Genomic DNA, 72,089 nt, shown 5'->3' with positions numbered 1-72,089 from the left:
GTTCAGTCGTGTCCGACTCTTCGTGACCCTATGGACCATGTCACGCCACGCTCTCCGGTCTCTCACTATCTTCCTAACATCACATAACTTCATCTGCATTGCCTCGAGGATGCCATCTAACTATCGCGTTCGCTGCCTACCCCTTCTCCGGCGACCTTCAACCTTTCCCAACATCAAATCTTTCTCCAGCGACTCCTCTCTTCCCATCAGATGACCAAAGTAGCTGAGCTTTAACTTTAGAATTTGACCCTCCAATGAGCAGTCAGGGTTTATGGTTGACAATATCGACTGATTTGATCTTCTGGCAGTCAAAGGAACTCTCAAGAGTCTTCGCCAGCACCACAATTCAAACGCGTCAATTCTTCGGCGGTCAGTCTTTTTCACAGTCCAACTCTCGCATCCATACATCACAATTGGAAAGACCATAGCACGAGTTATACGGATCTTGGTTGGCAGACTAATGTATCTGCTCTTTACTAGGCGGTCAAGGCTAAGCATTGCTCTCTTTCCCAGAAGCAGGCATCTCCTAATTTCATGGCTGCAGTCTCCTTCCGAGGTAAACTTGGAGCCCAAGAACAGAAAATCTGTCACAGCTTCCACTTTTCCATTGATGCTCCAGGACTTGATAGGGCAAGACGCCATGATCTTTGTCTTTTTAATGTTCAGTTTAAGCCCAAACTTCTGACTCTCTTCTTGTACGCGCATCAGAAGTCTCTTGAGTTCCACTTCACTTTCTGCCATTAAAGTGGTATCATCCGCATATCTAAGGTTGTTGATACGTTTTCCAGCAATCTTCACTCCAGCTGAAGACTCGTCCAGACCAGCCTTTCTCATGATGCACTCTGCATAAAGGTTTAATAGGCTGGGCGACAGTATGCAGCCTTGCCTCACTCCTTTCTCGATCGGAAACCAATCAGTAAGACCATGCCCAATTCTGACTGTGGCCTCTTGCCCTTCATACAGGTTCCTGAGGAGACAGATGAGGTGAATGGGAAATCCCATCTCTTGGAGAGCTTGCCACAATCTGTTGTGATCTACGCAGTCAAACGCTTTCACATAGTCAATAAAGCAGAAGTAGATGGGTTTCTGGAACTCTCTTGCTTTTTCCATGATCCAGCGAAGGTTGGCAATTTGGTCTCTAGTCCCTCTGCCCTTGCGAAACCCAGCTTGCACGTCTGGAAGCTCCCGATCCACATACTGCTGCAGCCTACCTTGGAGGATTTTCAACATCACCTTGCTAGCATGCGAAATAAGCGCGATCGTGCGGTAGTTGGAACGATCTTTGGCACTGCCTTTCTTTGGAATGGGGATATAAACTGACCTCCTCCAATCCTGTGGCCACTGCAGGGTTGTCCAAATCTTCTGACATAATGTATGCAGAATGTTAACAGCGTCATGGTTGAGGTTTTGAAGGATTACCCCTGGCGAAAAGACGAGCCATACTGGCGGCTCACAGCAATAACAACACACACGGGTTATAGTATGACATGAGGCGGCACACATAGACCGTTCCTCGCTTATGGAGGTGGAGATCAGCGCGTGGTAACATAGGTTCCATGATATAGTTGACTGGCGAAGTGCGCTAGAGAATGCGATATTTGGGTAGAAGTTTGGATGAGAGACCGGGAGTCGTAAATGGCTAGAGCTAGCGCTTTCAAACCTCGAGTTTCAATTAAAAATAAAAAGCCCATTCGCACAAACACATTTGTTCCCAGTAGTAAAAAGTGATCTCAAGAATACGTCAAGCAATTCGAGCGCCCCGCAAACATTAACCTAGGAACTGCCTTCCATATAAATGGCCCGAAAAATATCCTCCAGCATGTGCGACATACAAAAGTAGTTCGTGATTTTGCAATGCCTGGAAAAGGTAAGTGTTGTTAATTGAAAAACCATAACATTTCCACTTTTATTGCGACCATGACAGAGTTAGCAAACTCTATGGAATTTTATATATTGGTAAACGCTATCAATCCATGCCAGTTTGTTCAGTATCAAAAAGGTTAAGCACTTTCTATTTCTGATATTATTAAAAGTTCCGGTGATTGTTCTTTATGAGTTTTAGTGGAAACAATATGCTGCACCAAATATATAACTTCAATTTTTCTTAGGAAGACTCGGCGGCACTCCTATCCTTTCGCACATTTTTTTGCTATTGCCTTAGCTTCTTTCTTCTGTTTATCAGGTAACCTGCCGTACTACTGTGCGGTATTTCTTGTCATGTTTTAAGTACGAGCTGTTTTACTTCGTTATAAATGCTAATTGATCACATTCGTAAGGTTTTGCAGACTGCAAGTCTGTGCTCGTTATTGAAAAATGTAATCAGTACACTTTGGTGAAGAATCCCAGTATTTATTTTATTTCAATACAGAATCACTACAGACATATGATGCCCAAATAAAGCTACACAAACAAGCACGCCTACTCTATTCGTTATAAGAAGCCATAGCAGAGTATAAATGTAAGCAGAGAAACCGTCGATATACATAGGCAAAAGGAAAATGTCATACATGATGTAAATAATAAAAAAATAGTTAACGCCATAGCAGAGTTTAAACGTAAGAAGAGAAAACCTTACTCAACACAGGAAAAGGAAAATAAAATCTATTCTGGGAATAATTAAGACCTTTAGGAGAAGCACATATGTAAACAGGCGGGAGGGGTGTTTGCTGTGAAATTACTATTGCCGTTGCACACTGCAAATCCAGTACTTGATGAGCGGAAGTAAGCTAATGATGCAAGGCTCGACATGCTCACTAATGTAACATGCAACTGCTTTTAGGAGTGCTAGAAATGGCCAGCATGTCTCGGTCACAAATTTAAACTTCCTAGTTGCGTACCTCTAAATCATATGGCTAATTCCTCTACGAAAGATTTCAGAACTCAAACGTTATTCCTGCTCCCGAGGTAGCCTTTTGAATAGGTAAATACATTTCTTTGCGTCAAAGGATAGAAACAAAAACTGTTGAAAAACTGCTTTGAAAAATATGGACCCATTCTGTGATAGCAGCGTGCCTATGACAAAGGACGAAGAATGTTCATGAGCAGAAAAGCAAATTTTAGCGTCTTTCATGACTTTATCCATAAAAAGTGCGGGTAAAGTCATGAAGGAAGCCATTTGTTCTAAAGCTCAGCGTTATTACTCTGCACAAAAGAAATCGATTTTTCACAATGCCCGATATAGCGGTGCATCGAATTATTTAAATTTCACATTCTTTATTTGTGCCAGGAACGCCAATAGTTGTGAAAGGCTAAATTTGTACGAAATTAATACCACAACAACCCCCCCCCCCCCCCCCCCCCCTTACGTCAGTGGGCAACTGCATATTTATGTGAGCAAGTGCAGGCTTTTTTTTTTCTTCTCGTGCGATGGCTCCACCCGAGGTTTCTCGCTCAAGTACCGAGGCTAATGGAAAATGCTTTGACTTCGCAAGACCATCACACTAAATATCACGATTATGCTATACAGGCATGCACCAATGAAATGTCCACACATCTATCATCGCATCTTCGCAAAAGCAGCTACGGGGAAATTGAGCGGACTATTTTGCATAATCTACTTTCTATACTGGTACTTCGGGTCCCCGTTCACAGTTTTTTTTTCTCCATTGATGCTGTCATGTGGGCATTCCTTCCTTAGAATCCTTTTAATAAAAACTGTTTACTCAGAAGATATTTAGGCTTCTTTCAAACACGGACACTTTTGGCACAGTCTTCTTCATGGCTTCAAACTGCCCTTTGGCACTAGCCACCAAACGTCCTAAACAAAACGTTAATAGGTAGTTAGCCAAATAATTAAAATGGTTCTACAACAAAACCTGTCCGCCGCAAATGAAAGCTCTTTCCTGCGATTGTCTTTTCTAATTTAAACTCTTCATTTTCGGAAATTGAACGCGTTCGCTGAAACACCCGGTATGCACAAAATCCACAAACCTTTTCCTCAGTCACTACCTGATCAACTTTGCTGCAGGAATGTTACAATATTTTCATTACCACAAAAATTTCAATAAATTTCCGAATCTGAAGCTCACGGAACATCTTTTAGTTGAATGCGCAGGCATGAACTATCACCCGGAGTGGATATTTAAATATGCTGTTCGAACGAATACCAGGAACAAACACGATTGTTTTTAAACTGATTGCTTGGCTAGTTAGTGCATAGCCACATAAAGGAAAGGTTAAGGAAAGGTGTCTTTTGTTGCGCTATTAACCTTTCCTTTATGTGACAATTTTTTTAGTCGGACGTCTGCAAGCGGCGTAAAGTTTCTTAACCGTGCATGTTATGGGGCGCCGCCTACGACCCCAGCAATCTTCGTATATATGAGGAAAAACTAGCCCTTAGTTTTCAAGACCTTTCCGTAGTTAAGGTGCTTTAAGGCTCTCCAATGTGACGGAAAAAGAAATCACGGGTGGTCCAATGATTTCTGAGCAAGACTGCACTTTTCGAACCTTCCTCTTAATTTGAGTTCTCAGAGTGAGCGAATTCGAGAAACGAACGAAGTAATTTTGAAAGGGAATGTTGCCCGCCACAGAACTGGACATCAACGTGATAGAAAATGTAGTCATACTTGTAACTATTTTCCTGGACTTCCGAATACCAGGAGAATTTGATGGAGAACTGTACCCTCGCTTTCTTTTTGTTGCATGTATAACGCTCTGGGTGGCCTTGCTCATTTCACTGCCTCTGGGGATTGTTGGCTGAAGGCATGCCAGGGGCACCGATGAAGGGTAAGGCTTCTTCCGGAAACTCGCCGATATAAGAGAGCTCGACACGCTCCATTATATAGTGCACAGGCTCGTCTTCGTTGTGTTGGTCTTGCAGATACAGTGGAGTGGGAGGTGTCCCAGTGCATGGAATGAGGAAGATGGCCTCTTCAATGCCATAGGCGTTCTCTGAACGGGACGCAGCGGGAGCCGTTGAGCCCGGAACGACGATCTCGGGATCTCCGTGCTAAATAGAGAAATAAACAAAGAAAACATTATTACAGTGGGCCACTTGGATATCGGTCGGTAGAAGATTACAATTACTGTATTTGGTTTATAACGACCACGAGGGTGCAAGCCTCGTTAATTTGAAATATACATTCATGTACACTTCAGGAACAGTTATAATAGAAAAAACGCCCAAGAATGAACGCGCAGTGTTCTGCGATTGACAGTTGATAGCTTAAAAATTATTTCATAAACTTGAACGATGGAACACGTATGTATGTATGTATGTATGTATGTATGTATGTATGTATGTATGTATGTATGTATGTATGTATGTATGTATGTATGTATGTATGTATGTATGTATGTATGTATGTATGTATGTATGTATGTATGTATGTATGTATGTATGTATGTATGTATGTATGTATGTATGTATGTATGTATGTATGTATGTATGTATGTATGTATGTATGTATGTATGTATGTATGTATGTATGTATGCATGTATGTATGTATGTATGTATGTATGTATGTACGTGTCTGTACCGGTCCCCCCGGGAAGCTTGTCTGCAGTGTCCACCACTAGACCCTCTCTCCAGTTCGGCTCGCTCTGTAGATGCTCAAAATCAGGAAACACACAAGAAACTTTATGCAAAAGAAATTAGTTGTGGTTTAGCTCTGGTTAACCCTAACTGAATTTTGAAAGCAACGGCGGAAGCTTCTTTTGTCTGCTACATTCCGTCCTATCAGCGTAAGGTGTTACATTATTGGGGACACTTAAGCTCATCCTTTAAGGGTATGACGTGAGAGCGTAAGCTACCAGCCCACATCTAAAGTCGCGCTTCAACCAAGCCGTATGGACGTGCCTGTGTGTCAAAGGGTAACGAGAATGCAAACGGTTCTGGCAGGCTGATTCTGATATCGCCCTCCCATATGAAAGCAGCGACAAGAGTTGGCAGCTCCTGTCTGTGCAATAGGAGTAACGTAAATTCAAATGTAATGACAGGCTGAATTTTTATGAGGAGACCGTAGCTACGCCTCTTCACGGCGTAGCTACGGCCGCTCGAGGTCCCGCTTTGGCTGCCGTATAGTATTGCTTTCGCAATAAAATCAGCCTGCCATGACATCTGAATTCCGGTTACCCCTATGCCACGGACAGGAGCTGCTAACTCGGGTCGCTCCTTTCATATGGGAGGGTGATATCAGAATCCTGCCAGAACCATTTGCTTTCTCGTTACCCCTACAACACGCAGGCACGTCGATACGGCTTGGTTGAAGCGTGACTTTATATGTGGGCTGGTAGCTTACGCTCTCGCGTCATACGCTTAAAGGATGAGTTTAAGTGTCCCCAATAATGTAGCTCCTTACACTGATAGGGCGTGATAGGGTAATAATGTAGCAGGCAAAAGAAGCTTCCGCCGTTGCTTTCGCAATTCAACTAGGATTAACCAGAGCTAAACCATAACTAATATTTTTCCGTTTCTGGCTTCAAGATGCAGTGGGCGTTTGAGGAGGGCATCGAACTTCTGATCTTGTGTCAGTCCGACCAAATTGGTTCACTCTCAATCCCTACGATGGGGTTGAAATAGAATAAACTCTAATTTTTCACATCAAATGCGGCACCGTTGCCTCCTATTCTTCGAGAGCACCTGGTCATAGCGATCGGTAGCCCTTTACCTGCACCCTGGCTGCCCCGTAGCGATGGTGCCACCACTGGACGAGGTCCTCGACCACTATAACAATACCGAAGATTATCGCCGCCATGATGATGCCGGTAGCCACAGGAGAGATGAAGTCATCTTCAGAGGAATCTGCGTTCAAGAAATACAACTATTTTACATTCCCGTTTAACCCAGCAAACAATGAGTATTTTCAGCTATGACGAATTGTATTCAAATGGTGAAGAAGCGCTCAAGGGAGAGGTTGCTTCGTTCAGTCTACTACAATTTAGGGTGGAAAATCGCATTGACACTCTGTTTCATCACAAAAGCAGCAGACTTCGTGAAAACAAGGGTGAAGAGGGGGTCATAACTATTGAACAGATTCTAAACAGAGCAGGGAGTTGGCTGGTGAGGACCGGTAGGAAGACCCCTTGATCCGACTTTCGGATGCATAACATTATTAAGGCGAAAGCCTTTAATGGCTCCTGCTGTCGTAGACAAAAATGTACCCCACTTCGGCGGCAGCTCTGATTGGCCGAGACGGGATGACGTCATAGAGGTCTCGACCAATCACAGAGCACCACCACAGTATGCGCGAATGCGTGACTTATATGGCCATATGGCAATCAATGATCAATTACTATTTAGGATATGTATTAATTGACTAATTAACGACTAATTATCAGTAATAATTCAATGACCTACTTACCGGCTAACTAATCAATCAATTAATAACTAATTACTGCCAGTTGCGTAGCAGAATGCGGCACTCAGGCACTACCTTAGTTGCTAAAGTCCCTTATAATTATTTCTTCGTCATGTCTTCACTACATACTGATAATACGTCGCCCTTCAGCATACTTTTGACCGATTTTTTGAGGTCATGTGACCTTTGTGAACTCATCACCGTCTTGGCTAATTTTGGAAATAACTGCATTAAGATTTTTCAGTTCGAACATATTCATCTTTAAGACATACACTATTTCGATTGCCGAAGGGGGAGTGAAAGGTTTGGTTTTGGTTTGTGGGGTATAACGTCCCAACGCGACTCAGGCTATGAGAGACGCCGTAGTAGAGGGCTCCGGGAATTTTGACCACCTGGGGTTCTTTAACGTGCACTGACATCGCACATCATACGGCCGCCTGCGGCCGCCGCGGCCGGGATTCGATCCCGCATCCTTGGGAGCAGTAGTCGAGCTCCCTAATCACTGCACCACCGCGCCGAGGCACAAAGATACTTTTCTATCAAGCATTAAACATCGTTCCAACTTGCTTAAGGACTCATAATCGCCTTAACAGTCCCATTATACCCAAAGCAAATTTTCACTGCAGTTGCCCTTCAACGGTATCGTGTTAAAGTCATAGTTATGCTCATTTAATCATCAGTAAAATGCCGGTGGGTGATGCTAAGTAAATTTGAATCTGCCCTGATGGCAGAATGTCGAGTTGTACATGTGATTTAAGAAAACAGAAGACCATATACGGATGCAGAAGGGACACTGGAAAACTCACACTTTTCGTGAAAGTAAGACTCGTGAGCCTGGGACAGAGCCATGAGGAGAACGAAGCAGACGACTGCCCTGATGCTGTGAGACATGAAATCCATGCCACTTCCTGTAGACTTCGATGTAGACTTCGTCGACCTCCGCAAGTCACGAGTACCTGTATCATATGAGAATGCAGTTTTGCACCAAGTTTTGTACTCACTCACGCAGTCCAATCAAAAAGGTTTTCTTTTTAATCTTTTTTTTTTTTTGCCCGTATGACAGTTGCACAAAGGAGGCACTGCTAGGGTATATTTTCGAGACCAGCCACACCCATCCCTCGCTTCTTATATTTTGCAATCAGTCCACAATGAAATTAATTTATATAACAAGTAATTATTTAAAGTGCGTAATTAAAATGGTACTTTCAGCCTCAGTGGCAATGGCTCGAACGGCTAGTCACTGTACCAGCCTCTCTTACATTTGCCTCAATAGTTCCCGCTAAAACAGTGAAATTGCTAGATAAGTTGCACTGGTACGCCGCTCCATATGGCATAAGGCAACGAGCTGAAGCTTCAAGAAAAACAAAAAGAAAAGAGAAAGCGAAAAGAAAAATAAAACAGAAAGAAAAATGTGTTTTCCGCGCTCACGGTCTTGCGCACATTTACCAAAATGGCCGCCTACGGTTGTCGCTTCCGTCCGTCGGTGTCGCTAGCGGTGTCACCCTCATAGGCTCCAGGAGCCCTACGAAGTGACACCGCTGATGCAAGTGAAGCGCAGAATAACGAATCGGTTTCGTGAAAAATCGACAGTGCTGAAATCTCCATCAGAATTCGTCGTTTTGCCTGTTGTACTCTGTTGAGCAAACGACTATCGATCGAATTGAGTAAAAGTATATATTTTTGCTGGAACTCACGAAGCATTTAGGAACTATTTGCCAGTACGGACTCACTCGAAGTAACTATGTTCGAAGCTCTACTCGTTAGTTGCAAGGCGGTCGGCCGTGATGTCATGGTATAGTTTGGCAGCTATTGGTTGGAGGGGAGTCCTTTGACAGCTGGATGTCGCTTTTTTCTTGACCTGTATCCGACTATATCAGCGAACATCACAACTGCGGATGGCAAAAATTTGTTACTGCGCTCACGGGAGTGAGTAAAGTGGCGAGGGCACACCACGTGACTCAAATTTGGGCTCGCAGCTTCATTTCCCGTTCCATTATTACCAATCTGCAGTCGCGACAGGCCGCAATATCTCGGTGGTGACTGATCAGTTAAGGCAGATCACCGCAAGCCCGCGCATAGTCCTTAGAGATGATGCCCATGCATGATAAGCATATTCGGCGAACGCATGCTGATACCAATTACACGCAGTGAACTTCAAAGTATTAAGGCGAAAGCCTTACTAGGTTACGTCGGCACCGGAAGTGTCCGCAAAATCTGTCGACGGATGTGACGTCATCAGTTGCTGACGTCACCAGTCGTGATCCGTAGAGCAGTGTGGTGAAGTATTAAAGGCAGTGATTGTTCAATACATTCATGGGCATTAGTGATAAATTGTGATGAGCTTGTAAATTAAGGACATTGATTAACGATCATTACGAGTAAATAATTAACTGTCATAATTAACTGAATTAGTGAAATAATCACTGTGAACAAGTAATTGTCATTGATGAGGAAATGTATACCCTAATGAACGAGGCTAATTAGTAGCTTTATGTGATGTCCTCAATCCGTGACGTCATGCCATACGTTTTATGACGTCACACATACAACCAACCAGCATGCATTAACAACGGGACCACTGGAAGTCGGGGTCCAGGAAGTAGGCCGAAATGAAAGTTAAAAAAATAAACACATTAAAATATAAAAACTACACAACGTCTTGGCAGCGCATTCTCCCAAAGTAGCTTCTGCAGTAACTGCTGAGTATTTTTTAAGATTCTCCTAAGCATTGAAACAGTTCAGGCCACAAACCAAACCTTGTACGAAGTAAGGTAAACTCCAAGGCCTACTCTGAAATGTGAGACACAGTGTGCTCCAGGAGCTTTCCTAGCTAGAATAGCATCCATGATGGAATTCTTCCGAGTGTTCATTTTCATCTGGGAATAAATACGCTGTCCACCATCGCCTTCCCGGAAAGTTAATGGGAGCTCTTCCCTACCGCCGATGCAAATCTTGAATTTTTGATGACTTCCACTTGACCGGAAATAACCGGCGACATCCTAATAAAATATGGAACCCTCAAGAACGCCTTCCAGACAGCATCACGTTACATAGGGCGTTACAACATCAAGTGCACTGGACCCCATGTTAAATGTCTTTCATTGTGAGTTATGACCCACTGCACAGTTCTAAAAATAAGGCGTCACATTACGAAAGCCGCTGCCCTACTCACAGCCTTGGCAAGGTGATGTCTTCGTCCCTTTGCGCCTCACTCCCGGAGTCGGTTCTGGAGCAGCACCGTGTCTGATGAACGGGGAGGGCTTCTAATGCGACGGTAACGCAACGATTCCTCGTAGAGTCCGCAAGGTGGCCCTACGCGAGTGCCGAGACAGCGACCGGATGCAGCGTCTCTCCTGTCACCTTTGTCTTCGCGTCTGCGCAGAAAGACTCTGCATTTCCTGCGCGCATATGAGCACACGTTCCCTTGTGACGCCCTACCCAGCTTTTGCGAAGCTACATTCAGCCCGCGGAGGCAGCTAGGTGTTGGCAACCATGGAGAGAGCGGCATGAGAAGGAGGAGGAGGAGGGTGTAGAGGTTCTTAAGAGAAGGAGAGTTGTACTAGCTGCATGCATCGGCCACAAGACACCGCAACCAGGCGGTGAGGGTAACAATGGAGGGGGTGCACAAAAAGAAAAATAATGTAGAGGTATGAGGGCTGTTCTGCCTTAGGCGCGTGTGTGTCCGTGCATGGTTTTGTCTTTCTGTGCGCACATTGATGACGACAGTGGTTGGGGAGCAAGAAAGGTATCATGTGCGCGGCTGGGCCTGGATGCAACCAGACGCAGATGCCTTCCCCACCCTCTTTGAGGCACCGGCATTCGACAGCACTCTGGTGGCGATCATTTTACGCTTCCTTCCTGTCTATACGCGCGATTTCGCTGCTGCAGTTTTATTCAAATCAAAGTCGTACATTCCATTCAACTAAGAACTGAACTGCAAGAAGGTGGAGAGCAGAACGACTTGGCTCTGGCCACCTAGAGGGTTTTCAAACAGCACAGAAGACGTGAGACAAATTCTTTTCAAGCTTCGAAACAATTGCTGGTTATCCCCAAGGCACAAGAAGGGTTTCTGTGAACACGTTCGGAGAGGCTACTTTACTTGTTTTTTCTTCGGAAAAACAAAACTCATAAGACGAGACGAGAGAATTACAAGCGCCCAAAAGCGCCAAGATAACACAAATGCATACTTTTGTGTATACGACTGAAGTTAACTGCTTCACTTTTCGTGGGCCATAGCACAAACACGCACTAAATGCAATCAACCTACGGACCATTTGATATCCGACGGTTTTTAGGCCGAGTTTAGAAAGATTACAAAAAGAACATCAGAAGGAAAGCATGGGAGAGGTACTGACTGTCCCTTAAGACAAATACAAATTTTCTTAAAACTATCACGGACACTCTCGTTACCTGCTGTGAAGGCTCAGCATTTAGAGGTACGTTTCGCTTCTATGGTGTGTTTCTTGAACCGAGTTAGACTCGGTTAACGCTCGATTTTACATGGATTTTGCCTTCCTTAGCGTTTTATTTGGGATTCTTAGTCGTTCAGACTTTTTCAGCAATGAATGATGACATGACGTTGCAGACAAAGAAGCCAGCAGCCATTGACACAAAGGAAAGCATAGCGGTTTTTTCGGTGTTTATGAATGTGTTTATGAATGTGTTTATGAATAATAACCATGAAGGTAAATGTGTAGAAAGTAGAAGAAAAACAACTACATGCCTTCAGTGGGATCCATACCTACGACCTCCGAATTTCGCATCCTGTTATCAGCCACACAGCTACGGCAAAGGCTGTTTTATCTTCTACCGTCTTAGATATTTATCTTGACTGTGACCTATCCTTGAGAGTGTTCGCCAGCGCCACCCATATAATGTTCAGTCGTTCCCGCCATGCCTTGCTAGCTGACGTCACAACTCTGGCGCAGCGGTTGGAGACCTAGCGCCGCAGTCGTTGTCAGTGGAGCAGCAGAAGGGGAGATCGCCCTCAAAGAAGCAGAAAGGGTACAGAGCCCATCGTTCAACCGGTCACGTGTGGTGCATTCCGCGGACGAGATTTCACTTTCCTACATTTGGGTGGTCCTTAGTGTTTCTGCTGAATATTTTTTCTCCTTGATGCAGTCGACGAAAGTCATTGGTCATTGTCAAAGGGCTAGCTGTAATTCATATTTGGGAAAGCTGTCCTCCAAAATGTGAAAAGCATTAGATCTGAAAAGATTGGCGCGTGGTCGACATGCAGACATGGGAGCAGAGTGGAAGCGTTGTGGAAAAGAAGGTTGTAATAATTAAGCTGTCAACTTCTGTGTCCATGAATAGGGGTGTCAAAATTTTGGTTCTGCTGTTGCTCTGGACAGAGGTTTATCCATGATGCGACGTGTTAATCCTTTGCGCAGTAATTGATGCCAGCTGGGCAGTCCCAAAGGAAAATTTTACTATTACTGTAGACATACGCAACAATGTGAAGTAGCCTATGCTTTAATAACAAATTTTTGTGTCACTGTAACGCCAATCGCTTTTGAAATAATTTTCTAAGTAAATTGGTTTTATTACGCCACACTCCGACTGCACTACTGCATTGCCATAATCTGGTCCTTCGCCCGAATTAGCTGTGTGTGATTATTGTATGGGCTGAAACGTGGAGGCTAACCAAGAGGGTTCTACTTAATTTGAGGACAACTCAGAGGGCTATGGAACGAAGAATGGTAGGGGTAGCATTAAGAGATAGGAAGCGTGCAGAGCGGGTCAGAGAAATAACTCAAGTTACTGAAATTCTAGTGAAAATTAAGAAGAAATGGGCATGGGCAGGACATGTAGTGCGAAGAGAGGATAACCGATGGTCGCTTAGGCTAACAAACTGGATTCCAAGGGAAGGAAAGCGTAGCAGGGGGCGGCAGAAAGTTAGGTGGACGGATGAGGTTAAGAAGTTCGCAGGGGTCAAGTGGATGCAGCTAACACAGAACCGGGTTAATTGGAGAAATATGGGACAGGCCTTCGCCCTGCAGTGAGTATAGTCAGGCTGATGATGATGATGATGATGGTTGTTTACGCGGCACCAAGTCCCTGAAGCTAGCCTTCCGATGTCGCACGCCTGCTTCCCCATTGCATTCCACAGAAATCGGGTTGGTTTGTGAAGACGAATTAGACAGGGACAGCTTTAGCGTTAATTCCTGGCATATCCCGCGCAAGCGTCGTCATCGGCGTTGAAGTCTATGACATGCGACGTGACCGCTTCTGGTCACGTGACCCTGCTCCGCAGCGACACAGAATGCATGGATGCATCCGAGCGCGCGCTCCCCGCTTGCAGAACATACTCTCTCCGCTTGAAGCTTCTGACAGGGTTAACTAAGAGCTCCCCCTGAAAATGACCGAAACATACGCGAAAGCTTCACTGCTGAAACATGACCGAAGTAAGCATAACTGTAGACTCATTTTAGTTTTGTTGCGAAAGCAACATTACGCCAGGTTTCGTCCCGTCGCGTAGTCAATGGCCGCAGTCACGAATGACCTTGAATAGACGAAGTCGAAGACAAAGAAGAAGAAGAAGGAAAAGAAGAAGAAGAAGAAGGAGAAGGAGAAGAAGGAAAGGAAGTAAAAGAAGAAGAGGAGGAAGAAGAAGGAAAAAAAGGAAAAGAAGAAGAAAAGGAGGAAGAAGAAGAAGAAGAAGAAGGAGGAGGAGGAGGAGGAGGAGGAGGAGAAGCTAATGCTTTCGCTCCCCATTCGGTTCAGCAGTGTTGAACCATTCTCATTTTTTTTTCCCAGTTTCTGAATATGAACCAATTTTCTGAGCTCAGCGTCTGCGCTAATCCGTAGTCTGAGTAATCACGTCAGATATAAGCCACATAACGTATGGCTTCAATGCGACGTCAACAGCGGACCGAGTCATGCATTTCCTGGCTGTCTTCGGCCGACGTCGGCATTATAATGTTAACGATAAATTTTTATGGTACAGTCCTTGTCAAAAGTTTCGAGCCCAGTAGGTCGGCTTCTGATCAGTGTAGTGGCGCTCATTTAGCATTCATGAAAGTCCTCACCACGTTAAAGGGTAGGGTAAGAAATCGCGTTATCTTGAGGAAATTTGAAATATTGTGAATTCATTGCGAGCTATCCAGTCAGGTTCAAAAGCAAACCCCTTGAACTCGAAACATTTAACAAGCATTGTACATGGATAGCTTCCGGCAAAGAATGACATGCCCGGAGGTATTTATTCTTTGCTCGAGGTGCAGTCAGTGACCAGTTTTTGAGCATTTAACTCCTGTTAAGCCTAAAGCACCAGGCCAGGGAAAATCTTGCACTCATTGTACCTCCATTGAGTACCCGGAGGGGGCTAGGGCAGGTAGGTCACCGCCGCTTGCGGCGGGGGCTAGCCTGCCACCGAATTTTTTTCTGTTGTAGGCCGTCATTGCACCCGCCACCGCTTCGGTGGTTGACGACGGCTGTTGTTGTGGCGCGCGTCTTTCTCTCCCTCTTCCTTTTCTTTCTTCTCTATTTTCTCTTCTGTCTGCACGAGGCGGTGGAGGTGGCTCAGCTACAGAGCCAGTAGCAGGCCCGTGTATTTTCTTTTCCTTCTTCCTACAGCCACAACAACAACAACAACATTGAGTACCCGGCTGTACCGCTAGGTCGTCATCACGCGATTGATATCGTAAGGCCTTAAAAAGAAGCTCCTCAATTGCAGTCCTGCGAATATCACCATGACTCACATTGAGAGCAAACAATTTCAGAACACCCCTAGAGGAACAACCTTACCTTTTGACTGCTGAGTATTGTCCTTGGTGATTTTAAAGCTGTCATCTTTGGTGCTCCATGTCCAGCTGTGTCCTTCGTCGATCTAGAATTTCCGTTAGAAGCACAGCTGTTCGCTCAGCAGCGTGACATAGTCTAGAATGGTCTCATGTGTCCATCTAGTCCTCACATATAGCACATGACCACATGATGCAATGTTTTCATTGCTCGCCATTTGCACGTATACTCTAACGTAACCATGAAAAAATGTGTACTTTTTTGTTACAGAACACTTACATGTTGCTGCAGCCCACTTACATAATTATTACATCGTATACGTATATTGCCTTCACAGCTTCTCTGCGACCAATGATAACTCATAACTCGCTTCTTTTATAAAGATGAGAAAATTTCAGAAGACTCTAGTCTCAGCAGATGCTTCCAATGAATGTCCCTGTACATTGAAAACAACTGGTACGGAAGGAAAGGTCACCGTTAAAAAGTGTAACATTACAATTAGAAAAGCCAATCATTCACGGAAGTCGTCAGCCCAAAGCCAGATACAAAGAGCAGCATATGACGTCACAGCTACTCCGGGGAAAATGCCGAAAAGACACGAAAATACGCTCCCCGCTGCGGTAGCCCAGTGGTTAAGATGCCCGACTACTGTACTGCGGTACCCTAGTTCGAAACCCACCGTCGGTAGCTACGTTTCCATGGAGACAAAACGGAGAGCTGTCCGTGTGCTACGCGGGCTAGCGTGCATTCAAGATCCCCAGAATTACTCCGCAGCCGTCCACTACGACACCTCTTTCTCTCTTTCTGCTTTCACTCTCACCTTTCTTCATTCTCTTGCGGCTCGGTTCAGGTGCCCAGTGAAAGAGTGTGAAATATACTACGCATTTCCTTTCCTGCAAACGAATTCATTTATTTATTTGAATACTCCTGCATGAAATTTTAGTCTCAAGATGCGTGGCGCATGTCTGTAGTGGTCATGGCGATAATAATACAGCCTCGTTTCAAATGATTTTATTTATCTCTGTCTCACTTCGTCGTATTTCAAGCTACGCCACGCCCTTCGTGTCAACATAGGGGTAAACCATGGGGCTGGAGGTAAAAACGGGAAGCAAAAAACGGCTTGTCTAGGGATTAGCTAGTGAAGGCTTGATGTATTCTAGCTTCATGCTTGCATGACAGCAGTTAACAACGGGTCGCCGTGGCTACTAACTGCGCGCTACAAAAACATAGAAAGCTGATATAGCGAAAGTGACTTCGTGATCTTTATTGCCGTGCTCTCTCTAGTTCCACTTCACCGCCAGTTTAGTTTGTGGCAGTACTAATGCAAGAAGCAGTGCTGTAGAAAAAGTTTCCTCAGTGCTTGTTAAAAGTAAAATTCATTTATTTCTGCCTTGTAATGTTACCCGGAGGCGCAGAAGAAACATTCAGAATTTCAGACAAAACTTGTCAAAGCCGCAGCCCCTTTTCACTTGGAAGCGGCTTGTCGTTAGGCTTCGAAAGATTTCTAGCTTCTGTAAACAAAACCAATCGCACAGCCTTTTAAACAGATATAAAATACTGAACAGATTTAAAAGAAAAAGAAACATAGACAGTATCATAATGAGCAATGCGGGTGCCGGAAGCAAAAAGAAAACAGGAGACAGGAACATTCTATGCAAAACATGCAAAGAGTTGTTTGACGAACTGAACTGGTCAAAATTATTATATACATACTCATTCAACAAGAAAGTAGGAATAAATTTCAAACGTTCTCTACCTGAATTTATTCGGGGGGTCGGCAGTACCCAAGTCTCTGCGTGCCTTGTCGTGTAGCTTTTTTCTTGTGCATGTAGTTATTCGAGATTACGTATATAATTTTCATTGCTACCAGTTTTCAATTTAAAACGGACACTCAGGCGATATTTATGCACGTTGTGGATCTTTAACACATCAGTTTATAGAAAGAGACCTGCGCTTCTCTAGCTGCAGGGGACACAGCGAACGTCACGAGTGAACTTTTCCTGAAAGATATAGATACGCTTGACGACAGTTAACGGTAACTGCTGCACTTTAAACAGGAGTAGAAGAGGGCATTGTAAAGAAGCAGCTTTATTGGTCTTCGAATAACGTATCTGAGTCGACTCATGACCCCAGTTATTTGAGCCAGCTTTGTTGAAATATGGTGCATGGGGTGTTGCCAAGAAACTCTGGAAGAGAAAAAAACTTTTAAGCACTTAAATCGTTTAACCAAGTCTATACGTTATTTTTTAAGTTCAATCTCAAGGGAGGAAGGGATCACTTTGTTCTCGGGATGAAATATAACATCCTGTGTTTTCTCGTCAACTATAGGCATATTTAGACTCAGACCATTTTTCTAAATCACTCATGGTATCATTGCATTTCCTAACAATGAGATCAAGAATGTTTCCGGCAAAGGAGATGCTGGTAGCGTTGGAGTTAATGTTTGAAATATCGTTGAAATGCACATTAAAGAGTAATGGTCCTAGTATACTGCCCTGTGGTACGCCAGAAGTTTTAGTTCAGAATTTGTGGCATTTATGTAAAAAGCCTTTTTTCGGCGCAATGAATATGATTTCAGGAGCACATGAGCCTGTCCACTAATATCATAACACTCTACGTTTACTAGTAAATATATTAAATTTCTAATCTCCCTATTTTTCACGATTGCGATGTACAAACTAACAAATGGAGGCCGGGGGGGGGGGGGGGTTGCTTTATTTCGAAAAATATAAAGCGCATATGTGTGTGTCCTCCTCTTCCTGGTCCGTCGTCTGCTATAGCGTTCTTTCTTTGACAATGAATAACCAACGCGCCCAGCAATATACCCTGTTCAAGGAAGAGGGAAGGTTGCTTGAATCGAGGGGTGCTTAGATTCGCGAAAACGCGGTGCAACACTCATACCAATTTTCTCAGCATTTTATATGTGGCGAGTCATTGAGAGTGGTTCTTGGGACATGGCCCTGTTGTATGTTACTAAGCCGTTTTTAAGTGCACAGATCAGAAGCAAAGACATAACAATCTCAGCTGTTCCACAAGATGCACCCGTACTGCACACTGAGACCGCGCGACAAAGCGGCCCCACCACTACCATTGGCAAGGATGGTAATAACTACAATTACCCAAGCAATCGGCAAGCGAAAGTTACAGAAATACACAATGCATGTCATTTATTGAATATCAGTTAGTGAAACGGCGCTGTTCTTTCTTTCTGAATATGTATATATGCAGTCTTTTTGTCACTGCTTATTGATGAACACCAAGCAGAACTAACAGCGGCTTAGGAGAAGCCTCATCGCGCTTGTCAAAGTTTCCTCAAGCGGACGTCTTCGTCTGAAACTTAGCCTTTATCAACCTCTGTGCGCTACACAATGTTTCGTAAAGGAGACGTCTTTGTCTGGAACTTGGTCTTCGACAATCAGACGGAGACGTCTCCTAGTCGAAATTCTGGCTAACGTACAGAGGCTTCCCCTCAATACTTTTTCACGCCGCTTTCTGTTTTCAAAGATCACAAATCGCTGACTTTCTGCCATTGCAGTGTGCGTAATATTGCCAGCTTCTTCGTAAGCATACTCGAAGTACATACGAAGAACTCATTATCTTGATGGCAGTATCTGAAGTTCTCCAGAACTTGTCATAGAGCTCTGATCTTCAGTCAGCTTTCCTTCTTAACTTTTACCACACTACCCAGTGAATGCCAGTAGTTGTGCAGCCCACGCAATAGATAACAGGTCTATACAGGGCGAGGTAAGCCTGTGCGGTCAGTTATATTTTGCATGCGTCTCAACGTATGTGCTCCTTCGCCATATCGAAATACCCACTACCGTTAGCGATTTCCAACATGCAGATAGATATTTACACAAGGTCTGCTTCTGCTAAGCCTGGTTTCAGGTGAAACTGGAATTGAACTGTGTTCTTTGAGGGCGTACCTCGAGCTTACCATCGCATATGATTAGGCAGCGTGCAGTGGTCAGCGATTCTCTGAGTTAAGGCATTGCAGCGCATGCCCTCGGAATATGTCCGGAGTATTTCGAGGACGCTCAGCTGGCGTCGTTAAAGTCTGCAACGGTGCTGGACAGTTGTCTTTCCTTGTACATTTGTGTTCTGCGGAGTTGTGCAATTGTGAGGAAAGCTTATATACAAAACCTCCATGTTGGAATGCTTGAAGGTACCGGACCCTGAAACTGCAGGAACAAAAATATAGTGCTGTAGGTACGCAAACAAGTCTTCAGCATCGACCCGGATTACTGTCCTGTATATATGTAAATATTACACTAAAACGGTAGCATTAGCTACAATCAACTGGTTCTCAAGTGCCAATTTAGAGAGGTGTTCCTGCAGGAACCCTAAAGCATTGAAGAACGGGGAAGACGCTGGTCAGCAGCAAAAGAACTTCTTCCAATGGAAGGCAGTAGCGGACAAGGCTACGCAATTTTTGTGGGCCTCTGTGCTTCCACAGCTGCCAAGACGAAAGAAGAGACCTCCAGCACCAGCAGAAAGGTCGCTTCTATGGCTAATGCTATACAACCAGCCTGAACGTGCGAGCGGATTGCTACGACCTGGTCCAAAATTTTATAAAGAACCTGCGCCCTCGCCCACTGAAAGGATTGCCTTGACTCTAGCAGCTCTATAGATGTGTTCATCGTAAATTAATGACTGAGCAAAACTGTCTCTACGATGTTAGACACTGGCAGTGGGATTGAGGTAACGCTACCTAAAATTTTGCTAGTTTATTTAGAGGGAAGTGTGGGCGAGAGTAACGGTCATTGTGATACACCGACTGGTGACTACCGGCTGTCCTGGTTCTAACGTCAGAGCCAAAGCTGCTTGTCGCGCGTCTGGTCTGCCTACCCTCACTTTCATCTAAAGCACAACCCACGTGCATAGCGACTTGAAAACGTGTGCTATTACTTTCGGTAAGCTTCCTTTTTAAAGAAGCCAAAAAAGATATGGAAATTTTTCGTTCGTTGTCCCATTAACAAAAATGCAGATTTCAGCGACCACACCCGTCATATGTTCTTATCCCTAATTTTTTTTTCCAATGTAATGGGGGGGGGGGGGGGGGGGGATTTCTTTTCGTCTGGGTCCCGGTTTGCTTCGACTAGTACACTGGATATTCACTATTTTGACACATGACTCATATATGTCCTCACGAGTCGTAGAAACAGGTTTTTGATTATTTTCATGGGTGCGTGACGCAGAATATGACGCCTTATTCGGTGCCACCCCATTTCGTTTGCTTCTCCTTCAAGTCCCAGCATCAAGTCAGCCCCTTAAACAACAAAAAAACAGGGGGAGGGGACGGGAAAGAACAAGGCTCTCATATTTACCTGCTTCTTCTGAAGCCAAATTTTGGTAGTAGCAATGAATAAACCGACGCCTGATGGGCTGAGAGAACTGTGCAGGAATAATAGGAACAGCAACCAGCGCAAAAAGCGAGAACAGAAAGAACAACACAGCATATATGTTCTCCATTCTGTCCTGGTTGTTCACGCTGTTCTCGTTCTATTTGCTTATGAACCCACCTAGCCAGAATAACCATTCTACATCAGAAAGAAAACCGTAAACTTGCCTTTGACTACCCTATTGTTAACGCACTGCCGTAATATTGGTTGTTCACGAAAAGACGATGCAAGGTGCGATTTAAACAGCACCACACCCTGTGATTGTACGGACGACAAAGGGATCACGACAGTCATCGCCACATCAGGGAAAAGCCAGTTCTCATTGCCATCTTTGCCCTGATTGTAATTGTGAAAACTTGCTTTGCTGGTGAGTTGAGAGCAGAATATCTCAAGTGTTGCGTGACGCTTAAGATTGTCGGAAGCACAGGACGACAGGACGTATGTTTCAAGAGGGAACTTTAGCTACAGCGAATCTCCAGCTTGGAGTTACAGCTGCATACAGGCACTCTTACATTTGGTCACTTTAAAAATTATTGCATGTGGTACTGCAAACACAGTTTCAGTTTACTCTAAGAAAATATCGCCTTCTTCGCGAGATCATTGAAATCAGAAATTTAACTTCTTGACACTTTGTGACACTTGACATATATATATATATATATATATATATATATATGTAATATACTACTTCTGAAATACCATTATTTGCACAGTTTCAACAGCGCACAACGCGACGCTTTGGTCGCCTTTGGAGAGTGTCAATCACTTCACTGAAAGGGTTTATGCCGCTGATCATTAAAGGGACCCGAAAAATCCAGACATCAAAAAATCAAGAGCAAAGAGCAAAGATAAAACAATCTGCGGAGCAGCCAGTGCACCGGGCAGCCGAACAAAATGAGGATGCCATTCAATATCAAGGCAGTCACGACACTTTAAGATAATGCCTCATGGCACATCTAGTGTGCGTCATTGCAGTGCCGTTTTTAAATGTACATATATGTTGAGGATGATAGAAAGAATATTATTTTCCTGCACAGTAATAGACATAATATATAGTAAACATATATATGAAACATATGAGACCATTATCTAAATGGGGCTACAGATTACATGTACGAAAATATGCCACTTGTCCCAACTGAAGTTATCGCGCAAAATTGCAACAACAAAATTGCAGTGCTCACGGTGGTCAATTCGTCTCTACGCGAAGTGACCAGCGTCTCTATGCGACACTGCACGGTAGCAGAGGCCGAGGAAGTAGCCGTTGCTCTAGCAGTGGCGGGGGGGGGGGGGGGGGGGGGCTATAGAACCGGGCGGTAGATAACGATACTCACGGACTCTCAAACAGCCTGCCGAAATTACATGAATAGTAGGATAGGTCGTCACGCGCTCCGTATACTCCTCGAAGCAAGCGACAGAATTAAAAAAAAAACACGAAGAAAACAAGACCGGACACAAAATTATGTGGGTATACCGCGGAAAAAGTGGATGGCAGGGAACCAAGAGGCCGACAGTATAGCTCGAGCATACACTACTTTCCGAGCATCCTACGAGTCCGCGGAACTTTTGCCAGCACTCAAGGCATACTCGGCCATACTAGAAAACTATAGAGGCTGACGAATGCGATATCCCCCACCACACAGTTCTCTCAACAGAGAGGAAGCTGTCATTTGGAGACAATTGCAGACGGGTTCGTACCCAAACCTACACATGCATACTAAACAAAATGCACCCTACCATATACGCGGACAGACGTCCGTGGTGCGATGAAAAACCCACACTATATCACATCACATGGGCCTGTCAAAACATAGACGTGGTCCCCAAAATTCGAAACTCGAGTGCGGAGCAATGGGAGACTCTGCTGTACAGCGACCGCTGCGAACACCAGCAAGGTCTGGTACAACGAGCTCAACGGACGGCAGTAGCCAGCGGAGCCCTGGACTGAGGGCAACCGACCACTGGGTAGAAGTGGACGAGGTCGACGGAGAAGGCTTGTGGATGCAACAAGCAGACATCTCTGAAGACGTCCCAAAAACCGCCAAAATAATATAGGGCTAAATAAAGTTTTTCCTTCCTTCCTTCGCCAGATGTGACCAGGTTATTCTGAACTCATGACTAAACAAGAGCGCAACTAGTTTTATAATGTTCACTACTGATCGTGGAGTGGTGCACACTACCAGAATTTTTTTTTTTATGAGCGGACACAACTAAAATAAAATTAGAAGTGTTCAACGTTGCTGAACCGAATATTGAGCGAAAGCAATAGCTGCGAGTGACCGAGCATTCTTCTAATTCTCATTTTTCTTCTTCCCCAGCCCACACATAAACCCCCGCTTTACCAAGCCGTATGAATGTGCCTTAGTGGCCTAGAAGGGTAACGAAATGCCAAGGTCCTGGCAGGCTGATTCTGACATAACCGTCCCATGTGAAAGGAGAGACCCAAGTTGGCAGCTCCTGCCAGCCCACATATAAAGCCTCTCTTTAACCAAGCCGTATGGACGTGCCTTATTGGGCTCTAGGAGTAACGTGAATGCCAGGGTCCTGGCAAGCGGATTCTGACATAACCGTTCCATGTGAAAGGAGAGACCCAAGTTGGCAACTCCTGCCAGCTTGGGGTCGTCTACAGGGGTCGTATAAAGGTCAAAGGTCAATGGTGGTCACCGCCGGGCCACGCTGACGGCTCAAACTGCGAGCAGTATTGCTTCTGCATTAAAAAAAAGAGCGGTGCATGATACCCACAGGAGGCCTTTCAGAAAATGACGTCTACCAATTTTCAAGACGTCACGGTTAATCCGATAAAGGTATGGTGAGCCACTTTTCATCTGGATCACCCTGAGTTGTCCCGCTAGCAAGCCTATTATTCACGAAAGTCGGTAGTCGTCTCTGAGTGCAGAGGAACGCTTTGAAGTGGCAAAAGGCACTTTTTCATAAGTTGTATGTGAATGGGGTCATCTTAATGTGGAGTGTGGCCGGAAGCGATAGACGCAAGAGTGGAAGCGTGGGCGAGTTGGTGATGGTTCGATTGGTGCATAGCGTTAAAAAGACAAGGACACAGCGAGACACACATACGGTCACTGTGATTACAAATAAGTGCATATGCCCATGTCACCACGGCCAGTGTCCCAGTTTTAAGGGGACAGTTTCACCAAGCCGGCAGTTCAAGCAACAGTCAAAACTATGCGTCGCTCTTCGCATCTGCCTAGCGCTCTTTTCATGTAATACATCGCAAGCAAACACAATGCTTTGGAAACATATTACTTTCGGCTACCTTCTCTTTTAAACACCTCAATACTTCAACAAAGATTCGATTAGCTTCTGTTCATATATCCGCTGCCAAAATTAAAATTTAGGTGACCACTCCCGCCACCTGTTTCTACCATTTTTAGTTAGGTCTTCTGTGGCGGGCTTTCGATTTCGTTCAAAGGAGAATGCTCGTGATATTTCAGCACTTCGATCAACAGATGCCTCATGTATATCCTCAGAAATTGCCAAAAAAAAAAAGGCGTTTTCTTTTTCTCAGCTGTTTGACGCCTCATGAGACGCTTTATTCGCCAATTTCACTCCTACAGCTTACGCTCCTTTTGCCTGTCGATCAAATAACACAGAAGAGTTGTTTTCTTTAAAAAGAAATGGAGAAGAGCAAAGTACTCTTATATCTACCTTCTTCCTCTGCCGCCACCTTTTTGGCAATAGCAATAGATGAAGCGTCGCCTGACATGCAGTGAGAGCTATAAATATCAAACAGCAAAAAAGAAAACCGTAAACTTGCCATTAACTACCCCATTGTTTACGCACTGCTATAATATTGGTTGTCAACGAAACGACGATGCCAGGTGCTATAACAGCACCGCACACTGCGACTATACGACTGCGGAATAAGGGCCCGTCGTCCTAGAAGGTACCGCGTCAGCGGTATCAGAAGGAAAGATGAAACCCGTTCTCATTGCCCTCTTCGCCCTGATTGTTCTGAAAACTTGTTTTGCCAGTAAGTGGAGCGCAGCTATTTTTCAAATAATTGAATGAATTAAACTTTTAGTTAGTTAGTTAGTTAGTTAGTTAGTTAGTTAGTTAGTTAGTTAGTTAGTTAGTTAGTTAGTTAGTTAGTTAGTTAGTTAGTTAGTTAGTTAGTTAGTTAGTTAGTTAGTTAGTTAGTTAGTTAGGTTTGTGTTTGGTTTGGTTTGTGGGGTTTAACGTCCCAAAGAACCTCAGGCTATGAGAGACGCCGTAGTGGAACACTCCGGAAATTTCGACCACCTGGGGTTCTTTAACGTGCACTGACATCGCAAAGCACACGGGCGCCTTGCTTTTCGCCTCCATCGAAAAGCAGGGCGCCCGCGTGCTGTGCAATGTCAGCTTGTTTAGTTAGTTAGTTAGTTAGTTAGTTAGTTAGTTAGTTAGTTAGTTAGTTAGTTAGTTAGTTAGTTAGTTAGTTAGTTAGTTAGTTAGTTAGTTAGTTAGTTAGTTAGTTAGTTAGTTAGTTAGGTTTGTGTTTGGTTTGGTTTGTGGGGTTTAACGTCCCAAAGAACCTCAGGCTATGAGAGACGCCGTAGTGGAACACTCCGGAAATTTCGACCACCTGGGGTTCTTTAACGTGCACTGACATCGCAAAGCACACGGGCGCCTTGCTTTTCGCCTCCATCGAAAAGCAGGGCGCCCGCGTGCTGTGCAATGTCAGCTTGTTTAGTTAGTTAGTTAGTTAGTTAGTTAGTTAGTTAGTTAGTTAGTTAGTTAGTTAGTTAGTTAGTTAGTTAGTTAGTTAGTTAGTTAGTTAGCTAGTTAGTTAGTTAGTTAGTTAGTTAGTTAGTTAGTTAGTTAGTTAGTTAGTTAGTTAGTTAGTTAGTTAGTTAGTTAGTTAGTTAGTTAGTTAGTTAGTTAGTTAGTTAGTTAGTTAGTTAGTTAGTTAGTTAGTTAGTTAGTTAGTTAGTTAGTTAGTTAGTTAGTTAGTTAGTTAGTTAGTTAGTTAGTTAGTTAGTTAGTTAGTTAGTTAGTTATCAGTGTCAAACAGTCAGTATTTCGTTCTGCTGGTCGTGGTAGAGTTTTACATCAAGGCGAAGACAGTGTGTGCTCGATGAGAAACTGATTGCCGCTGCATGTTCGCATTTCTGGACGAAGGGACAATGCTGCATCACAGCTCGGCGGCTCGGCTCTGCCAGCTCGGTCTCCCAGGCACATCGCTAAAGTGGCGGCTTGTTTTACGGATACACGTCTGCACGAGGGGCGTATTGCTGCATCTATTTTAATTGAACGGTGAAAGTGAGATTTTATTGCCCCCAAGACGCGTGTCGCATTGCGCAAAGCCTTACGTCCTGCTCCCTTTGCTGCACGTTTTGCTTACTGCGTCGCATTACCGCACCAACGTTCGCTGAATGTGCTTTAGCTGGTATCATGGGGATGTTCCTATCGTCAATGGGATCTTTCTCATGAATGTTAAATGCTAAAGTTGCAAATTTGTAGCCTCACATTGACTCCCCTCAGTGACAAATGAAACGCGAGTAAAATGGAATCGTGAACAGGGTGTTGTTGTTGTGGCTGTAGGAAGAAGGAAAGGAAAATTCACGGGCCTGCTACTGGCTCTGTAGCTGAGCCACCTCCGCTACCTCGTGCGGACAGAAGAGAAAATAGAAAAGAAAAAGAAGAGGGAGAGAAAGACGCGACCGCAACAGCCGTCGTCCACCACCGAAGCGGTGGCGGGTGCAATGACGACCTACAACAGATAAAAAAGATTTTAAGGCGAAAGACTTTAATGGCTCATGCTGTCGTGGACGAAGCGTGTCCCGCTTTTGCGGCGTTCTGGTTGGCCGAGGCGAGATGCGTCCCTGCCATTTGCAATCCCACACTTGAACGCGTGCCAGAAACACCATGCGACAGGAGGGATGGTGTACCGTCCAAACGCACACTTGTCGGAAAACGTTTGACACACTGCGCCTTTCCTTCCCTGTAAACCAATTATAATTATATGTAGCACTGCAGCTAACGCCGATAAAATAAGTTTCATATTGTCTAGGCATTCCTGCCATCTGCAATCCCACACTTGAACACGTGCCAAGGAACGCCACGCGACAGGAGCGATGGTGTACCATCCAAACGCACACTTGTCGGAGAGTGTGTGACAGATACTGCGCCTTTCCTTTCCTATGAGCCAATTATAATTCTATGTAGCACTGCAACGAATGCCGACAAGAGGTTAACGATGAGAGTCAAATTATATAGGATAAGAAGGGTAGGCTTTCGCCATTCTCCTCTTAAGAAACATCTAAGAGACCCTCTCATTTTTTTTTTTTAATTTTTAGAGGGCGAAGCTATATCGCAGATATTTTCACTTCTCAGACGCATTAACATCTAAATACTAGCAATTCCAATTTCGATATTTTTACCTAAGCTCTTAAAGTTGGGTGCTCTAACACTAGCGTTGAATATTCCTTTCGTTTTCCTTTGTTCTTTGAAACTGATATGTATTTTCCTTATTAGCAAAATCTTTTACCCTTTTATAATCTCACCGCGTCTCGCTTGGAGACCTACGCTCAGGTCATTTTGTTATCACGAGGATTTGATGAAGACCGTGACGAATGAGCGGTGGTCGCTTTCCTACACTTCAAGATTTCGTTGTCGTGAAGCGTCTACGTAAGTAATCGTGAATTAATAAAGCTTGGCTTTCTATGCAGCACAGCTTCACTCATGTATGCCCTTAGTGAAATCCCTCAATCCACGTGATTCTTATCCATGAGCTTGCCGAATTCACTTCTTTATGTTCAGAAACGTTCCCGAAAAAATAGGCCACATAATGCGTTTACAGGACGTACGACGAAAGACTAGGCTAACGAGGACGGAAGCCGAACGATGCTATGATAAGGTAGTTGATGATGTCGTAGGTAACATTTCAGTTGACGTAAAACTTGACAGTAGTAATTCATGCCAAGTAAAGTTGGCTGAACGGTTACGGTGTCCATTTTTCCGCCGTATCCGAGCGTCGTTCTGATTCCGTCGTCGTTGTCCCATTTTTTTCATCCAAAAGTAAAAAGACAAATTCCCCGCCAATAGTATGCCACTGTGACGTCACAAGCTTTTTTTGACGTCACAGCGTCACGTGTTTGCTTTGCCGCACAGTTCGCAGGGGCCGCCGGGAAACTAAAGCCTCGCTCAGAGTCGACACGCAGGCTTCTATGGGAGCTACGCTACCATTTACTCTGTCATACCATGAAACCTGCGGAGTCGAACACGGTCCCTTCGCAGAGCGAGGCGAGCACGCATCCACTCCGCCACAGAATCGCATCGCTTTTGTCCGAATAAAAGTGGACCTAATGTATGCAATTGCCTTATGACTGTCAGCTAACGTTTAGATGCGTTATTAGAAAGAAACTAATTACGGAAGTAATAGCAAACAACACTTCCGCTCTGCTTACATACAATGCGGCGCTCATTCATTCATAGACCTCTATTCATAAGGGAGACCTGGGGCCTAAAGGGGAAGTGGGTATGTTAGGTGAGGCTTAGGGCGCCAGACTTCGACATGGTCATCACTGGAAAATTCCTTCCATCGTAGGGCGCTGCCGCAACAGATGGCGCGAGCCGCCGCCCGATTCAAAGCTTTACACATGCATCCACAGTCTTAAAGCATTGAAGTTTAAGGACAGCCGAGAAAAAACAGACAACAGACTTTAAGCGGGAAGAAATAACCAAACGGAGGTTATCTGAATGGTGGTTAGAATCAAGGCAGGAGTGAACTTTCACCCTGCCCTGAAACAAAAAAGGAGCGGTGTATCATGAGAAGTATACGTTGTTGCGAGGCTGAAGAGCGTGAGAAAACGATGCGAAAGGGGCCCGTAACGCTACTGCGTTGAACTCTTAAGGGCGTTAAGCGTCCTCCAATATTTTCTTCCTTCATGCGTCGTATCTCGCTCCAGGGTGGCTGATCCTGTCTCTGATAGTGCTGGGACAGGTAGGTCACCACCACTTGCGGCGGGGGCTAGCCTGCCTCTAACGCTAGTAGCAGAGCCAGTAGCAGGCCTGTGCATTTTCTTTTTTTCTTCCTACAGCCACAACAACATCTCGCTGCGAGCCGATGTACATTAGCAACCTCGATGTACCTTTAGCCTTTTATTCGTAGCGAAATATCTTCTTGAGCACAAAAAGATTGTAGACAACTTCCAGATTGATTTCCGGCGCCGGTGGTTGCTTCTGTCTGCGGCGTAAAAAGTACGAAAAAAAAATGTTGGGGTTTAAGCACGCCTTGGACCTAGTGATTTGAGCGAAAACATGTTAGAGTAGCCCCGATATTCCCAGTATTACCGCATTTCGAACTGCGGTTTCTTTTTCAAATTCTATAATAATAATAAATGGTTCACGGGAAAGGAAATGCGCTGTCTCTGTCATACTTGTTCTGCGGGCACCTGAACCGCTCCGTAAGGGAAGGGAGGAAGGGGAAAACGAAATTGGGTCGAGAGAAAGAGGAGCCATAGTCTACGGAGTAATTTCGACAACCTGGGTATCTTTCACGTGCGCTGACATCGCACAGCACACGTACGCCTCGTCGTTTCGCCTCAATCGAAACGCAGCCGCCGGTGGTTGGGATCGAACCCGGGTACTCCGGCACAGTAGTCGGTCAAGCAGCCAGATGTTTCGGGGAATCCATTACTTAACAGCGCGAAAAAACGAGGACGTTAACACACACAACACGAGCGCTGTGTGTTGTGTGTGTTAACGTCCTCCTTTTTTCGCGCTGTCAAATAATGGATAACAACCAACTCGCCCAGCTTTCTGTTTTTAGGGGAAAGGAAGACATGGTATATTAACACGATAGCGGTAAGAGCCCCATGTCGCAAAAAGCCGATGTCAGCGTTGTGGTTGTAACGCTAAAATCAGAACTAAAGAAATTTAAGCTTTTATTGCAATAGCAATACTGCGCCAGGTTTCGGCTCACCGAGTCGTCCCGGGTAGGGCCACGTTTGACCTTGACCCACAGTTAGACTGGAGGCCTCAAATTAGAAGCCTTGTGCTTAAAGATGAACGTGCCCTTGGCCGGTTGATAAGAATCAGCAATAAGAAATATGGTATGCGTCGGGACCCTCTGCTCTTGCTTTATAAGACCTACGTACGATATATTCTTGAATTCGGCTGCATTCTTTTTACCTGGTGCCCAAGGTACAAGCTTGAGCCCCTGTTTGTTTTAGAATGACGAGCTCTGCGTCTTTGTTTAGGTCTGCCCAAATCAGTGGCCAATGCATTGCTCTACTTGGAAGCTCGGATGCCTAATCTAAATTGACGGTTTCAGCTTCTAATTGTGCGAACATATTTAAGGTCTTTGGAGCCAGTCCCTGGAGTGGCTAACCCCATATTTACTTCAATCCCATCATACTTCTTTGATAATATCTGGCCTAGGTATACATAAGCTCCCTCACGTTGTGTTTACTAATTCCCTGCTGTCCAAACTTTCAGTATCAGTAACCTCTTTAGTACAAGTTGACCACCGGCGGCCTGATACTATAATTTCATTTGATGACACCCTCCCAGGGAATGCTAAGCATTTGCCTGCCAATGTATTAAATGCCCTTATAGAGGATTACCTGGAAAATTTTCTGAGCCATATTGCCATTTTTACAGATGCGTCTCAGCAGGATGAAAAAGCAGCTATTGGCATATACTCTGAAGCTCTTGATTCGAGTTATTCGTTTCGGGTCCCAAACTATACGCCAATTTTCGCTGCTGAGTTTCTGGCCATTGAGTTGGCCTTGACTAAAATCCCTAGTAATATTTCTAAGGTTATTTTTCTTTCCGACAGCCTATCCGTGCTGTCATCGCTCGAAAATTCGAAGGACACTCTGCTTTGCCGTTCACTTTATTTTTTTCCTTCCTCCTCACATTTCATATTTGCATTTTCAATGGGTCCCAGGCTGCTGTGCTATTACACATAATGAAAGGGCAGATTTTTTAGCAAAATCCACTCTTAGTGGACCTCTTGTTCCATTCATACCTAATACCGTTTAGCACGATTTCAAAATTTCCAACGTCGCCATCACCTCAGTAACGAGCCTCTCCTTTCTGCACCAGATTACCAACACCTCAGATGTCCTTGGCGTGGCCGCATGTCTGTTTCAAGGATATGTGAAGTGTCTGTGACTCTCTTGCGCTGCAGATTACCGAAACCAGATCTGTATTTATGTTGTTCGGGGTTATCCGCTACTAACCTCTGTGAGTCTTGCAAAGAAATTAAATCCATAGATCATTTTTTTCTCTTCTGCCGGAGGTTCGCATCTCTCCGCAAAATTTACTTAGCAACTCCCCCTTCGAGATTAGGCCTTCCACTAACCATTCCAGTTCTCCTCTCCTTCGGAGCAAGCGTCAAGGGATATGCCTTAAAACCAGTTTACGATTTCATTCATGATTACATAATTTCAACAGGTAGATTCCTATGCAACGTACGATTTCATTACCTTTTCTTTTCCTTTTTATTTTTTCCAAATTGTAGTTAAAGATCCATATTTATCTGAATACTCCAGTCCTCGAACATAATTATTTACAAACTACAATGCACCCTGGCCAATCCCCCGCCGTGGGTATGTGCCATTTTATCTCAGGTCATCATCATCATCATCACCGGCAGCTAATGCTTTCGCTCCACATTCGGTTCAGCAGCATTGAACACTTCTCATTTATATGTGGGCTGGTAGCTTACGCTCTCGCGTCATACTCTTAAAGGATGAGCTTAAGTGCCCCCAATAATGTAGCACCTTACACTGATAGGGAGTGATAGGGGAATAATGTAGCAGGCAAAAGGAGCTTCCGCCGTTGCTATCGCAATTCAACTAGGGCTAACCATAGTTAAACCACAGCTAATTTTTTTTTTTAAACCTGCGGGGTCAAACCAAAACCACCTAGACTAGCCTAGATGGCTTTGGTTGAATATGATTCCTTCGCAGTGCGAGGTGAGCACGCAACCACTCCGCCACAGAACCGCGTTGCTTCTCTCCGAATGAAGGTGGACCTAACCTAATGTATGCATTGCCTTATAACTGTGAACTAATGTTTAGGTGCGTCATTAGAAAGAAATTAATTACGGAAGTAATGGTTAAGAGAGCAGCAAGGAACATTTCCGCTTTGCTTACCTGTGATGCTGCGCTCACTGGCAAATTGCTTCAATCGTACGACGCTGCTGCTACAGGTGGCGCGAGCCGCCGTCCGATTCAAAGTCCTATCCATCCATCCATCCATTGTGTTCAAAGCATTAGAAAGCAAAGCTTAAGTGTCCTCCTGATTTTTTTTTTTCGTTTGCACTAGCCTCCTTATCTATAAAATAGTTTGTTTTTAGTTTTTTTCCTTATTCGCACTATTCTCACACCTGTGCCCAGGATCTGCCCCTCGGAAATCCTGCGCCGAGGGCGAAAAATACGGATTTGGCGGCATGTGCGTGCCGATGTGCGGCGACAAACCTCCAGCACCAGGAGAGATGCACATTTGCCAACTTGCGGGAGTGTACAAATGTTTTTGCAAGAAAGGCTGGATCCGACGGCGCTCCGATAACAAGTGCATCACATTGCAGCAGTGCAAAGAAAGCCTCGCGTAGGAAGATATGAACATCTGTGAACACAATAAACTGAGAGCTGAGGCGGGCCTTCAGGTGTCCGAATCTTGTTCTGTTTTAGATGCATGAGCAACCGCACCTCGCGATAGCAGCACAGACAGCTGCAACGTACTTGTGCTTGGCTAAACGTTTATGATCCTCACGCTTGATTGCGGTCACGTTTTTAGTGTCACAGCTGCCCGCAAGCACCATAATGACGCTTCAGTTAGAATAGTATTACACCCATACTGCGACTACTTTCAATTATCTTCGCTATCTTCGCCTTTCCTTCTAAAAAATAGTCTTGGGGGCTGGGGGGGGGGGGGGGGTGGCTTGCAGCTGAAAATAGGTCATCCTGAGTGTCGAAAAAGTATTCGTAATTTCAAGTGCAGAGTTTTAGGTATCGTGAAGAGATTTGCTGCTTTCGTTGCTGGAACGATTTTTTTTTTTTTTTTTTTTTTAAGTCGATATTTATTGCCTCAGGGCATCAGTAGGTTATGAGATGAAGGATGAATAAATGATTAAATGAATGGAAATAGGTTGGCTGATTTTATGAAGTCCAGAAGTGAGTGATGATGAGGTCCCTGCGTCCAAGTGACGTATGAGGCAGGATTGGTTGCTGAAAGGCCAGCTATTCTCAGGTGCCGGATTCGTGTTGGCTTGAGTGCTGGGCAGTCCCACAGCAAGTGGTGGATGTCGGCCTCGACATCTTCGTTGTTACAGATCGGGCATCCTGGGCGTGGATATAAGTGTTGGAAGTATGACCACGTCCTAGTTACAGCTGGTGTAAGGGCAACACCGACCCGGATCCTCCTAAGCGCAACCTCCTCTGCACGGGTGAGACCGCGGGGAAGGGATATCGCACACGGAGGGATAAGTGCACGTGTGCGGCGCCGGAGGTGCTCCTTTCTTGACAAAAGGAGGGTAGCGTCGTCGACTTCGAGACGCCGTGGGATTGATGCGTCTTGGTTCACGAGGCGGGTTGCAAAATCAGCTTGACTTTGGGAAGGCAGCAGATCCCGTGGGACCCACTCAATGCGTATTGACTGTGGGATGCGCGCCGCAAGCTGGTGGATGTCCTGGCAAATTTTAGGGCAGCGGCTGACACGTCGGAGCTGACGTACTGCATGTAGTGCGTCAGTGCGGATGACAATGTGGGCTGTAGGGAGCATGGTTATAGAAGTCAAGGAGCAGAGTGCCTCTTGAACTGCCACAAGCTCAACGCAGAAAGATGTAAGTGGTTCTGAAAGCTGAAACGTAGTTGTCTGATTCAGGATAGGTCTCCGTGGACAGTGGATTGCCGTTTTGGCTTCACAGCCTTGCAGGCTTCCATCTACGTACACTACTATGGAATCTTGCTGGAACGATTGCTCACAGGGGACCGAGTTTCTAGGATGATTAGCTAGGAAACATCATATACATTAACGTAACTAACTCCGGTTCACTTCGGTAATATTAGAAAGATTTAGCTTACTGCGATCCGCGATCCGCTACCGTGATCCGCTACTGCGCATGCCCAGATACCCTTGACGCCGATAGATGGCGCCACATACTTGATGTCGGCACATAGACCTGCCGCGTCGGGACCAATCAGCTTCTGCGCCCCGTCCACGTGCAGTAGAAGGCCACGGTGGCGGATCGCGGATCACGGTAAGCTGAATCTCTCTATTATCTGGTAGCAGCAAGTCTTGGTAAAACACAAACTTTTCGGAATTATCCACAACAGCGGCAGTTTAAACCTCAAAACCGTCCGCCACGGCATTGAGCTTAATACAGCCGAACAGAAGAGTGGGACCCAACATATGCCACCGGCGGGAGCAGTTGCAGTGCCTTCACCCTGAAACCGGTGCTGGCCATCAAGGCATCCTACTGTTGATACTACAAAAAGCGTCTCAACTACATTAAAAGAGAAACGAAAATGCCATCGTTGCCCCATTTAGAAGATGCAGTTCTGCCAGAAAGATAGCGCTGACTACCCCACATTTTGACAAGAGAAACACGCGCGCCTGATTTTTACTTGCGAAGGCTCCGCCGTCCGCGGACAAGCCAAGCCAGTGACGTCGAATCACGTGGTTCCCAGTGACGTCGAATGACGTGATGCTTCGTCCGGGAACAGTTCGTCGAATTCGTCCGTCGTGTGAATCGGCCTACACGTGCGCGAGTGGACTGAAAGCCTTTGCTGTCTCGGTGTCGCCGCCCTGGAAACGGCAACGATTATGCGTCCGCACCTTGACACAAATGTCAGCACTTATAATTCTCGGTTTTCGATACTTGTGCATGGTCCTAAATCTGGCCCTACAAGTGGTGGGCTGGCATCGACCTGAACCATGGTTCATGGTTATAACCATAGTGAAAATTTCAGTTTCAGAGGCCGAGTAAAAAGAGTGTTCTTTGCACCGCTTTGCCCGCTGCTCGAATACTCAAGTGCTAACATCGGAATAACGCAGAGCCAACTAATTATATGTGAAGCGCTATGCTCTCTTCAATTATTATAATAATTAGCCTGGCCTGAAATCCACTTAAACCGATTAAGACCTGCGAAAGCGCTGTTTGGCATGTTTATTTTTTGCTTGGTTATTTAGTAGATAAACTAGCACAGTGATGCCAGTGTACGTAAACGTCCCTAGGTGGCGGAAATTATTTCGCAGGCAGCAGCCCTCCACTACGGTACCTTTCTCTCACTCCCACCTTCCCTTCCCATACGGCGCCGCTCAGGTATTCAGCGGCAAGTCTGAAATATTCGGCAACTTTCCTTTTTTATACACCTACTTGCAATAAAGCAGTTTGCAAGGCACCCGTGTGCTAGCTGTGCGATGTTAGTGCACATTAAAGGATCGACCTCATGTGCTCGAAGTTTCCAGAACCTCAACTAAAAAACTGTATAGTTGGCTTGTTTTTGGATAAGAAAACACGGTATACCCACCTCCCTCCTCGATCGGTGGGCAACTACACGATGACATACAAACGTTAGACGAAATTTTGTTAAGCTCTGAATCTGACTAGGATTTTGGTAGGCTTCTAAAGAGCACTAAAATATACAGCCTGAGGGGGTTTGTCCCTGTAACAGAGCTCCTGGAAACACTCTTGGAATGCCTGAACTCGGGAGACGAGGACGAGAATTGTCTGAGAGATTTCGAACGTTGGAGATGCTTAACGATCCAGTCGCAGGGCTTCGAAGCAAAACCCTTTATATATTTTTGTCAAAGACTGTAGTGGGAAAGGAATACCCTTAGATGGAAAAGACACTTGATGCCATGGAAATGGGTGCACGCTGCGCCGGGGAGGACGTGGGCGGAGCTGCATCGCCACAAGCTAAGGCACGTGCGTGAGCAGCAACAAAGAGTAAAGAAATAAAAAGGATATGTGGGGCACTTTGTACTGAACGGCAACGACCCATGCGCACGCATATTAACAATGCATCGACCTAAAGTGAAAGTAATGTAATTAGAGAGCTGAATATGGGTATGACGGCGATTTCAATGTCACAGCGCGAAGCATCACGCGTGGGAATGGAAAAACAGAGCTAGAGAAGATTGAAAACCTGGCGAACATACGCGTTCAAAGAGACAGCGGATCTCGAATGGAGGTGGCTGTCATGTGGCACGTACGTAACACTACGTCATTAACTCATTAAAATGTGTAGTGGGTGCGTAAGATGCTACACAAGCGGCATGATAGAATGTTCTATACCTTATCAATTGTGGCGACAGCAGTGGCGACGGAGGTGCAGTTGTTCGCAATTACTCGCGGGTCGCGACTGGGCGCCTGTGTTGTAAATAACTCGATGGCGCTGCTTAGTGTCGTTTGCTTCTGTGTTGTTGTGTGCCGACTAGAGACACTGAAGAGCTCGTGCCAATATCATGGATGATGTTGCCTCAAAACTAGGTCACGGAGTGCGAACAAGATGGGTTGCTTTACTCATGCCAAGTGGTTCAATATGTCATATGGCAGGTTTCGCGCGAGCAACAGACACCAGGCGTCGTCGCGAGACACACCAAAACAAGCATCCTTCTGACGGTAGTACAAGGGATTAATGCTCAAAAGCATACCATGCACACATTTTATACAAACATGTACTTCCAAACTCGTTTAATTATTAAAACAACTGTAATGAAAATGCAAGTTTAACCCATTTCCAAAGACAGGCACTCATTTAAGTATAATGTACATCCCGTATCTGCCTAAACACAAGTTCCTAATAGCATGCTGAAACTAACTCTCTTCAAGCACAGCAGAATCTTTTCCAGTATATCAAATCACTTGAGAAATAAATCACTCGGAGAGTAACAACATCACTTAATTAAAGACAAGCCTTTATGCAAACATGGGCTTCCTTCAGCACTTTATCAAATAAGACATCGTGAATAGTCATAACTGCTGATCTTTGTTGTTAACAAAGATTATACGCGAGAAACCATTCAAGTCATGGTTTATATTGTCACGTAGTGGTGACAAGGGCGTAGACATCAAAAGAGGACACAGGCTTGATAGTACTGAAGTTAACTCTTTATTGGGCTGACTTGCGCCCGTAAAAGAACTAAGCAACTCGGCGGCGGGGATAGCAACAAACGTGCTCGTCGATCGTCGAACAAAGAATGCCTGTCGCACACGCCAACACTCAATTTAAAGGCGGCTCATAACCATCTAGATAACATTGCATACTGTTACTAGCACAACCTGGAACATTGTAGAAACATACGCGAGTGGCCATAATCTTAGAGACAGATCTCGGCGCATCTTGCGCGACAAAAAAACTGATAAAGGTGCGTCTCTCGACACCAAGCATTAGGAAACAAAGAATACAGAATTGATATGCGTGCCAGAATCACAGTGATAGGGCTGCATGCCGGCGACTGCTAAAAACAACAAATACAGTATTGAATGTTTCGCGGCAATATTTCCTCTGGGTGTCAATAGTAGCAGATGTTTTAAGTAGTTCACAAGTCCATTTTCTCTATCCCCTAAAAGTCCTATCTTCAGCCACGTTCTATATCCTATTGTAATATCATAAATAATCAACATTACGCCAGCAAGCACTTTAAGGATAATAAAAGAATTGAAGGTTGCGAGCACTGTTTTCTAGTGACATTAACTTGTGCAAAAGTTGCACCTGGAAGCAATTCTCGTTGACATTTGGGCAAGACACCATGGCCATGCAAGTACAATCCAAAGCATGGCGTAGTCTATCAACTGGCACTAGCATTACATAATAAAAAGAATAGTAGTAGTAATATTATACATTTATTTATTTGGCAATATCATTCCATACAGTTTTATGAAGACACATTACACATTATGATGACACAATGTACAAGCAAGGCTCAGCAAAATGAAACATGAGATTGCTCAGGGCAGAACATCATGTTCCATATCACAGTGCGAAAGGCACAAGCATGAGCAATAGCTGACAAAGAACAGTGGCAGAATAAGTGGGTGTAAAATAAAACGGATACTGCACACAACTTTTTGTCAACACTCTGTCTAATAAATAAACACAGTATAAAGATGTCAGAAATGGGAAAGAACTGCGTGACAGCGCTTACCAAGTCCAACATTCGCTGCACGAGCTGGCAGTGTAGAAAAGGCAGTGTAAAAAAGGTAGATAGAGTGCACACGGTCTCAAGACTGGAGGAAAAATATTTTTGTCGCGCTGCCGCAATATGGGGTCAAGATTGATCCTGCCACAAACTTGTCACTATCTTGTACTGGGGTAGCTGTGCACAAAACTCAAACAAGATCCTTTCGCAATGGCTTTGCTACTCATTTACATGCTAAAAGCCAGCTACATATTCTAGCCAAGCATGATAGATATTTGCACACCTATACTCTATCTCAGTAGTTCCTTGTAGCCCTAGCAAAGCTGCAATGATTGCAGTGGCAACGTTCCCACGCAATGGAACATTGTGCCAAAATAAAATTTCCATATGGGCATATGGAGTAGCATACATTAAAGCATGTATATGACCACTTTTGCCTACCCCTACTTCATCAAAGTGTGTTGCTGGGCAAGTTGGTGACTGATCATGGCCTCGTATGTAGGTTAGATGGGGCGATGCATCAATGATCGCCTCAGAGAATAGCCGACGTTGTGGCTAAAATCAACTTGACGCTGCATTGTAAATCTTGACTGAATTGTGTTGCGCTTTTTGAACAGTGTGTCATTTTGAAGTGTTACCCTGAAAAACATACCAGGGAAATCTTTGAAGCACCTCCTAATCACTGAAAGGACAGCTCAACTCTGGACGCTACTGAAAGCACACACAAGAACACAAGATACAAAATACTGATAACGAGTACAGTGTCTATAAGCAAGTTCACTACAGGCTAAGCTTACTGCTAAAGTAGGACACAGTTTAGCCTTTATCACTAAAGCTAGCACTCAGGGCTAATGTTTTGGTAAAACTATTTTTCTTTTTTTTTGCCTTGAGACACACATGAGAGACTTCTAACAGGGTAAGGTAATTATGGTTCCTCCACTCCAATTTTGAAAGAAGCGCTGAAAAGATTTGGCTCTAGAAGGGGAAGGGGGGAGTGGGTGAAGAAACAAAAGTTCTAGAGAACTTACTTTTCTTTAAATGCACTTTCTCAAGCAACATTATTTATTTTAAGTTTTGCTCACCTACAGGCAACATATGCTAAAATACTGAGTGATGTCCTTCCATTATTTAATAAAATACTTGACTTGGTGCAAAAAAGCACGAGCGAAAGTACTACATATATCGCCAGAGCTAATGACTAAGATGCTGCAGCAACATCTACACCAAGATGTGCTGTCATACTCTATACAACAGCAGTGGAGCAAATAAAATGCACATCATTTGTGGTACTGCTTGCACAGACGGCCCCCCGCTCTTGACAGAAGGGCCAGAGAAAAGTTTATGATGCTACAACCTGTTTCACTTATCCATAAGTACATGACAGCCTTAAACACGTACAGATCAAGAAAGCACCGACAATAAATGCAGTACAGTCAAGACACTAAGAAATGCTACAAACTGAAAGTGAATGTGAAAGGCTGAAGTGGAAAGAGAGAAGAATGTAAAAAAAAAATGACTGAAATTCTTGAAAAAAAAAAAGCAATGTGTGGAAATACACTACACAGAGATAGAGGAAGAGAATGCAGTGAAGTGTATTGACTTGTTGAGAATTTACACAAAAGAAAAAGCTGACAAAAAAAGTCACCAACTGTGAGGATAAAGTCCTTACGAAATCTTACATAAGTAATCACCTTTATACATATTACTCGTAGAGTTTACGACCTTCACTTTTTTTATGAAACTATGAAACCATAAAAATCGGACACTCTCGCTGAACACGACTGCGGTGGCAGACTAAAATCTTGGTAACCCTCACGAATTTTCCAGAGGTAGCCGCTGCTGGTGATAAAAATGTTCTGAGCCAAAACCTGCTGCACTATCAGGATAAAAGCTTTGCTGCTGTCATTTTACACCTATTTTTATCTTCAAAGTGACATTTTTTGTGTCTCAAGAGTAAAAATAAGACCTACTATTCTGCAATAACCAGGGGCTACTAGTACAGCACTCCGTATCTTCACTAATCAAAATCAAAAATAACTTCTCATTTGTCTAATCATCACAGAGTCACTTCACACATAGGTCATTCAATGAGGTCACTCTTTGCTGCCACTTTTTTGCGGACACATAAAAGCACTTGAATGCATCCTAAAGTTGCCTGACAGGTACTTAAAAAACCTACCAGAAAATATTAAAAACTGAGTATAAACCAGTTTTATCTGCAGAGACCTCTACGTATTTTTCTTTGGTCCTGAAGTACAAATGGATAAAAGCCTTTTGCAACTCAACGCTGTTATATTGGTGATCGTTTCGTGCTTACTCTCCACTGCAGTGGTTACAAAAGTGTCAACTTCCTTTTTTTTTTTTCCTTTATGAACAAGCGCCAGAACAAATGTAAGAGATGTACCACACAAGATGTGCAGCAAAGTAAACAACTCACAAGGGAAACCGAGTGCTACATATGAGGAAAATGTGAATGCGGTAAGCTCTTATCATACCGCATAAGCATATCACTATCAAGATATACAACTGATCTTCTTTTCATTTTGCTTTGAATGTCACAATGCATTTTTGTTTTTAGTCCTCTTGCAATTATATTCTTCGTATCCTCCTTACTCAACGCCCTTTTGGGCCAGGTAAGCTATTACGAATAAAGGCATAAATAAATATGACAAGAAAACACATATTGACTACTAAGATGTCATTCCTTATCCATACGTGCCAGTCGAGACAGCACAGCACACTGAATTTCTGCAATACTTATGATGCCGAACAACAGACGGTGAGAAAAAATACACCAAGATTGCAGAAATAAGTATCAAGGTTAGATAAGGTTAGTAGGGTTTAACATCCCAAAGCAAATTAGGCTATGTGAGACGAACGACTCTGGAAATTTAGACCACCTGGGGTTGTTTAACGTGCATGGACATTGCACAGTACATGGGATCCTTGCTTTTTGCCGCCGTAGAAAAGCGGCCACCACGACTGGGACTCGATCCCGCGTCCTTGGGTTCAGCAGACATAAACAGCAATGCGTGCATTAACTTTTCTCAGTGGCATAAAGAACTTAGAAGCATTTCCAAGTGTAAATAAATTTTGTTTGCTTCAGGAGCTAAACACTGTGAAATAAAAACATCAATGAACTACTCACGCCTATGTGGCTTATTACAAATTTTCTACTGCATACAATGTTATATATACAAGCTAGATATCAAACTGACTTTGTGCAATCTGCAAAAAGAAGGCACTGCAAGCTGTTCGAATGCCTAACAGGCTGCCTTTTGGCAAGACGACATAGCACTTTCCATTTGCCTCAAAAGCTCTCCAGCCGGTAAGCTTGCTATGGAAGAGTAATAAATATGTGTCGCAAGGTTCCCTGCTAGCTTGTGTTCAACAAATGCTGCTTGTTAAAGCCCAAATGAATAAACAAATGACAAGCCTGAAAAGAAAATGGATGCTCATGCAATACAAATAACAGCCATGAAAAGCAAAGAGATGCAGTTTGTAACCACCTGTATCCTGAAACGGCACTCAATGCTGTGTGGCAAGCAGAAGCGGACGCATAGACTCGCTCCTCAAGAAAGATGTTCATCACAAGCCAGAGCGTAGAAAAGTGTTGTGTATACTTATGAAAAAAAAAACACAAAAAAACAATCAAACAGGTACGCCAACCATCCGGCTTTCTGAACTTGAAACCCCACCATCACTAGTTCTATCACAAACTGCTTGACATCTGACCTGATGACAAGAGCAGTGTCATATAAGAGATGCGTTCAAAAAGAAACTGAACTTTTGAAATGACGTGCTGACAGCCGGCAGAGAAAGTGCGTTGCAGCTACTGAACGCTTGTAGTGGCAGGTTTAGAGAAGAAAATGTCACTTACCGCATTTCACACTGACAAGTTAGTTAGCAAGCTGCAACCACTGGAAGAAGCTCGTGCACAAGCTGTTCATCGAATTAGTGCCAAAGTGACGATGAAAGAGCTCGAATAACAACAGGCACGTGAGTGAAACTTTACTAGAAACTTGACAAAACTTTCAGAGAGACATTTCAACTGCTTAGCCAAGAGTACGGGGAGGACTTATGAGCCACACGCAGAGCTACAAGTGGTTTAAGCATTTTGAGTACAGGGAGGACTTATGAGCCACACGCAGAGCTACGAGTGGTTTAAGCATTTTGAACACGACAGAATGTTGGTTAGTGATGAGCCTGGATAACCTTCAGCATCAGCAGATAATGATCATGTCGAAAGAATTTGTGCTGTGATTCTTAAAAAACGTCGTTTAACTGTTTGAGAAGCCGCTGACTAAGCGGACATCAGCGAAAATTCATGCCATCAAATTTTGAGTGAGAAACTTGATGTTTGCAGCATCAGTGCTAAATTCGTGTCTCATTTGCTGACTGCCGATCGAAAAAAATCAGTCAGGAACTCAACTCCCTACTACAAGCCCAACTTGCCATTATATGGCTCAATACCCTGTAGCTTAATGACAATGCAATGCACAAAAGCAGTTCCTTGTATATTGCACTAAGCACTAAAATACAGTCACAAAAGCAGCACTGTAAGTTCTGTGCAGTCAAATGTTGCTCAGCGATTATTTTCGTCTTTTTGTAAGCACAACCAGTAAGTTTACCAGTGATTAACACACAAAATGATGCACATAACTGGGGTGGATTAACAAACGATTATTGGAACGCAAGCCAGAGAAGGCGACAGTCCTATTTCTACAATGCCAATATTGGGCGTGATAGAGTAAAAATTAGATTTTTATGTGCTGTTTATTTATTTACTTTTATTTTCACGGAATGTTTCTCACAAAACAGGACCACCATCTCCTGAAATTTGCTACTGGTATCCTTAGACAACTTGAGACTGATTCACACGACGAACGAACCGTCCATGGAGCACCATGTCACCCAACGTCACTAGCTCCGCCTCATCCACAGACAGTGGATGAGACTCCAGATGAGGCGCCAGGAGAATGACAACGTGGACAGAAGATGCTGCTCTCGAAGCCGTGCCCACCTTCCAGTTCCCTCTCTATTTTTATCATGGAGGTCATGCAAAAACGTCAGCTCGCGAAGGCAGAACAGTGCTGGGGATGGGTGCAGTATTACTGTTGCAATAGCTGCATCCAGCACTCCATAATATTTCTGTCCCAAAACAGGTTTGGCCGCCATGGTGAAGGCATCTGCGCCATGTACAGAAGAGGAAACTGGCAGGCGATGGCACATCAAACCAACCATGCCGCGTTGTTGACACTATTAAAGTGCTTCTACTTTGTCTAAAATTAAAAAAAAAACACTGTTACCCCGCTTAGAAGATGTAGTCCTGCTATAAAAGCAGAGATGGCCTCCACATTTTGACATGCGCGCCTGTTTTTGGCTTACGAAGGCTATGCCTTCTGCGGATGCAGTTGAGCCAGTGACATTGGGTGACACGTGATGCTCGTCCGCTCGCGGACGGCAGAGATTCCATCCGTCATGTGAATCAGTCATTAAAGAAGAAAGTGAAACCACCATTAAAACAAATGTCGAATGTGAAGGATGGAGCCATCAGACGAATAGAGAGGAGGGAGTTTATATCTAAGAACTAGGTTGTTTTGTTGTTATGAGGCTTTTGCGCTGGTTTGACTGAGACAGAGGGGCATCACGTGGTGTGTGTGTGTCGATGCATATAGTGTAGCCAGAATACAGCACTTTTTCATGACGCTTATGCACGGTTTCACATCAGTCTGTTTAATGCGGTTGAGCATCCTACTTGACTAACTGATCTAGAAGGTCGATCAGAGAGAACTCTGCAATTTGCTAGCAAGCGGCAAACTTGTGGAGCCTCGTAGAATGCAGAGCATGTCAGATAGAAGAACAATGCCTCAAAACACACATCTGTACGTATCCAAAAGCACATCTCTCATGCTGTCCATAGCGTCATACTTCACTATTCACTTTCTCGTCTGACCGTGTGCAACGCTTGCTTAGTAAGCTGCCGGCACACATGTCAAGAATACTGACCTTTTCCAGTTAGAACCGAAATTCAAAAATTAAGTTCAGCGTTTATGTTTTTCTTTGCTTTAAACTTAAAAATCCAACCCAATGCTTACAGCAGTAGACTGTTCGACTTTACAAATACTGTTGAATTGACCCACTTTCTCTTTAAAGAATATGCATCTGCAAATTCCCTTTTGCTTATTTTTGCAACCAAAAGGAAAGGAGGGCAGGAAATGTAGATTCTTCAGCATCTTCGAAGCTGAAGTGACTAAGGACACCTGGCTTAGCCCGCGTCAATAAACACGTGTAGTTCTCATATCCTAAATGTTTCACCGGGGCCAGAGCAATGATGGGATTGTGACAACATCGAGAGAGCACACAGACACAGAGCTGGAACACATCACTGCATACACTGCCTATTGTTCACTACCCTCACCATCGATGACATCTTGAAACGATTTCAAAAAGGTGGTTTTGTCTCGCTGCTGTAAGGCGGTGGTGGTTCAGGTGGTGCAGATGGCATTGCTGTTCCGTTGAATGGCTGAGCTGGAGGTGCACTGCTGAAGTCGCTGTAGGGCCTCTGCAGTGAATAATGTGCGGGTGGAGGGGGCGTGACTGCTCTAGGAAGGAGAGGGTTCACCTCCGAATAACCGAAGGTGGTTGCACCGGATGTCACCGGCCCTGGACCGGGAGCTGGCGCTAGTGGAGGTGGAATATGACGCTGCTGCGCCTGCATTGCCTGCGATACGAAAAAAAGATCTTGACTCATGCTGAATAGCACACTGCAATCACACCATTGAATACACAGCCACACGTATAAAGGGAGTGTGCTGGCTGTTTACGTTTACTTAGGGCCAGTTAAGTTCACTTTTTCTTCAACCTCACCAACCTGCAATGCAATAAATAGATGCCTGTGCGCGAGCTCATTTTAATTACGACAAGACATGAAGAGCGACCTTGCATGCCTTGCACCCTGTTTTTTCTTAATCATTCTCCTAGAGAAATATTTTTCGCTTCCCCTAGAATTGAAGAAAGTCATCTCTTTTTGTTAAAGAAGTAAAGATACCAATTTGAACCTGCAACCTGAACCTAGTGTAAATTAAGGCTGCCTGCTGTACTCGGATCCCAAGAGCATTCCTGCACAAGAGCACAGCTATTGGCAATGGCGCCGCTTGCTGGCGCTCCAGGAGACGTAAACTGTGCTACCGCTCCCCACCTACCCTAGACGTCACGGGGCCTAGCTGGTTTCACATCGAAGCGGCATCGGACAGCACTTCGGAATGAGTTAACGTTGTAATAAACGTTAGACTTTCGGGCTGCTTTACTAGGAAGCTTATTACATAAAAGATACATCCTTGATTTGCAAGACGCCTTCAGCAGCGGAGCTAGCAGACGCCAGGCGAGTTGCACCGGACAGCAGCAGCAAAATGGATGTGGAAAAAGTAATCACTCTACCAGCACCTCAGTATTGGTCAAACAATCCTCCCCATTTATTCGTTATTCATGGTCCTTTATATGGAGTTGTTATGCAAGCAAATAAACAGTGATCCGCAAGAGATTACCGATAGCTTCCGCTATCGGAGCCGATCGCGGCGGCCACGGAGATCGCTTTGACAGCATCAGATGGCGCAACATGCTTGGTCGACGCCATTCAAGCCTGCCGCGTCGGGACCAATCAGCGCGTGAGAGCAGGATGGGAGTCACACTGGTCACGGAGGCTGACGTTGTCTGATCGGGCTATGCTTTTTTTTTACTGCTCAACCTACCTTTTTTTGTTCGGACGCCAGCTTGGAGCTGACAGCGCCGGTAAACCAGGCTGAGAGAGCAGCATCTTCATAGCAATCAGTATATTTGTTCAACATGTCTAACCAACGGATATTTCTTTGACGCCAACCCCCAGCTTTTGTGGCTGCTGTTGGTTCCTAATTTTTCACTTGAGTCGCTGGCGAATAGGTCGAAATCAAAGTGCTCGGCAATGTCAATAACATCTGCATCTTCGAGTGAAACAACATCAGAGAATTAATTATGCTACGCTGATACACAGCTCGACGATGACCTTTTCTTGCACGTGCAATCGCAAAGCAGATGAAAAACGCTACCCGTATAAGTCATTAGATTGTGTGTGTACATGTCGCCAGTCTTGCCAGCAGGAGGCGCTTGCGTGGCGCGCGCTCGCATCTTTGATCAGTCATCGCGCGGTTGTGCTCGTAGAGCTCAAAACTGGTTCTGATAAATGCCCTGATAGTTAATTGAGGCGTGTTGGGGCTTTTTGGGATGCAGTCTCTCTGTTTTGGACCATCGTGGATCGTTTAAAGCAAAAATCCCGAAACAGAAAATCTATGTGTCTATACTCCTTTAAGCTGCAGCATCTTCTTGAAGTACATTGTTATAATTTGGAATCTGGATGTAGCCATGCATCGTTTTGTGCTTTTATTTTTCTAGATGCTATGCGTTTTGCTCCCCTAAATTGCTTTCCCCAATTCTCCTAAAATTCCTTTTCTGTTTTTAAAGCCAGCATATGCATGGCGTGTTTCTTGCTGTGAGATGCTGCCACTCAAGCTTTTCAAGGCTTTGGCAAGCCCGGATTTGTGTTCTTGAATAAGACATTAACAATTATTTTTACCACAACTGACATTTGTCCAGCAAAATGTATTTATTAGTGACAAATTATGAGTTGAAAATAGAATATCTCTTTCTGCCACTCATTTCACACTCGCTACACTGATGATAAGAATGAGGTAGTTATGGACGGATAACTGGTTAGAAGTGAATGATGGTGTACAGCTGGGAGTGGTGAACAACAGAACAGCAGCTTTGTGAAACAAAAGGACTTAGTACGCCTTTTCAATGACGATAGTTCTGTAAACGCAAAAACGTAAATGCAGAAACGTAAATGTAAATGGGCTTATAGGAAAGAAAAGGCGCAATAACTGTCACAATTCTCAATGAACACCGGAGCTGTGCCATAAGGGAAAGGAGGACAGATGGAGTGAAAGAAGAGAAAAAAGGTAGCATGATGAAGGGAACCATGTGAGGATCTTTAATTAATCTACACTGACATAGCACAGCACACGGATGCCTTTGAGTTTCACCTCCACGCCACGCAGCCACCGCACTGAGGTGGACCACCCAGAACTCACCCAGAAGCGCTGCCGTCTGCGATAATAGAGGCACCAAAAGATGACGCAGCTTGTAAAAAATACCAGCACCATGATGATTGGCACCACAATGCGGCTGATGCTGAAGGACCTCTCAAAGCGTTTTTGTTCTTCTCTCACTGCATAAAAATTTCAAAAAATCACAGCTAGTAAGCGGATAATTAGTGCTAGCTTTCAACCCTAAATTACCATAATTAAATACACATGCACTGGTGCAAAATTTAGTATGGCCTCTTTCTACTTTTTAACACAACATGCACATAGCTTTACTGGTTTCTGTGGAACGATCAGGTCTGTAGAACGATGATCGTTCCACTAATAATTACGACTAACAGCTTCTGCATCCTTTGAGGCTGCTGTTGGTCTTTCGGGTGGCTGAATTTGTAAGTTTGCTTCTATCTTTACATGAAAATTGCTGAGACAGCAGTGGTTCTGACTTCTGAGATCGCTGACTACAGCCACTATCGCGACTGCATATTTGTCTCCACAACTGAAAATCCTTCCCAGCAATGTGGCTCCAATCTGCAGCTTTTTACTTGCATCACTTCAGATGAAAAGGCTTGTCGTTAGTAATGTGTTCAGTACAAGGCACTTGGACAACAGACAATTGCAGATAATACAGACATGCTGATATGTACACTGAGAAGAGCATATGCAAGATGAAGTCATTAGAACGACATATTGCTCCCTGCATGAGTAAAAATGAAGACAAACTTGTTCACATGGCTCTCTATACTGACACAGTAGATAAATAAATGAGACTGCAAATTAACACACACACACTTTGTGGCAAGGTCATTTGATTAAAGCACATGACAAAAAACCGAGGCAGTGGCTAGTTCTTAGTGACATTTCACTAATACCTACTTATAACGCTATGAAACTTGTTACCACATTCTTTTACTAAGATAGATACTTTGTAATTGTAACAGCCATATCCAGGAACAGTAAATGATACTAAAGTAAATTTTAATTCTCTTAAAAAAAATCTGAAGCTAAAAGCTTGCTGCAGAACTCGTAAGCAAGCTTATAAAAAGTTTTGCTAAAGCTGCTTTCCTATGATAATCAACCTTCTATGAAATAACGGTAAGTTCCTTACTGTATGCTCTTGTGTTCTCTAACAAGACAAGGAATTGTAAAAAAGGAATTGGGTACCAACAAAGGATCTGTAATGCCCGAGTGTCGTTTACTGCCTGCAACTTGATTTCTTGCACCACGGGAAATGTGTTCAAAGTTATTTCCAGTGCTTTGACTGCTATAACTCACTGCTACTTGGAATAAAAAACTATAATAGTGTTACTGTGTGTGTAACTTAGACATTGTTATTTTTCTAGTAATAGGTCTGTAACTGTTGCCAACATACAATGCAGTTTTTCTTATCATTTTTATGAAAAGGTCAGATAATCACACTGACTGGTGAAAATTTAAAAAAACTATTGACAGACTACTGATACTCCTGCATTCTCTGGTTAACAGTTCACAAATAAAAAGTAAAAGATTAGTATTCTACTGAATGTATTGCTTAAACTGATCAACGGCTTGTCAATGCAGCCATTATGAAGTTTTGCCAATATCAATTACTCGAACTAGGCTTTGCCCATGCAGTCTTTAAGCATCTTTGCTCATTGCCACATGCCCTGTAGCCATTGCATTGCTGTTTTTTGGAAATGTCCCACCACTATCCCATCTTACGTCTGTCCCTATGGTTAAGGTTTCAACTTCACAAACAAATTTGTCATATCTGCACATACATACACTGCTTCTGCCTGGTGAAGTATCCTTAGTGTTCAAATAAAATTACGCATTACAAGAGTGCGAGCCAAGAACTGTGAGGCCCATAATATTCAATTCAAGATGACTATGAAAGACAATCTTACTTTTCCTGCGACGTTCTTCGAAGAAGTCAAACGAATGTGCAACGTTCCAGAGAAAGCTGCAGATGCAGATGCCTCCAGTTGCGTGCCTTGTGAAACGATCCATGGTGTCTCCAAAACTCCGCCACCAAAAGGAAATTTCAGTTTTCACACTACTTGTGGCCTTCAGACAAGCTCCCTCGGTGGGCTGCACTAGAAAGTAAGCATGGTATTACAGATGGATTTAAGTTTAGTTTAGTTTATGGGGTCTAACGCCCCAAAGTGATTCAGGCTATGAGAGATGCTATAGTGGAGGCCTCCAGAAATTTCAATCGCCTGGGGTTCTTAAACATGCACTGACATCACACAGAATATACGTGCCTTGCTTTCCGCCACCATTAAAAAGCAGCCACCGCAGCTGGTATTCGATCCCACATCCTTGGGCACAGTAGTCAAGCGCCCTAACCACTGCACCACCATGGCAGGGCATGGCTGGTTTAAAATAATAGCTGCTTCCACAAGCTATCCAGTACAATTATATACCTGCAGTACAGCGCTTGACTTATAGAAGACTGTGAGCATAATTAAATTCCTGCAGTAAACCCTTAATTTATAAATAAATTGCAATTACAACAAACTAATAATTTTCTTCTCCCACTCAAAAGAGGAAATGGGCTTTACTTTCTTGCTTCCTAATGCTGATGGCACTCTTACAATTTTAGGAGGTGTAGGAACTAGAGTTGTGTGTTTCTGATTGGTCCCAAATAACTTCAGTACTTCGATTGATGATGACAATAATGACAACAAAAAAGCTTTCCCATTTCCATCTTAATATGGTTAAAAAATATTTGGGAAGCAGCTTGATAATGAACTAGACCAGTTTCTCACTCCTCATTGTGATGACGTGACAAAACAGATTAATAAACAATGCTAAATGCTCCATATAAAACTTGCAGAGAAGAACGCAATGTTTGCCAAGAAAATGTCTTCAGTGTTTTTAAAAGCATGGTGAACAGCTGCGAACATTTTTCTAAGCAGGAATTCAGGAGGGTTCAAAGAAAAGGACTTCTGAAAAATTTTTCCGGCCCGAATGTTTTAGAGTGACCATTGACAAGACCCTTTGCATTAGACAGGAAGAAAGCTGTCGCATGAAAAGCAGGCAAAGCTTTTATTCTGCTGAAATCAAAACTGAACAGCACAGGATGATCGTGAGAGCTATGACCATCATCAGCTGGACCACACCCACTGCAGGGCGAAGGCCTTTCCCCTATTCCTCCAATCAACCCGGTCCTGTGATAGCTGCATCCACTTGACCCCAGCAAACTTCTTAACCTCATCCTCCCACCTAACTTTCTGCCACCCCTTGATACGCTTTTCTTCCCTTGGTACCTAATTTGTTGCCCTTAGCGACTATCTCTTTGCACTACATGCCCTGCCCATGTCCATTTCTTCTTGATTTCCACTAGAATGTCAGTAACCTGAGTTATTTCTCTGACCTACTTTGCATGCTTTCTACCTCGTTACTCCTACTATTTTCCATTCCATAGCTCTCTGCATTGTCCTCAGCTTAAGTTGGTTGGTTTGTGGGGTTTAACGTCCCAAAGCTACTCAGGCTATGAGAGACGTCGTAGTGGAGGACTCCGGAAATTTCGACCACCTGGTGTTCTTTAACGTGCACTGACATCGCACAGCACACGGGCGCCTTGCTTTTCACCTCGATCGAAAAGCGGCCGCCGAGATCGGGATTCGATCCCGCGTTCTTGGGAACAGTAGTCGAACGCCGTAACCACTGCGCCACCCCGGCGGGGTCTCAGCTTAAGTAGAATCCTTTTCGATAACCTCCAAGTTTCAGCCCCATAGGTGAGTATAGGTAACATGCAACTGTTATACTTTCCTCTTGGCCGATACCAGTAAGCTGCTAGTCATAATCTGTGAGCACTTTCCAAATGGACTCTATCCCAATTTTGTTCTCCTAGTTACTCCCCTTTCATGGTCCATATCTGTGGTAGTATCAGTCCTAAGTAGACTGGAGCTGCAGTGGTTAAGAATAACAGAATAAGTATTAAGAAAAGCTAGGTACCAGGCAAAGGTAATAACCAGTAAGTTACCTGCCAAATGTAATGCCGAAGACAAATATTTAGCACATTAAAAATTGCTTAAGTATTAAAAATATGTCTTTGCACTCAGTAGTATAAAATATTTAATGCTATGGATGACAATGTCAGACCTATTTTTGCTTACATACTTGTTTTGTTTTCGTTAGAATTTAAGTCACATTACGGAGTCACCTCCCCTAATAACCACCGGTGTCCACAAGACACAGCACAAAAAAAGCACTCATATGTGCCAATATCTTTACTAGATGTCTGTACGACATCTATTCATGAATGTATAATGAATACTTGTAAATTAGTACCCCGAATCTATTTGTGTACATCTGAAATATTTTAATTTACAGATTCCTTTAAGATGCTCATGAGAGCTAACATTAATTATGAAAATGTGCGGACGACCATGACAAAACTATGTAGGCACTATACTACATACATCCCAAAGATATCAAACTAATTTTGTGCAGAAACTCGAAAATGTGAATACAAGTGCTAACATAATTGACTACATTCGAGCAATTACCACAAGTACAGAAAAGATTTTTCATCTTAAATGATACTTTTCCTACATAATACGTTGCGGTACATTTACAAATTTTTACAAAACTTCCATCAATGTGTACCAGTAAATGGCTTTAAAGGAAGAGCTGAATGTGTGCTGGTATCTGTCTGATAACTTGTCTTGTTTAGAAACTTCTGCCAGGATATGTGAATGCTCCTGTAGAAAGATTGCATCAATTACATAGACATATGTCGCACTCTGGACATCCATTCAACTTCATTTTCACTACAGGGAATAATGTCCACTTTCAATATCTAATGAACAATCAGAAATACTCATGGATTTACTACGTATATATTAGTGGGTCATTAATAAACGTCTGAAAATATCCCACGACCAATTACGATTCTTCCAAATGGAGGTCCATTTGCTGTCCAGTGGATGCATGCATGACTGCTTCGATAGTGAACGAATTCGTCAATTCTGGAGCTTACAAAATTATTTCTAAAATGTATTAACTGGGTGTGTGAAACTGAATCGTACAGAGGAGACGCATGGCTATGAAGAACGCTGTAGTGGAGGAATCCAGTTTAATTCAGACCACCTGTATTTATCTGCGCTGGCATTGCCTCCATCGAAATGCTGCCGCCGCGCGGTAGGGATCGAGCCTGCAACCTTGTTATATGCAACCTAATGCCAAACCGAATGTGTTACCACGGCAGCTCCATGAAATGTTTATAACGTACGCAATGTTTGGTAAGCGTTAGTGTTGCCCCGCGCATCAAATCATTACGTAATCTGAAGCGGCCCTTTTTTTCCAGACAAGCCGCTTATCACATCGGGCACGACGATCTGTTTCCCTCTCTCTACGTCGCCGATGTCAGCGTTCTGTCGCCATCGACGGCATGAGAGATGCAGTTGACGCAGAAAATTCGATGCAATCTTCAACCTCGAAGGTTCATGTAGGTTATCGAGAGCGACAAAAAATAGTGATATTATGTCGAATTCCTACCGCTTAATTTTCGCTGTCTTGATGCATGCGTGAAATTATGCATGACATTAGAACGTGTTTACACGGGCTGCAATCAAGGACGCCAACAGGCACACAGTTCGCTGCACCCGCCGTCCGCAAGACGCAGAAGCCAGGGATAAATAGGACGATGCGCAGATCGCACAAGAAAATAAGGATGTGGGAAGGTAGTCATGTTTTCCTTGATTTGATACCTCCAGACAGACACATCATCATGTTGTGTCTATTGCCGCTTCTCTCCTCCTCTAGTTTCACCCAAGGCCGGCTGGTTTCACCGACGGGCCGCATGTTCGCGCAAAAACAGAGCACCCGTGGCGTACCTTCACGCGTTGCTGCGTTCACTGTCGAAAACAGCGATCAGCCCAGTGACACGCCCCACACACAGCTGCTTTTGCAGAAAAACTTCAAGCCACGAACGAGTGTTGTTTTGCATGCACTGTACGTAATGCCTCAAGGACAAGAGCAAACGTTACTAATTTTAGTACCAAACATGAATCTATCTTAAGACAGCAACATACATGTGTTCGCATCCTGACCAGCAGCGCGTACATATTGCTAGTAAACAACTGAATTGTAAAGTTGTTGGTTACCTCTTTATTCCGCAGTTGGGAGAAGGAAAACGCAGAGGCTCGCTCGACGGCCACGAAAATCGCACTACACGCAAGGCTACACTGGCTACGCACTGAGAGCCATGGTAGTAAGCACGGAAGGACTATGCCTGAAGCGTGTCATACTTGCACGAGAACTGCCGGCGCCGCAGTTATTTATGCCGCACGTTTCGTAATCGTAAAGAGAGCAAACCAGCAAAACTGCGACCGCGTCAACGTCCAGCCAGCAAAGTTACTTTGTAAATTGTAGCCGCCGATACCGCTGCTGCCCTCTTGTGCCAGCTGCACAAACACCACACGGACGATCTCAAGGGAAGCGCGCGCTTTCATTTAAAAACCAAGACAAGGAATATTACAGGATATTCAACTCCACTCCGTGTACCGAGTGGTTAGGAGCCAGTTCACCTGTGTTTTCATCACCAGCAGTGGCGTATTGGCTCTGGGCCTGTTTCGGCCGATTTCGTCACATTACAGTACATGCGCGGTGCAACGACTGGCACCGAGTTATGCAGCCCTTCTAACAGTTTTTTTTTTTACATTTTTTGTTACTGATTTTTAGTGAGTCATCGGATTGTCGAGCAGACTTACCAAAAAGATTAGGCGAAATAGCTTATGTGTCATCGTTTAACTGCTGTCATATCTTCGGAAAGTGGTGATTGCGGAAAAATTGCCAGAGCCGAGATGGAGGTGAAAAGCAAAGCGTCTGTGTGCTATGGGATGCCAGTGCTGGTCAAACTTTCCGGGTCACTCCACTACGGCGTCTCTCATAGCCTGAGCTACTTTGGAACGTTAAACTAAACCATAAACCAGAATCGTTAGCACCACACATTGTTCATTATTTCTTTTACGCGCGTGCGTGCGTGCGTGTGTGTGTGTGTGTGTGTGTGTGTGTGTGTGTGTGTGTGTGTGTGTGTGTGTGTGTGTGTGTGTGTGTGTGTGTGTGTGTGTGTGTGTGTGTGTGTGTGTGTGTGTGTGTGTGTGTGTGTGTGTGTGTGTGTGTGTGTGTGTGTGTGTGTGTGTGTGTGTGTGTGTGTGTGTGTGTGTGTGTGTGTGTGTGTGCGTGCGTGCGTGCGTGCGTGCGTGCGTGCGTGCGTGCGTGCGTGCGTGCGTGCGTATATATATATATATATATAGCAACACTAGCTCCAACTGAATTATGCTACCTATTTTGACATGCGTTTCCATGCTTCGTGAAGAGCCTTTGGACTTAAATTCCGTATTAATCTGTCCACCTTTTACCAGTGCACCTCTATCTGCTTCAGAAAATGAGCAAATGTAGAAATTATGATGACTATGATAATTTCTCGATGTTTTCCTTCATGGTTCTGACCTGTCAGAACTGCTGTCTTTGTGAACATCAGTGACATTCAGCTTGAGCAGAAAAATCAAGCGGTGCAGAAGTTTTACTATCTAGTGTGTGAACATGAGTTTCACGCTTACACATGGACAACAGAAATGTCTTTTACCAGCATATGACAGTTACTGCATTTTAGAGCAACTGACATATTAGGTCTGGCATGTAGAGTGCACGAAGGTGTAGCCAAGGGTGCAGAGAATTGACAAGATGCAGCAGTCATCACAGACTGAGCAAGCAAAAAATATTGATATGGATTGGTCAGATCGTTGGAGACGTTTTACGAAGACTTTGACCTTTCTTTTATCAGTAAGACCTTCAGTATGGCATCAATAATAAAAGCAGAACAAATATTGCACATGGAAGCATATTTCATGACGATTGTTTCAGCTCACTGTCAATGCCTTGAGCAAAGGAGTCGGGAAAGAAGCATCACTATGCACCTGCAGCAGCCCAAGTGAAAGACAACACTAGAATAATGATTGCAACCTCAACCTTACAGGGTTCAATCTCTGCTCCTTTGTTTTGGATTTTCCATTTCTTTCTTCATTCACTCCACTAACAGGTCCTGTTAACTGTGCACACCTGTTTTGCCCATCCTGCCTCCTTGTTCATTGTAATTGTGCCTATACCAGGTAAACAAATATGATTAATCCGGCCAGCCCCATTCCAGAGTGACCATGCACTGAGGACCAGTCAATCAAGAAAAAGAAATTGTAATGAAATATGCCCCTCAGAAAGAGAAAGAAAAGTAAGACAGAGCTGTTAGCCTAATGAAAAAAACTATGAAAATATTTCACGAGATCCTGTCATGACAGAATGTATGAATATTGAAGGACTATGGTATGAATTGGGAAAGCAAGGAAGCAATAAAAAAGTGTTGCAGTGAAGGCCGGGCTCTGGATTAAACCTTATCAGGAGTACTTTTTGAAATATGTGTTGGGATAATTACTACTTTGACATTCGAATACACTCCAAATGTTATACTACTCTCGTCCAGAAGGCAGAATGACAGCAAATGGTCAAACAGCAGTTATATAAGAAGCTTAAATTTGCATGCCTCACTTACCATGCTGCTGTTTGATTGCTGAGACCAAAATTACACAGAAGGATAAATTCAATTATTGACTAGGTGCATTCCCTACTAGGAATTTCCGGGAATACTAGGGTATTCCTGGCAATGTACCACTTGTAGCCATGTGTTCAAAGTCGGCCACTGACAAACTAGGTGGCAATAGCGAAAATGCATGTTTCGTTTTCGACTCTTTCATAATCTAAAAAGATGATCACTCACTCGTGTATCATATGTGCATATGTGTGCCATTACTGCAAGTCAAATCATTTCTTCAAGTGTAGTGAAACTGCCCCTCATCTGAAGCACTGCGGAATCACATTCATGGGTAATTATTTCGAAGCACTTCAGAGGTAATTTTAACAGGCGACAAATTGTGTCATAAAGACCCTTCTGTACAAGTATGGGCTCCCTTCAGCGCCAATTTGCATTTATTCCCGTGTGGCATATCAACAATGAGAACAATGAAATCATTGAAGGACAAAAAAAAAAGTGCACTTAACAAAGTGTGAGCACTGGTTTAGTATAGTAATATGGTCCGTTATCTATTCCAAACAGAATTTTACTAAGGCATCATGATGGCCATGCAAGCTGAAAAACTCTGGTGTTATCTGCTAACACTAAATAAGATAGAAACAGCAAGGAGAATGCATACTTAAATCAATAATGACCTTATTCATTTGGCATGAACAGTCAGCATAATTTGCTCAGGCACACTATACAATATGTTGGAACAGTGTACAAAAAAAAAAGTAAAAAGAAATGGAAGAAACATATGTTGTAGACTTTGAAATATGAGACTGCCAGCTAGGGCTCAATGCAGAAGATCACATTGTGTATCACAGTGAAAAAGGCACACGCAAGAGCAGTAGCTGAAATGGAAGTGAAAGAAATCTAAGCTTAAAATAAACAGTATATTCCACACAAATGATTATCAGTGATTTACAAACAAATAAAACGTGTTTTCATGCAAAAAGACATGTCAGATACAGACAAAAAAGAAACCTGCTTGACCCCCCCCCCCCCCCCCCCCCCCTCAAAATTTGGTGCATAAGCTGGTAGCATAAGTTAGATATGCACTCAGGGTCTCGGGACAAGTAGACTGTGCTTGGACCCCAAGAGGGAGTCGAATGCACTCAACCTCCCCCTTTAATGTGCTTTAAATTAAAACATGAGAAATGGCAGGAATAAAGCACCAACAAAGGGTAGCATTCTTAGTAAGTGATGCACTGAATAACTTTTTCCACTGTGAGCTGTAAGACATACTACTTTTTCCTAAGTGAACAATGTCACGGTCAGCACCACCGCCAAAAAATTTATGCTAACTGCATAGAAAAAGACCATACCACAGCACCACAGCTCAACTTCTAAATCTGATGGTGATATGCTGATACCAGTATATACCATTTTCTAACCTTTTCTTGCCTGCAAAAGCTCAGTTTCTGTTAAAAGTACTGTCTTTGCCATTAAGACTTTATAATCTATGTATAAAGGCCAGTTTAACTAGGTCCTCAGTCTCCTGTTATCTCTAAACTGTGGCAAAGATATAAATTATGAAAAAGGAAGGCCCTTTTGTCACTCGATTGAAAAGGCTAATGCCATTATGTAAAAAAGCGAGGGATATAACCAGAAAGACATTAGCACAGCAAATAGCTCCAGGACTGCAGCAATTCGGAACAGACACCAACATCACTTCAATAGCACGAAACTCTGAGAACTTTTTCCTATGAATGATCGGATTGTAGCAAACAGATTGTAACGGATTGTAAAAGGAATAACGGATTGTATGAAAGGCTGAGCAAGTAAAATGCGGGCTATTTATGAGACTGCTTCGATCAAATGCTTTACACTAACCGATAAGCCCGAGCAAAGATTATGATGTCACAACTTCTTGTCCACCTTCTAACATTTTGAGAAAGCAACTTTCAAAGAAGTACTTTTTTTTTTTTTTCAAAAATATCTAAGTTGAGTGGACAAAAAATTTAAGTTACTTCGTACGGCACCGAACAAGAAAACAGGCCTACATATATCCTAACCTAATGATAATAAACACTGGCAATGAGTGCAGTGTAGTGCCTTTAAACGTAAAGAAATAAAAATGAATATGAACCCTGAAGCATGAACTAAAAACAACTGTACATATAGCCTGTGAATGCTAGTCAAAATGCTGCCGAGATGGAGGTCGTGGACATAATGCACGGTGGGTCGACTCACCGGCCTTTTCACAGAAAATCTCTAACACATATGCGCATTGATAAAAAAGATCCAATTGCATGGCTAAGCCGTGTCATTACTGAATCAGTGAGTCGAAATGACTGCCTCACGCACGTATTGTACGAGCTCTACTATTGTTTAAAATTTTGCCATCGTCTCAACTTGGGTGGATAAAACATGATCCAGGTGACAGGCTAGTTAGCATGATAGTCCTCACAATGTTCTCAGTGATAACCAGTGCTAATTAAGAAAATGTGCTCAGTAATATGTACTCACAGTACTGCAAAAAAAGAAAAAAAATCACTCTTGACAGTTTACATTTATTTAGGCCTTTCAAAATATTTCTGTAGTTACGAGTGAAATGAATGGCTACAGTCTGTTACATCCAAATGCCACCACATCAGTACATGCACAACCTTCATTCATTAAAAATCATTTCTCATTTCTCAATATATCACAGTCCTGTGACGCATAATGCGAACTGCCCAACTAAGTCACTCTTTCTCACTTTAGCAACAAACTCTTAAATGCTTTTGCATGCATCTACAGACTGCATGTCAAATAACCCCTTTCCAAAACTACCAAACAACTTTAATTCTCCAACATCTTTCTTTGGATCCTAAAGTTAAAGTGAATATCAGCCTTTGGGAGTCATCAGCTAAATTACTCGTCTTCAATTAAATTCAATTGTTCGATTAAATTTGAATTAATGAAAGCTGTAAGCTTACCTCAGTAATATAGTTATTTCCTGTCAGATCTCCTTTGTAAATTGTCTTCTGGTGTCTTCTTTCTTGTGTGAGCCTGTGTTGCACTGAATACCCTGTAATTATGTAAATTAACAAGCATCCACAAATACATGGGATGCATGATGAGAAATCCTCCACAAAAGTGACCAAAGTTGAGAGTCACAAGGTGAAGTGTGTTCACAGATGAGAAAAGTGCTCATGCAGTGTGATCACAATAAAACGATCACAATAAATGAATTATTGAATGACGTGACTCTTCAAATAGTCTCAGCCAGACCATACTTACATATTGTTTGCATTTTTGCAGTTTTCTTTGCATTTTCAATGCAATGAATGCTTTTCTGGACAACAATGGATATCAAAAACTAGCAGCTCAATGCAACCACTATGGCCGAAAATCATTGAATGATATGCAACAAAAATTAAAAGCGTGAAATTCGACGTGCAACGGTTACCTCAACACTGGCGGTTACAGAACATGCAGAGGCTCAGACAACAGCATTGAAGCTTGTTCCTCCAAAACAAGTCCATAAACCAGTGGATACAGGACTAAGCAAGTTCTCAGAAAACTAATGAAGAGCCATAAGAGTAACCTGGTTTTTCAAAACTCAAAGCCCACTGTCACTAGTTCCATGAAACTGCTTCAGTCTTACCTCATGACAAGACAAGCGCCATGACCCTACTCATTAACAATACTGGTGGCAATATGGGAAATCATGAACCTCTTGTGTTCTTAATGCGATAGCCTAATGCCCTGGTATGTACAGAGAACAAGACATCAAAAAATGCAGAACCGGCTAGAAGAACTGGCCAAGAACAGGAACGACTAATTTTTCCCCAGCATACATACGGTGCTGGTATACCTCTGAACTCAGGGGAAAAAAAAAACGAAAGAATGTGAAGGCTAAGCTGAACCATGGCATGACATTTATCCCAAGAAAAGCAACAACAGCACCTGCCTAGAATGTTGAGTATAAATACATAATCAGTTTTGTCTAAGATACTCTGCCCATTTGTACTGGCGTATGTCCGACGATGGGTTCCAAACCAACCATCTCTTGCACCCAAAACGGACACCCAAGCATGATATGTTAGGCAGAAAAGGAAGGACACTAAGGCACGTGTGGTGCATCACCACCTTGAGAAAGAGGCTGGAGGGTTCTTAGGCTGTAGAAGGCTGACGAGTACCGGCTTAGCTTATGCAAATGGATGTATGCAGGCCATACATGTTGAACCTTTCATGCCTGCAGGTGTGATGCTAAGACTCGCTCAATGCAGATCATTCCATGCGTGGCCTATCTTTGCCATCAGTTGTGTCTCCACATCTCAGATGAGTTGCTTTGTGTCATCACTGCTGTAAGGGGGTGGAGGAGGCGCGCAAGGCCATGGAGTTGCCGCAGCAGCGAGTGGCTGCTCTGAGGGTGCATCGTTGACACTGGTGTAGGGCCTACTCCGAGGGTATGCCCCTCCGACCGGCTGTGGCTGATAAGGTGCAGGTGCAGAAGGCACAATCCTGCTAGCTAAAGTTCCATAGTTGCCAACTGCACCAGACATCACCGGGCTTGGACCAAGAACTGGTGCCAGAGGACCTGGCACGTGGTGGTGGTGCTGCTGCTGCTGCATTTCCTGCAAAATGGCACATGGTGAGCGATTCAGACTAAAACGTTTTCTTCAAAGCCATCCACTGACAGTGTTGATAGGTGAGGGATGATAGTTAGAATGGTATGTAATCGTTACTTGCTCTTTAGCTTCTTTTATCGGCACTTAATTCAACAAACAGATAATGTGATGCCTGAGTGAATGAATGTAAGCATATAATCTATGATGGCGACATCAAATGTGAAATGACTGAGAAAGCGATGTTGGCCAAAAAAAGGATGCTGTAGCAGAGGACTTTGGAAGTTCCAACCAGCTGTGGTTCTTTAACATGCACTAATTCAGCACAGTACACGGGATTTCGTCTCTATCAAAAGCAGTCACAGCGCGCTGGGTCAGAGACGCATTCTCGGGATCAGCTGTCGAGCACAATAACTTATGAGCCACTGTGGCAAGTGCTAATGTACTTCATTCTGTGTAAGAACTACAGCAAGCAGGATGAGAAGCGCGTCAGCATAGCTGTGATTATCAATTTTCTTTCTTTTTTTTTCCGATTTACAAAACTGCTTATTAAAATAGTAGTAACCTTGACTAAATAGTGGCAGACAGGGAACAAGAAACAAAATGCATATTTAGAATTGACACATCCAAAGGGGAATTAGCTGAAATTCAAATTTATGCTCAGAAAAAAAAAATTTCTGCATATGCTGATACTATTGCAAGTTGTACTCTCTCCGCAGGGCATCATAATTATACTCTTCAGAGGCAGAAACTCGAGCTGGTCACCACACTGTATTGAATAAATTGAACTTTAACACAGAATGCCGAGCTCGTCAGTACAATGGTACAATTCAAGGGACATACCTACAGGGGTGGAAGCAGGCTCGAGCATTTTGGAGCAGCTCGGGGAGAAGTAATAAAGCCATTTTGGAGCAGCTTTGGAGCAATAAAACCAGAGCTTTGGAGTACTCGAACTATGTCTTGGAGCATGTTTCTAGGCTCAAACGCCTTAGGCTAAAATTTTCGCTTCCCGACATACAAAAATCCCCAATTTGAGTACTTTTTATTTCATGTTCAATGCTTTGCTGAATACATACACGCTTCTGACAAGACATAACAAACAGCCAAGATATGTACAAATCCTCAAAATAACATGATTGATCTGAGCAATAATTTGGAACAGACTACACTTCATAACTGAACATCCAACATTAACTGACAGCTTTTCATTATTTTGACTCGACAGATTCAAAGGTGGAGCCACTAGATCGATGAGCAGCACATTTGTACTACCTTGTGCATATCCTTTTGATCCTATGCCTGTGCTGAAGAATTTCCGGGCAATGGTCAGTAGTGCCAATTCGGAGAGGATAGACGCCGCTAAAGGGTAGCCTTTTCCTCCTTCATATTGTTTACTTCCCAGTCTTCTGCCAGTGGCTGCTCACATTATCACTTGAGCTATGATAGGGGGCTTCCTTTCAGCAGACTGGTTATATGCCCTGTATGGCTTTCCAGCACTTTTGAAAACACCTCTAGTGATCGATACCTAAGTGGCATATCACCTCCATAACAGTTCAAGTATGCTTTTGCATTCCATAGGCACGACAGCCTTGGTGGTGTACCTGCTTGGTTTTGCAGTAGAATCATTAGAACAACTCGTGTCGTTCCTTACGGTTGGACAAGCTTTCAACGGCTCGTGGTAGCTTGCGGCGTCTACTTTGCTCGCTGCTCTATGGTTCCTCACCACCAATGATTCGAAAGGTTGGGAGAAAGCGCTATGTCACAAACATAGAGAATTTATTTGCAGTTTGTTTCCTCTAGTTGCTTGTGGCTCATTTTATATTTACATGTGAAGAAACATTGATTATGCTCCACAATTTTCTAGTCTATGAAAATTTTCTATGTACTATTAGGCTCGGCACGAGACGAGATATATACCTCTGCTACCAGTGTGCTGCCATCGTTTTGACTGTGGCGGCTCCCATACTGTGTGCCCGCAACTCATAACATCACATCACCCTGCTGCGCTTCTCAGCATCGTTTAATCAAACTGCATCAGATTGCATTTTTTGTAGGCCCACTATGTGGCAAACCGTGTTGCACTAAATTTGATGACAAAATATCGAGGCAGCCGGTTTGGAGCAATTTTGGAAAATATTGTGCTTTGGAGCAGGATGGAGCAGGAAAAGCAGTTTGGAGCAGAATGGAGCAATTGGAGCAGCACTTCAACCCCTGTAATACTGAGAAATTTTGAGTTAAAAATGGAATTTTTTTTTCCATCCAGATTTAAACCTTATGTTCATGAACTCTGTATGGATAGTGGTGAGGTATACTTTTAGAAATCCACAAGTAAAAAAAGTACCGAGTTCAAATAGAGGTCATTATGACATTTGAAACAAAAACAAAGCAATGGTTCACACTGACAAGGTTTATGGCCATAAGAATACATGAAATAGCATTCCTAGCTGAGTAAAAAAAGAAAACACCTGCAGCTAGAAACATATATTTAGGCAGTATTTGAAACAATTGTGCTCATTTATGTAATAAATACTTAGACGATACATATAATTTTTGTATTGATGAAAAGCTAATATTTGAAGAGATGCGCCAACAAATTTACTCACTCACCAGTGTGCCCCCAAAGGTACTCATCGCAAAAGTATTAGATGGAGAGGCAAGCATACTCGAAATCTGACATCTGGAATATCTGCCATTATGTTATACAAGTATTATGACAGAACCAAACAAACCAAACCTAAATGGATAACACTATGCCATTACTTGTGATTTCAATCCATGCACCTAGGGGACCCCCAATATTTGTTCTACACTCAGCACTCATTTTACCGTCATGATCCACCAGATCCTGTACATATTTAAAATGATTTAACCCTTGTACTTTACTGCTGTGGGCCTAACCAACATGCGCTTACGAAAAAGTTAAAATAAAAAAGCCATGAAAAAAAATTAACTTCATGGAATTTTTCAGTCTTCTTCACATCCACAAGATATAAGCAGTCATGTCATGTCCACTCACCGAGAAGTGCCGCCACCTGCAGTATCGACTGCAGCAAAAGATGACGCTGACTACAACAACAAACAGAAGTCCTATGACAAGTGGCATGATGAGCAAGTCAAAGCTCGTGTCGAATGTGCCAAAATCTTCCTTTGCTGGAATGAAAATTTAAAGAAAAATGATATGAGGCAATTTTACAAGGCTAAAGTTGCAGATTTTGAATCCAGATCACAAAAGTCACCTCCTGAATCATTACAATAACTGTTCTCAAAAAAGACACAAAATAAACCGAACAACACTGCCTGTATAATTAATTCCTGCATTTTAATAACAAAGAAGCTAGTTGCACTGAAACCAAAGGTTTCGTGAGCTTGGAAAAACTAAGAAACTGAAAACAGGTGCCACCAATAAAGCAGTTTTCGCAATGAAATCTAAGGTGTCATCAGGTGTCGTTTTTATAATTTTTTTTGCATTAAATCCATGAAAAAAAAAAACCTTTTCAAGCAGTAAATTTTCTTGAATGCTGAACAACTTTAAGACAGCCACAAAAAGTCAAAGAACTGAATTCGCCCCCCCCCCCCTCCAAAGAAAACAAAGAATGGACGGAGCCATACTCTGTGTAAGGGACACTGAGGCCGAATCTGTCCAATTTTTTTTTGCGACATTTGATGGACTTTTTGTGGGTCAGTTGACGTTTTTGTGCAGCAGCGACTGATGCATTTGAAACAAAGGAAATTGAAAGTAAACATTCCACCAGCCAATTAAACTCAGGACGCCTGTATTACCAAATAGGAAAGGTTTCCAGCATTTCAAACTGAATGGAAGTGCAGTGTAGGCTCAAGGGTCCGCATCCAATATTCAGCGTCCACACACGCATGTTAGTTGTGAACTTTGTTGGTAGAGGTGACACCTGTACTTTGTCTTGTTTATTTTTTTATTTTCTAGCTTATATATCCTCTGCTCTTAAGCGAAAGCCTTACCCGTTTCATCACAGATTCTCACATTGCCGTCGTCGTGAGCGATAAATCATGGGCATGGCCCTGGCAGGTGGTAGTCGGCAGCAGGTTGTGCAACGTCACGAGACCACATGACATGAACAGGGTTTGCAGGAGCTGCCAAACTGGGCAGCACTTTTGAGTTGGGAATCAGGCCCACCAGGACCCTTGGATTCCGAACACGCTACTCCTAAGCCATGCTGGCTTGTTTGAACAGTTTGGTTGAAGTGAGGGTTTACATCTATGTTGCTGGGTCTTTCACATGCCAGTTTCGGACTGTGTGCTAATGAATATGTGCAAGAGCAGCACAAATTATGGAATTAGACACTAGGAGAGTATCAAAGTGCATGTACTCTAAGAAGGACCTGCGAGGGCAGCCGCAGATGAGAGTTATTATTTAACACTGTTGCATCATGATGGAACGTCTCCACAATTTTTGTTGACAGTGGTTTCTACACCATTAGGATGTGGTGCCCTATTGATACAGGCCAACTTTTATTTTTCCTCAGAGTCCCTTCAAGGATCCTGTATATGTACTTCTGCAATGTGCTTTGTGATCTTGTCCACAAGCTTTTCGGCACAAAAATAAAAAGCTGTTCTAATTGGGCTCCCTAAAAGTTGAACTGGGATAACCATACGGCATACAGGAAAAAAAAAATAATGCAAGCATAAAACTCAGCTATGCCCAAAAAAAGATGTGCAAAGAGAGAGGGATAAAAGCTGTTCAATGGAAAAACAGAGAATTAGGCCGGCGATTAAATCCGCTGACTTACTGCTTTGAGTAAGTAAGGAATTTGGAGAGAAAAAGACTGAGGGAAAGAAATGCAGGAAATGCTAACGGCTTCAAAAATTAAAAATATAGATAACAAATATCACCACGGAGCTTCAGGGGATATGAATCAAAGTACCATGCTAGAAAAAAAGAAAGGAAGGAGTGCAATGTCCTACGAAAATTAGCTGCGCAAACATAACTTGAGAGTGTTTGCACTGCGATCATGCATGGTCACTACAACTGTACAGACTCCAAGGGTTGAAGTTGTAACGACAATAAGAGAACCTTACCTTTCTTGTGCCTCTCCTCGAAATCTTCAAAATCTATGGTATGCACAACATTCCAGAGAAGACTGCAGATACAGAAGCCTCTCACTGCATGTTGTATAAAATTCTCCATGCTGCCGTCTAGAGATTCAAATCAGCTTCTTCAGGTAGAGGCCTACCAAAATTGAAGCAAATATTACAGAAAATATGCTAGCTAAATAGATCCCCAAATGAAAACTGGTACAAAAGTATGTCACTTTAATAACACAACTTGAAAGAAACTTATATCCTAACAAACTGGCAGTTCTGAAACAGGCGGGGCCTTATTTTTTTAATGAACACTTAAGTTATGCTGATGGCGCTAAAAAGGAACTTGGAGGAATGCAACCTTAAGTTGGGTGCTACTGACTGCGCAAATTTCTAAATTTCTCTTCACAATACCAGAGACTGTTGCGCAGTCGTACTGGTCGGAGCATTTTGGAAAAACTGGGGTATGAGCCGCAAGCATGCTCCAGACGTACAGAAAAAGTACCTAGACTGGTAAGGGACAAATTAAAAATACCTCCGCTCCCCAAAAACATGCACCCCGTTTACCATGAGAGCCGGAGGAGTGATAGAGCAACAGCGCTGCAAGCCCGTTTTCAGGGAAGACAGGACGTCTTATATACAGATGCCGCACAATGCACGAACGGTAGGGGACGTGTTTCAGTAGCAACTAGAGAAGACGGGGGCTCGGTAGTTTGCTGCAGCACCCGAAATTCGACCACAACGGAGGCGGAAGAGGTGGCCATCGCGCTAGCTCTAACACAACAACAGGTCAAAATTATAGTTGCAGACTCGAAATCAGCGATTAGAAACTTTGACGCGGGCCGCATTTCGGCCATAGCAGCAAGAGTGTTGGCCAGTGGTTCACCACCGGCAGAGCAGGTCGCGCTCATTTGGACACCGGTGCACCAGGGGTTGAGGGGGAACGAGAAAGCGCACGTACTGGCCCGAGGATTAGCTACATTCCGCGATCCCAGTGACGACTTATGCGCAACCCCGTACCCCTTGCGCGATGAGGAGCCCCTGCAGTTCGACGATGACCTTAACACCTACCAAGATATCCTAAATCATTACAAATTAGGCAGATTAGTTCTACCAAAAGCGTGTAAGCAACTCACCAAAAGCGAGGAGGTTATGTGGCGTAAGCTACAGACTGGAGTATTCCCGAACCCCCAGCTTTACAGCAAGTGGCACCCGGAAATTTTTAGCCCCAGGTGCAAACGTTGCAATGGCATAGCGGACATGATCCATATGATATGGACGTGTCCTAGATTTTTAGAACCTGACCGAACAGATGAGTCCTGGGAGGCACTACTTCTCAAGCAGGATGAAAAAGGGCAACGAGAAGTCATCCGTCTTGCCCTGGCCGCTGCTAAGATCCAAGGGATCCAGGTCAACGGCTGAGGGGGAGGACATGGTTGGGACAGAGCTTCGCCTCGGATCCTCACCAGCCTTTTGACGGGTGCAATAAATGTTATTTCTCTCTCTCTCGCAATACTCAAAAACAGAATCATTGAATTTTACGTATTAAAAAAGGTATGAAACTTCAAATTGATAGTCTAGAAGGTTAAATAAAATAATGCACATAAACCCTGTTTTCTTCAGGAAAGTTAAAGCCTTTGTAGCTCATGCAGCCGAAGACCCATCATACCAAGGACCAAGGACTTGTCAAGATTCAGGGTTTCGCCCTGAACAAATTACTATGCAATGTCTTACGAAGTGCGATAAATCTTTGGTAGGAGCATATGAAATGTTCAAAAATCGTCACACACATCACATGTAGAGCACATATGGGTTGCTGGATATACAAATTTTGTATAGGCAGCAGTTTGTGTACGACACATTCGAGCGAATTTGATGCAATTACGGTGGCATCTGCTTAAATTGTGTGGCATTCGAAACATACAAGTGAGGCCTATTCCATGTAAGGTCGGTAGTGATGATCCATATCACAGAGAGCGCTGCTACCGCCAGGATTTAGTAACCAGAAGTCTTGCTGCATCTTTCGTGAGAATGGAATACAAAAGCAGACTTGACACAAGTTACCATGACACTGGTGTTGTGTAATTGGTATTATAGTCAACTTCCGTTGGCACTGTGTTCGCTACAACTGGTGCTACGCTCGCCGTCCGAATAAGGTAGAATCGAAATGAAGTTGACTGGCACAAATCCTTGCCAACTCGCATCGTGACAGCAAAACCAACACCCACCATAATGCACAAATCGCATGCATTCCTTTTTTTCGCATGCAGAACTGATTAATGTGCGACATCAGCAGGAGAGATTATTTAACTTTTTCTGCTAGGTGTTGCCAGGTAGGCCAGCACCTAAAGTACTACACACACACACAAACACAGCCCACAAACGGCTGTGCGCACAAATGTTTCGTTCCGGAGACCCCATTTGCCTGCCGTGCTAGCTGTCAAACTTTACAAATACTAAGGAAAAACCGTGGGAAAAACATGATGCAACAGATGTTTGGTTCGGGCTAGTTAATAACAATTTCTTGGATACACAGTGCAACTATATAGACACGGACGACACACATGTAGACTGAATAAGACAATTACGAAGTGTGTTGCGTCCGACGGGGAGGATATCTTTTGCAGATCGTGGGCGCGCAATCACGTGACACAAAAGTGACGTTGTGTCTACGTCATTTGAGTGAGTGAGAGGGAGGTGCGCGGGAAGGATGAAAGTAGGGTTTGGCAGACTGGCCGTTGAAACGCGCTCAAACGACGCACAGCACAGAGCAGCACACACGATGTCTTTTTTTTCGCCAACGCAGACAGCGCGGTTTCAAACGAGTGACAGTTGCCCTTGGCAAAACACAGCACAAGCAGTACGCAAGCCTGGATCCCTTTTTTTTTTTATTTCTTAGTAGTAAGGGAGGAAGCGCTGAAGATTTGATTGCTTATGTGTGCGCGCACTGGGATCAGTCGGTCGCTTTTGTACCGTTGAGCCCCTTATGTGAAACAGCACCTTGTATAATTTCACAGCTTAATTCCAAACGCCAACATCTACACGTCCTTTAGAACATGCTCAGTCTTGACAGTTATTTTCCCACCACTACAGAGCTGCACGTGTGTGGGCTGGCGTGTGTGCAAATAACTCAATCATGCGCAGATATATTTGCAGCCCCACATATGGTCAGTACTCTTGCACGTTTTATTACAATGACGAAACCCTGAATTGCATAGGGCTGCACTCATTGTTTTCATATTGCGTACAATAAGTTTATGCGTTTCTCGATCGTTTCAGAGTTGAAAGTGGCCGGAAACCAATTGCCGGCAGGCATGGCCTGACGTACGGGATGACATTTTGTGTTTGAGATATTACATCACTTTTCGCTTCCCAAGGCAACCAGTTTTAGAAACAAATTGGATTGGATTGGAAAACATTTATTTCGTAGCTCAAGCAGGTATAAGGAGAGACGTACTAGATGGTCGCTAGCCCATGGCTGGCGGCGACCTTATTAGCCCGCTCGATGGCCCGTAGTTCAATTTTCGGGTCCGAGCTGACCAGCACGGCTTCCCACTGCTCGGGAGAAGGAAGCTGTAATAATTCCACCGCAGGTGGATCATTTGCGCAGTTCCAGAGAATGTGATCGGATGTCGCTCTTTCGCCGCATTTACTGCAGTTTGGGTTGTACTGGCCTGGGTACATCAGGGCAAGCACCGCCGGATTTAGGAGAGAGCGTGTTTGTAGTTGGTGCCAGGTAACTTCCTGCGCCTTTGTTAAAGATTTTTTTTTTTTGGGGGGGGGGGGGGATATGTGCGCCTTCCAGCCTGAAGTGATGGGTAATGTCATGAAGTGACATTCACCCGTCCTTCGAAAAATTCAGGTCGGATGGCGCGCTCCCTGCCCGGTCGACAAAACCTAGGGCTTGTGCGTGAGCCGCCTCGTTCCCCAGATTAGACGAGTGGGTCGGGACCCAGATTAGTTCAATTTCCCTAACCGGAGCAGGGGTGCTTTGGAGGATGCGGAGGGAGGTAGACGTGATGCGGCCCCTCGCGAAATTGCGAATGGCTGTTTTAGAATCACTGAATATAATATCGGCGGACGTGTTTGCAATAGCTAAGGCTATGGCCGCTTCCTCCGCCGTCTCGGAGGAGGTTGTTGAGATTGATGCGGCCACCAACGGGGAACCGTTCCCATTCACAGCGGCCAGTGCGAACGCTTGTCTCTGGGTGTGCCGATATTTCGCCGCGTCCACGTATGCTGCACTGACGTGTCGGCCGTACTTGGCATGTAGGGCGCGAGCCCTCGCCATGCGTCGGCCTTCGTGGTGCCCGGGGTGCATATTCCTGGGCAAGGGTTTAATGAATAGAGCTGTCCTAATGTGTGTAGGTAACTGTTTTCGCGTCCTTCTCTGTAAGTTGTTCGCACATGTGTAGTCTGTACAGGATGGACCTTCCCGCGTTCGTGCGAGTGAGTAGTCCGAGCTGGGAAACGGTGTGCCTCGCACAGCTCCGATAGGGTGTTGTGAACCCCAAGGGCCACTAACCTTTCCGCAGACATGCTGTGCAGGAGCCCAAGAGCAGCCCTGTAGGCCTGTCGGATTAGGCTCTCGACCTTCATTCTCCCCGCGAATTGCATTTGCAGGTACGGGAGGGAGTAGACAATTTTGCTCAGTCAATTTTGCTCAACTGCTCGTTGAGCAGTTCAACATCAGGCAGTGCTTTTGAAGTCATTGCCGTGGCGCGAAGCTTCTTCACCGCGAAATTTCATTCATGAAGGAGGCCAATGGAAATGTTTAAGATGAGCATCACAAAAGAAGGCGCTTTTATCTATTTCGCTTGGTAGATGGATGGACTAAACGTTAACGTCCAACAGATAAGGTAGAGAGAGCAACAGCCGCGGGCGGGTGCCACATTCCGGAAAGCTGTCACATGCCGAAGTGGCACAGACGTTCGGCCCTCCAAGCGGATAGCCTCTACTGGCCTTGCAGTGATTCGTTGGGTACACAATGAATGCGGACGCGTCGCCGTCGAGACGCCACGCTTCCGCAGTGGCGACTGGGTTGCGTATAGGCTCTCCTGCAGCTAGCTTTGTGGATATGAAAATCCCTTATCGAATCCAGTGGACACCTGCAAAATAAAAGACGTACAGCACGGTATAAAGGCTGCATGACTGGTAAATAATGGGCATAGAAACCAGGCGCCATTGTTGGGCATGCGATGATGAAGAGTGCTTCCGCTATATGCCTGCCAGCATTTTTTTTTACAAATAAGATTCTCGAGTTAGGTTACTGTTGGCAATGAATGTTCATCAGAATACAACTACAAATGTTAACTCGCAGGCTTATTGACAATAATACATTACTGCTTAACTATTATTATTACTCTTGCTTATTATTGCGCCTTCGCCTTGCAATGTGCGCTCGCAGGTGAGGCTAACGTCGATTCAATTCGCCTTATTTCGTTTTCGCCGGAGTACCCTTGTATTACCTCACGCTGCAGTGGAGATGAGAATGGCACTTCTTTAAAAACCTCATATGAATGTTCTACGACATGCGCGATATCACGCAATAGATAAGCAGCCTAACAGTAAAAGCTGGAATGCTAACCATGTAATATTGTTAACCAATTTTCTGGTTACCACGTTTTCGCTCGATCATGATGCACAGGATGTCCACAGTGCTTAGCTTTGGTACAGTCTTCTGCGGTTTGACCAACGGCGGCCGGTCTCCTCGCGGATTTGACACGATACCATCGACCCTGTATGGATGCTGGCAGAAGAGTTTGCGAGTTGCACGCACGCAACATGCCGTCGTTTTTAGCCAGGAGCGTTTTCATGATGGTCAGCGAGAGCCATCTCTTGTGGTGTATAACAAAAGAAATGTACACGTATATCATCAGCTTGAGCACGGACTGATGATCGCTACAAGTTTGGATGGATTACAGGTGAACACGAATTATTCGTCCGCGAATCTTAAGAATTGAGAATAACAAAAAAGACAGTGTATAGTCCTTTCGCACATCGTTTATGAAGTGTCAATGCGTAACGTGCATGCGTGTTTTATCTCGTGTACGCATCGTCCGAGCCAGAATCGACGGCGCAAAACTTGAGCAAAGCAGCTCGGCACATGCAGTTCAGCAGTGCAGGTTGTCACTGATTTCCGCAGCTACACGCAAGAATTGCAAACAGAAAGAAACACGCGAGCGGCTAGACTAGAGAGACAGCGAAACGGCCGATTCCAAAACGCCGTCCATCGTGGCTTCGATGCCACGACCGCGCACGATCGGAGTGCCGTCGGTAGCAGCGCTCACGAACGGCATCTCTGCGGTAACCTGGCGCCATCCGTTGCTGCACTTAACCGGTGCAAATTTGTGTACTTTCACGATGAAGCTGAGAGGACACATTTTTGTGGCACATGTTTTATTTATGTGCTGCTCCTGAAATATGATCTGAAGCAGAAGTGTACAATCGGTACGGTGTTGAATCGGACCAGCCGGTGCTTTTTTCGCAGTCCGGCGCCGACGCGCAATTTCAGTCAGACGCCACCACTTTCTCGGTTAACATCGCGAACCGAAGTGCCAAGCTCAAGGGTTCACGCATGAAGTGTATGCAGCACTCGAGCAGAAGACTTTCGCAGCTACCGGAAGTGTGTCCGTGACGTAGTGGCCGTCGCGACTGCAGCCAATGGCAGCCTGTCGCGGCCTGTCACTCTCGGTAGTTGTGACGTAGGTACTCACGCCAGAATAGTTCCGAATCTCACCGCCACGCGAGAACCGAGCAGCCCGCGAATTTCAAAAAACGCAGCTTTAAAAATGAATAATAAATCGCTGTCTTTGTTCCAAAGAGTTGTACTTTGGGAGGGAACGCTCGGTAGTATTCGTTCTACGCATTCAAAAGGTTTATCAGTGACCTTTCTAGCTATTTCATAACACATTTAATAGACGTGCACAACACTCGTACCCAGTCTCGCAATTATCTCAAACGTGCTCATAGCTCTAAACAACGGATCCTTACTGGGAACAGATCAAGGTACCTGCACTTGAACGCACTGCTGTCTTACCACCACTTCAAGACATCATCCGCGATGCAACATTCGACATCACATTCCCTTGCCAAATACGTACCCTATAAGGCCGTCGCCTTCAGCCATGCGATTTCCAGCGAAATGAAGCAGCTCCCCCAGTTACTCAATCTGTACCTCACAGGGCACTCCGAACGCTTCTCGGCGAATTCGTCGCCCCATAGCGTAAGACTGTCCTCCTCTGTGCAA

General features: G+C 44.0%; 3 protein-coding genes across 4 annotated transcripts; all 3 read right to left on the bottom strand.

Moving 5' to 3' along the window:
* Nucleotides 1-3,351: 3,351 nt before the first annotated feature.
* Nucleotides 3,352-10,681, bottom strand: LOC146181826 (uncharacterized). The gene is made up of 4 exons (XM_084575552.1): nt 10,472-10,681; nt 8,106-8,255; nt 6,610-6,743; nt 3,352-4,948 (listed from the first exon to the last, which is right to left on the bottom strand). The coding sequence occupies exons 2-4, from the start codon at nt 8,197-8,199 to the stop codon at nt 4,673-4,675; spliced, it is 504 nt and encodes a 167-aa protein (XP_084431678.1). The 5' UTR covers nt 8,200-8,255; nt 10,472-10,681; the 3' UTR covers nt 3,352-4,672.
* A 26,542-nt stretch (nt 10,682-37,223) lies between these two features.
* On the bottom strand, nt 37,224-53,038 carry LOC146181825 (uncharacterized). Of its 2 annotated transcripts, none has more exons than XM_084576831.1 (4): nt 52,765-53,038; nt 48,556-48,744; nt 46,661-46,797; nt 37,224-44,259 (listed from the first exon to the last, which is right to left on the bottom strand). In XM_084576831.1, the coding sequence occupies exons 2-4, from the start codon at nt 48,656-48,658 to the stop codon at nt 43,981-43,983; spliced, it is 519 nt and encodes a 172-aa protein (XP_084432957.1). In that variant the 5' UTR covers nt 48,659-48,744; nt 52,765-53,038; the 3' UTR covers nt 37,224-43,980. The 2 variants fall into 2 exon arrangements, with proteins under 2 accessions (XP_084432957.1, XP_084432958.1); XM_084576832.1 differs by having other exon boundaries at nt 48,556-48,739.
* A 4,990-nt stretch (nt 53,039-58,028) lies between these two features.
* Nucleotides 58,029-64,982, bottom strand: LOC146181824 (uncharacterized). Its single transcript, XM_084576830.1, has 3 exons — nt 64,838-64,982; nt 62,802-62,935; nt 58,029-59,794 (listed from the first exon to the last, which is right to left on the bottom strand). Exons 1-3 carry the CDS (start codon nt 64,944-64,946, stop codon nt 59,495-59,497), a joined length of 543 nt encoding a protein of 180 aa, XP_084432956.1. The 5' UTR covers nt 64,947-64,982; the 3' UTR covers nt 58,029-59,494.
* Between the last annotated feature and the right edge of the window lie 7,107 nt (nt 64,983-72,089).

The sequence above is a fragment of the Amblyomma maculatum genome, chromosome 8 (genome assembly GCF_055883805.1).
Source record: "Amblyomma maculatum isolate TAMU_Amacu chromosome 8, ASM5588380v1, whole genome shotgun sequence".
NCBI lineage: Eukaryota > Metazoa > Arthropoda > Arachnida > Ixodida > Ixodidae > Amblyomma > Amblyomma maculatum.
Note: the sequence above shows the minus strand (reverse complement) of the source record. Positions and strands in the feature narration are given on the sequence as shown.

Coding starts and splice junctions, on each gene's coding strand:
- LOC146181826 (XM_084575552.1), bottom strand. CDS start 8,199: ATGGATTTCATGTCTCACAGCATCAGGGCAGTCGTCTGCTTCGTTCTC. Junction 6,744..8,105: donor GTCTTACTTTCACGAAAAGT/GTGAGTTTTCCA, acceptor TCTTGAACGCAG/ATTCCTCTGAAGATGACTTC. Junction 4,949..6,609: donor ACGGGGCAGCCAGGGTGCAG/GTAAAGGGCTAC, acceptor TTCTCTATTTAG/CACGGAGATCCCGAGATCGT.
- LOC146181825 (XM_084576831.1), bottom strand. CDS start 48,658: ATGGATCGTTTCACAAGGCACGCAACTGGAGGCATCTGCATCTGCAGC. Junction 46,798..48,555: donor CGAAGAACGTCGCAGGAAAA/GTAAGATTGTCT, acceptor ATTTTTATGCAG/TGAGAGAAGAACAAAAACGC. Junction 44,260..46,660: donor GCAGACGGCAGCGCTTCTGG/GTGAGTTCTGGG, acceptor TTCGTATCGCAG/GCAATGCAGGCGCAGCAGCG.
- LOC146181824 (XM_084576830.1), bottom strand. CDS start 64,946: ATGGAGAATTTTATACAACATGCAGTGAGAGGCTTCTGTATCTGCAGT. Junction 62,936..64,837: donor CGAGGAGAGGCACAAGAAAG/GTAAGGTTCTCT, acceptor TTTTCATTCCAG/CAAAGGAAGATTTTGGCACA. Junction 59,795..62,801: donor GCAGGTGGCGGCACTTCTCG/GTGAGTGGACAT, acceptor GCCATTTTGCAG/GAAATGCAGCAGCAGCAGCA.